Genomic DNA, 72,089 nt, shown 5'->3' on the forward strand with positions numbered 1-72,089 from the left:
TGACTATGGAGGAGGCTCGTGGTGGACCCTGCTGGGTGACTATGGAGGAGGCTCGTGATGGACTCTGGTGGGTAACTTTGGAGAAGGCTCGTCATGGCCCCTGCTGGGAAGTGGGAGGCAGTCGTCCTTCCACAACGGAGAGCAGAGGAGGGACACTCACAACAACGTGCGTAGTAGCGGGTGGATAAAACGCAATTCGTTGGTAGGTAGGGAGCCACAGGTGGTGCTTCTGCCAGTCATCTTATTTAGTTAACCCATGGCTCCTGGGTCTGGTCCGCAACCTCCTGCCAGCGAGCCTTCGACACTTCACGTAGCCTCAAAGTGCACTTAGCCTGGCACAGGCGGTGTGGCGACGAGACGGTCACTGAGTGGCGAATGGCGGTTGTTGTTGTTGTCTGAGTGTGTGGGGAGTGGCAGCGCCCTGCATTACGAACCCGGCCACACGAGTTCAATTCCTGCTCACGGCAACAGTGGCGTTTTATCTGAACCGGTCATGGGCCTCCCCTAGGTCGACTCAAACTCAAATGCGTATCTGTAGCGATGTGTAAACATCGCCACTCGGGAGAAAAAGGGGGCCGGGCGTGGTGCTGTGCCACTAGCCACCACCCACCGCCTCGTGTGCTCTGCGGGCATTGGTAGGTTCTGGCTCACAGCACTTGCCTCACACGTCTGTTGAGGCTCCACGGGGCGTCTTTGTCTTGTGTGTGAGAGCGGCTTGCGTCTCGGCACGGGTCGATGATTCAGCTCCTCTCGAGACGCGGCCATCGCCACGCGCACCTGGTGGGCCAAGCGGAAGTGGCGACTTCCTGTCCCAGAGCTCGCCGCAGTGTTTCCCAGAACGTGAACAACGCAATCACGAGGATTCGTCATCTCAGCTCTCACCAACCTTCCCTAAAAGCTGGTTGCGGTTCGAATTGTATCCAGAGAAAGACGAAAGTAGCACAGCTTGCTGCTGACACAGCTTCAGTATGGTTTAACACGCCGGCTTGCGCGGGGTGAGATCGCGTCAACATGTTCACGCGAAAACAAAGATTTCACGTGATGCGAACTAGGCCTCGGCAAGGCAAGGTAAAAGTTAAAAGGTAAAAACAACGAGCCTACCTTTACCTTACCTTTTACCTTACCACAATACAATCGCTCTACCCTTAGCAGGTAAAATAAAAGGTAAAAAGCAACGAGTCTACCTTTACCCTACCTTTTACCCTTACCCCATACAAATTACCCGATTACAGGGTACTTACTAGGGTACTACTACACATGCACAAGGTTTATAACGGTAAATGCTAGGTAGAGCGCTTTATTCATATAGAATACTCTCGATGATTCCAATTTTACACGCTTTCTTTGAACTCACTGTCTGTTGTTGTCATTGTTGTCGTTATCATCGTTGTTGTCGTATTCTCAAATCTTGTAACTCAATTTTAATCCACTTCCCAATGTGGTATCGACTGCAAACTTGGTATACTTATGTCATACTGATGACAACACTATATTCTATCATTAAATATGAATTTTTAAACATTTTGTATATGTTATGTTTCGGCTTGGGTCTAATTGTCCACGCTCAACTGACGCTGGCTGTAATTAGCCACGGCCCCTTACGTTGTGGCAAGCCTCGGGGCCACTTCCTGGAGTCGTGGAGTTCTGCCATTACTAGTACATTTCATAAAAGCATGTTTTAAAAAAAGTTAAAAAATATATTACTTATTAAATGGAAGCCACGGACTGTGCCACGGAGCTTTTAGCGGTAAACAAGGCACCTTATTTACCGGGTAATACTTCGCGCTACCCTTACCTTACCGGGTAATTCTTCCGAGCTACCTTTACCCTACCCTTTACCTTACCCCTTGGCATGTCGACACCTTTACCATTTTACCGGGTAAAAAGGGTAATTTACCTTACCTTGCCGAGGCCTAATGCGAACACGCAGCAAACGTGAGACTTCGGCTGGACGTGAGCCAGCATGCACTGCGGCAGTGAGTGTCACGTGCACACCACAGTGACGATTCGACATCCCCCGTCTCGTTGAGTTCACTCGGCAGCGGTGCGTGAGGGTGGCGGGGTGGTGGTGGGAGCGGTGTTGCGGTGGTGAGGGTGGCGGGGTGGTCGTGGGAGCGGTGTTGCGGTGGTGAGGGTGGCGGGGTGGTCGTGGGAGCGGTGGTGCGGTGGTGAGGGTGGCGGGGTGGTCGTGGGAGCGGTGGTGCGGTGGTGAGCGCGCCGCTACGAACCCGCCCACCCGGGTTCGAATCCGGCTCACAGCCAACACCGGCGACGATTATCTGAACCGGTCCTGGGCCTCCTCCCCTAGGTCGACTTAGCCTCAAATGAGTGCCGAGTGCGATGTGTCAAAATCAGCACCAGGGATACAAAGGCGGCCGGGTGTGGTGGTGGCCACCGGCCCCCTCGTGTGCCGTGCCGGCCTTCATAGGCCCTCGCCTCAACAGTCTATTGATGCTCTATGGGGGATCTTTGTCTTTGATTTGGAATGTTGGATGTAAATACGACTCTGCCAGCATGATAATCGGTTGATCAGACCAAACTCTGTCACCATGACAACATGATTGTAATCATCCACTCATGGGTGAAGGCAAGGCCGCGCAATTGCGGTGTTGGGAACATTTGGCCAAACTTGACGGCACGAGGCAGTGCGACGAGTCACGTGGGTCCAGGTACCACCCAGCCGTGACGTCACCGCCTGTGTCAGCCGTGACGTCACCGCCTGAACTCGGCTGGTCAGGTTCATAGTGTCGATGTTGCAGAGACCTCGACGTGAACACCACAGCCAACTCCAGCAGCATAGCTTAATAGTGAGGAGCCTGGCATCGTCAAATGTTCCACTCACGCGCGAAATAGTCGAGATGGCAACACGTGCGCCTCGCAGTAAGAAGCGCCGTGGTTCGATTCCCGCCTCGGGCGCCTTTTTGCGTGGAGTTTGTATCTCCTCTCTGTCCCCCTGCCCTGCACGAGCGTCCCCCAGTTCCCTGCTATAGCTGCAACTAAACAGAGGGTGTGAGTGGTGTTGGACACACATCCCAGTGTTTACAGATTGCCTGCAGATCACTCGATTGGCGCGACAGCAACATCGCCCCCTCCCGCTGCGAAACCTTGACAGGAGCCTCCTGAAAGTGAGTCTTGAGACTCGGCGAGGCTTGGCTGGGTCAAGGGGCGTAACGAGAAGAGGACGAAGAAGCAGCAGCAGCGAATGGGACTTCGAAGACGCATCGGGGCACGTGACCAACGTGGGCAGCCCCCAGCCCCTCACCCGGCCACGGCTCGCACCCTGTCTCAAGCCCGCAGGTGCGCTAACCACTGCGCCACCGCTCCCCACACACACAGTCCTAACCACTGCACCACTACTCACCACACACACAGTGCTGACCACTGCACCACCACTCACCACACACACAGCGCGCTAACCACTGCGCCACCGCTCCCCACACACAGCCTGCTAACCACTGCACCACCACTCACCACACACACACAGTGCGCTAACCACTGCACCACCACTCACCACACACACACAGCGTGCTAACCACTGCGCCACCGCTCCCCACACACACAGTCCTAACCACTGCACCACTACTCACCACACACACAGTGCTAACCACTGCACCACCACTCACCACACACACAGCGCGCTAACCACTGCGCCACCGCTCCCCACACACAGCGCGCTAACCACTGGGCCACCGCTCCCCACACACACAGCCTGCTAACCACTGCACCACCACTCACCACACACACACACAGCGCGCTAACCACTGCACCACCACTCCCCACACACAGCGCGCTAACCACTGGGCCACCGCTCCCCACACACACAGCCTGCTAACCACTGCACCACCACTCACCACACACAGCGCGCTAACCACTGCGCCACTACTCACCACACACACACAGCGTGCTAACCACTGCACCACCACTCCCCACACACACACAGCGCGCTAACTACTGCACCACTACTCACCACACACGCAGCGCGCTAACCATTGCGCCACCGCTCCCCACACACACAGCGTGCTAACCACTGCACCACCACTCACCACTCACACACAGCGCGTTAACCACTGCGCCACCGCTCCCCACACACAGCGTGCTAACCACTGCACCACCACTCACCACTCACACACAGCGCGTTAACCACTGCGCCACCGCTCCCCACACACAGCGTGCTAACCACTGCACCACCACTCCCCACACACACAGCGTGCTAACCACTGCGCCACCGCTCCCCACACACACAGCGTGCTAACCACTGCACCACCACTCACCACTCACACAGCGCGCTAACCACTGCACCACCACTCACCACACACACGCAGCGCGCTAACCACTGCACCACCACTCACAACACACACGCAGCGCGCAAACCACTGCACCACCACACACACACAGCGTGCTAACCACTGCACCACCACTCACCACACACAGCGCGCTAACCACTGCACCACCACTCACCACACACACAGCGCGCTAACCACTGCACCACCACTCACCACACACACAGCGTGCTAGCCACTGCACCACCACTCACCACACACACAGCGTGCTATCCACTGCACCACCACTCACCACACACAGCGTGCTAACCACTGCACCACTACTCACCACACACACACACAGTGCGCTAACCACTGCGCCACCACTCACCACACTCACACAGCGCGCTAACCACTGCACCACTACTCACCACACACACACAGCGTGCTAACCACTGCACCACCACTCACCACACACACAGCGTGCTAACCACTGCACCACCACTCACCACACACACAGCGTGCTAACCACTGCACCACCACTCACCACACACACAGCGTGCTAACCACTGCACCACCACTCACCACACACACAGCGTGCTAACCACTGCACCACTACTCACCACACTCACACACAGCTGTAGGTGCACGTGCTGTAGGTGTATATAAAATGGTACCACTCCCATCGTATGTAAAATGTTATAATTGTTGCAAAGCGCCTTGTATCGAGGCGCTCTGTAATAAATCCACAACAACACAAAGTTTATATTCCGGGCAGGAGACCGAGATTTGCTGCTGTTTGAGTGCTGACGCAGCAAACAGCAGCAGCCTCCTTCCTCTGGCTCGCTGTCTCTAATGAACACATTTATCGCGACTACCACTGTGGGCATGAATATTGATGTGGTGCTGCTGCAGGTGGAGAGGAAGGTTGCACACTGAGCAACGTGGACGTCGCTCCCACCTCAATGTATCACTCGGCCTTAAGATTTGCATTGAACTGCCCATATTGGACCCACCACTGCGATCTCTACATTGGGTCAAACTTAACATCTCTCAATGATCGACGGCTTGTGCATCAAATGTATTCATTCACGATTTACTTACAAAAAAATCAGCAGACTACCTGCTGGATCTCCTCACTGTTTCGAAGAATAAATGTGGAAGAGCCTTTCATGTTGATGCCCCCAGGGTCTGGAATGCTGTCGCCAATAAACTGCAACGTGGATCACTGCCTGTGAGATCTGCACTAAAAACTGCTCTAGAGGAGCTGTACACCCCAAGCTGCCACTGCTATTCAGTGGTTCTCCTGCTGTTATGGAGTGACTCATGCAGCCAGCTATGGCTGCAAAGTTTGGTCGTACATGTTATGGACATCGTTTATTGTTACATTTGAATCACAATTCCTATGATCACTGTTACATTGTTTTTATAGCTTTATTTTGGTGATAACTTTAATCTAAATTGTCTTGTGGTTGTTATTGTTTGACTTGCATCCCACTGGGATTTTTGCACACAGCGTTGAAATGCAGTGTTTTTTTCTGGAAGACTTTGCTGTTTCTTCCTGGATGTTTCTGTTGCGCGTCGTCACTTTAAGATGCTCCTTGTTCGTGTTCTTGTTTGTTGCACCCGAGTCAAGAGCCGCATGGCTCACGGGGTTATCTGTCTGTACATCTAAAAGGGGAAGTTTGTGAATGTGTCTGTTCTAAATGTTTAGCATACTTCCCGACATGCAACAAACTTGAAATTTGGCATGTGGGTAGCTTCCAGACTGTACACAATGCAACAAATATAAAAATAGATTTTTTTTTTTACTTTTGTATTTTGTGGGGGGGGGGGGGGGGGTCAATAATGGATATATTTTGCACGGCAAGTGAGCGGTGACGTCACATCTCTGTCATGTCACGCAGTGTGCCTGCTGACGTCACGCATCCCCCCCCCCCACCCTCCGCGTAGGCCGCGTGTTCATCCCAGGCGAGAGTCCGAGTCTCGGCCAAGGCGGCGAGTGGAGCTCGTGGGTAACAAATGAAACTGAACCGAGCGACGTCGCCGCCAAATCCGCGGCGCCGGCTCCGAGCGGCACCGCCACTGGGAAACCGCCGCCGCGAGGCGACCAATCAGAGCGCGCGAGCGATCGGAGCGCGGCCAATCGGAGCGGGTCAGCGAGTCTCGTCCCGTGCCCCGATTGGTCGCCTGCTGCTCAAGGGGGTTTCCAGCGCGATGCCGTTCACGGCGCGGGGGGGAGGGGCTGGGGGGTTGTGGGGGGGCCTGGGGAGTTGTGGCGGTGGGGTGTACGGGGGTTGGGGGAGGGGACGTTGTGGGGGGAGGGGCTGGGGGAGGGGGCGTTGTGGGGGAGGGGGGGCGGGGGGGTTGTAGGGGGCGGGGTGAAGTGAAGGGGGCGGGGTGCAGGGAGGTTGTAGGAGGAGCAGGGGGCGGGGCGTGCTGGTTGAGTGACAGCTGCGGCTTCTGCTTCTTGTCAGAAGCTGCGCAGCGAGAGGAGGCGAGAGGCGAAGACCCCGAGAGCTCAGAGACACCGCCAGGTGAGGGGGGGGGGGACACGGGGACAGGGGGGGCACGGGGACAGAGGGGGGCACGGGGCCAGGGGGGGGGGGCACGGGGCCAGGGGGGGGGGGCACGGGGCCAGGGGGGGGGGCACGGGGCCAGGGGGGGGGGGCACGGGGCCAGGGGGGGGGGGGCACGGGGCCAGGGGGGGGGGGGGTTGTATTTATTGGTTATCGAAATTTGTTATGTTGTATGCGTGCGTGGGTGAAATTATTATGTTGTATATGTGGGTTATGAATATTCAGTGAAAATAATAATAATTAAATGAAATTTGGCCAAATGTGTAATTATCCGGAAATATGTTAATTTATGTAATTGTGCACATTTTAATTATGCCAATTCGAGAGGTAATCGTATTAATTATGCGAGTGGGTGTAATTATGATAATGCAAGTCGTTATGATAACCAGACCCCGCCTCGGTGACGAGGGTGGGTTATCGATCGGAATAAGGCAATTAATCGTATGCAGTTATGCAGGTGTGGTGTAAGTATGCAAGATTAACTTAGATTAACTCGGCATCGTTGTCTAGGTTCGTCTCATTCTCGCTTTAACATTCCCAGAGTGTGTATTCGTGGTTATATTTTAGGTCCCCGGTTCACCCCGTTATCGCTTTAACATTTACTGAGTATGTATTAGTGTGTTTATTAAGGTCACCAAGTTCAGATCTCAACGCAGAAGCAGATCTTATGCATAGATTTCAGGAAAGAATCACACAACCACTTCTGTATTGATCAATTTATTACTAATTCAACCTTAACTATGATATAGTATGCGAACTCTCAATCCCGGAACGTCAACACGGCATCAATACAGTATCATCAACGATTGTCTGATTTCACTTTGACAACGGCACATGGATCCCGCATAACGCGATGGTTGTTAGTGAGAGAGAGAGTCGTTAAAATATGCAAATACTATGCTAAGAAAACCTTAACGTTAATGAATGATTATACTCAATATTGTTCACGCAGTACCGCACTCCTTATTGGTCATACGCAACCCATATCACGTTGTTAGCACCTTGGGTCACGGGACAGTTGAATATTCTGTAGAGGATGCGAGTACGTGCGGCGATTATGACTGAAAGATACTTGAAAGATTATACGGCGATAAAAAAACACAATCAAAACAGTTATTATTCTTAAAGGCACCAATCTCAACAGATACATCGGCGGGTTATCTGACAACAGAACGGCTCGGAGTAAGGGCCTGCGACGGTGCTCCTTTTCCGAAGATCGTTATCTTATACCAAGTTTACTAATTGGGGACCAGATCACCTGATAAGGATCCGGTGGGCCACCACTCCCCACGTGAGCGTGGCTCGGCGGAAGGAGGTGCCAAGAATCAGTTCGTATTGATGGATCTGTTGGGAATTTATGCGATTAAGAGTACAGCCCACTAAATATTAAAGATAAAATTACGAATACTCTTATAAACGACGGATGGCCATCACTCGGTCTCGTTGTGATGCCTTCCCAGCCACGGATGGCTTATGGGTTCGAGTGTGTTTGAGTGGTAAGAGTTGTCTTGAATAGTCAGTGTTCGGAGTCGATTCTTTATGTCAAACAGACGCCTGGTGGTCGTGTGGTGAAGGGGCGGTGCGCGTCATACGTATCAGTCGCTCCCCTGTCACCGTGGTGAACTGGTTCGGATGGCTGTTGATACGCTGTCGCAGTTCGGAACCCGGTCGGTAGGTGGCGCCCACAACCCGCTCGCAGCGCGCAGCGTGGGGTCGTCGCCAAACCGCGATGCTCACCACTCCGGCGGCAGCAGAGACCTCCGACTCGGCAGAGGTTGACGAGCTGAAGATGAGTCGAGCCGACCCGCTGGTCGCAGCTCGCTCCTGAGCCGACCCTCCCGGTCGAGCTCGCTCCTGGGTCGACCCGCTGGTCGCCCTCGCTCCTGAGTCGACCCGCTGGTCGCACTCCTGAGTGGACCCACTGGTCGCACTCCTGAGTGGACCCGCTGGTCGCACTCCTGAGTGGACCCACTGGTCGCACTCCTGAGTGGACCCGCTGGTCGCACTGCTGAGTGGACCCACTGGTCGCACTAGTTTCCAATGCTCAGGATCCGTTCCTTTATGCCGAAAAATCCCCCTGGATCCCGCCCACAAGGCGGGACTTCTTTCGATTTTTGCTGTGTCAGGATCTGTCCGTAGGCAGGTGTGTCCATGTGTGTGTCCGTACGTCCGTATGTCCTTGTGTGCATCACCCACGATATATTCCGTTGTCACACTCCCTCCATAAACCCACGAGCAAACAATCAGATGTTACAAATTGCCTCGAGGTCGTCTCTCTGTCTGGGTGCAATATTATCTCTTGTCTGGCCTTCTTCATGAACCCAAAACACAGACGTTACAAATGTCTCATAGGCGTCTTTGTTCGCACCACCTGGAGGGAGGGGCAACGCTCTCTCCGACCCGGCGCACAAAGAAATGGTTAAAAAGTTTTAAGTTAACATTTGTCCCTTACTATTTCACAGTTATGATTCTGTATGTAACCTAAGGTCTGTCGTTTCCCATCGTGGTGCTTGACTCCAGTGGAGGTGTTTCCCCGAGCGTATACACACTCCTATCCCGCTCTGCGGGGATACAAAGACGGCCGGGATCTCCCTTTCTCTCCGACCCTGGGTTTAACATCGTTTTTATTATGTATTTATATTCGACCTGGTGGTGATTCATCCCGTTATCCTGGCTTTTCATAAGTTTTACTTTGTCTTTTCATGCATATGCTTATTATTATTAACTTATTTCCGATATCTTAGGTCAAGGGGTAAGCTTCTTGATCCTAGGAATTCGTATTCCTTGGTGTCTGCATGGTTATATAAGCGGAATATAGTTTACGGTGAATAGCGTTAACATTGATGTTATGTCCGATATTATGTATTGTGATGTCTTTAACTTAACTTGTTTGTCAGAGCTTTACTGACACGAAGTTGCATTTCATAGCCCCGCAGTCTTTGCCCCACCCTATCTCTGCTCGCCGTTGTTGTTGCCGTCCAGCTGACGCCGTTAACTCAAGGCCTCATTAATTTCCGTCACTCCTTGTAGGTGAGGGCGGTTGAACCTTGGAGTCAGTTCTGGTTTTTGTCTGCCTGCTTCTTCTTGTGTCCCCTGACCCCGGGAGTTATTATTCCTACTTTATGGCCTGTCGAAGCCCGACTCGCTGTTGCTGGGCTGGTGTTGTTCCCGGCTTTTTGCTTACGTTTGCAGTTCGCCGTGCTCTTAATTTCCTTCCCTCTTCAACCTTATATCGACTATTCGCTCCTGTCTGGGTGCGATTCAATTTTGACTTAGGAAGGTTCTGATTGTCATATGCTTCGGGTCGAGTTGTATAGAAAGTATTAAAGTATGGAAATAACATTTCATATTGACTTAATGATGGTGATGGTTCAGTAGGCGTAACTTGTGGCCTGGTTTAATTGGAGTGGGTGTGAATATCAATAACTTTAGCCTACCCTGTTGTTAAATTCCGACTTTAACGTTACTTTAATAGCAATACAGAATAATTGAGCTTTTTGTCTTAACTAGGCGAATGCGAACTTCTGGTGACCCCCGCAGCCTTGTTATTCAGCTGGGTCTTGCCCGCCTTGAGAGATATACAACACTCTTTTAAATCAGCTCACTCCCCTGTGCACACAGCCTTGAGCTGACCCACTTATCTTTATCTTTGTTTCCTCAGCTGCAGGAGGACAAGGCGTGCTTCTACCTCCCTTTCTGTGTGCACGTGTTCTAATTAGCTCGGAATCCCTAAACACACAATCAGTGCTGATTCCTGGCTTTCTGTGGTTGTGATTTAGACAAAGGCCCTCTGTTTCTTCCATTGCCTTTGAGTCGACACTGCCCTATTATTTGCCCATGTGCTGAGGTCATAGAATTCGTTTTGACTTCAGTAATATTAACATTCAGTATTGGATTAGCAAATGGGCAATGGTTCATTGATGTAGCTCGCAGCCTGGTCTCCAATTTGAGCGAGCGCGAGGATCGATAATTTAGCCTACTCTGTTGTTGAATTACGAATTTTGACGTTACTTTAAAACCATGCAGGATAGTTGGGCTTTTTGCCTTAACTATGTCTGGCTGACACTCTCACTGTCTCTGCCGCCTGCACGGGTGACATGTGCCCGTTCATCAGGCCTTATCTTCCCTTGAAGCAAGGTTGCAAATTCTGCCACCCTAGCCCTCCGCCGGTTCATTACTTAACCACACCTGGTGTTTTGCAGTTTGGTGCGCTTTGGTGTGTTTCATTCATTAAAAAAAACAAGTAAAAAGATAATATAAAAAAAATCTCATCAAATATGATTAATCTCAGTTTTGGAAGAAGGGTTAGGATACAACATTCCGCCCTTTTAAAAATGACCAGTGGTCAAATGGCCACGGGTTATTTTTAAAAAAATATGTATACCCTTCTTCCATCATGAACCATCGATTGTCCTCAAGTTTTGCTGCTATTCCTTACAACGCGCGCGTACGTGTCACAACTTAACATGGTTATATGTGACAAGAGAGAGGAAAAAAGAAAAAGAAAAAAAATTCTAAAGGAAGGTAAAACGATAAGGGAGGGAAAAATTATTCTATTGACTACGTGTTATAGGAGATATCGTTAAAAAGATAGTCTCTACGGTTATTCTTGGGTGGCATCATCAGGCCTTGGCTCTATCCCTGTTCCTGGGCTCGAATGGTAGGTGGCTTGTGCCTGCGATTAGTCTTTTAAGTTCGGCATTCATTTTGGCCACATGGTATGTTAAGGTTAGAATAGCCAGGACTAGTATGATCATCCCTGTTGCCCCTGTGATTCCCATCCCCATCTGTTGATTTCGCTGATATCCAGCCTCTTCGGTCGCCCAAGTAAGATCTGTTATGTTAATCTCTGATTCGCTGAGGGATAATTTCACCATTAGGAATTCTTTACTGTTCAACAAGTTGGACAGAGTGCTGCTTATCTCAAACTTGTGGCCTCGGAATGTGTCTACTATTCCTACCTCCGCTTGGTGTAGGCTTTTGTCTAGGTTATATAATACCTTGTCCCCTATGCGTACGAATGTTATCTCGAGCTCTTTGTTGTCATTCAAGTTGTCAGTAGTGATTGGTTTTCCTGCTGGATCTTGGATATGATCGGCGAGTGTCTTTAGTGTTTCGTCCTCTTGTTGCATTCTGATCAGGTCTTCGGATGGCTGGGCACTGTTCAATTGGGCTCTGGTTCCAGCTTCTGCCGGGTTCTTCCCACTTCTTGTGACCAGTCTTATCACGGCGATGTCTTGGTTCGTCGACTCTTGTTGTCCGTCTCTGTCGGTTTGGTCTTCTAGCTTCCACGGGGTGCCTTCCAGGCTTCCCACTTTTGCTATGGCATCTGCTTGGTCGTTCCCAGTTTTCTCTTGACCAGGTATCTTGGAGTGCCCTTTGACTTTCTTCCAAAATATCTTCATATCCTTGTTCTGAACCATCTTATCTATGGCCTCGAATAGTTCTCGATGGTGAATTGGTTTATTCCCATGGTTCTTCATCTCGTTTTTTTTCCATATGGGTAGGTGGTGCAGGAAGCTGTGCTGTACGTAGTTGGAATCAGTGCACACCACCATGGTCCGTATTTGGTTATCGGATGCCATCTGGACAGCGATGTGTACCCCGACCAACTCTGCATACTGGTTTGACTTTGGTCCCAGCTGAAATCCCTCTTGAATCCCTGTGAGTGGGCCAGTTTCCCAAATGACTCCTGACCCAGCGTGAAGCTTGTTCTCCTTCATCTTGGAGCATCCATCGATGTATACCACTGGTAGGTCGGCACATGTCTCCTTCCTGAAGGGCAGGTACCTGTTGTCCTCCGGAGGTATCTTTTCGTCCTCTGCTTCTATGCTGTCGAAGGTACAATCATGTAAATCGGCAAGACCTTGTGCCATTGGACTTTTCTTGTTTTTTGCGTATTTCACTGTGATTGGTAGGCCTTGGAGTGTCAGTGCCCAGCTGGCTATTCGGCTGCTGGTTACGCGGCCCTCTCGAATCTTCTTACTGTTGAGGTATGCCAAGGATTCATGATTCGTTTCCAGGATGATCCTCTCTCCGTTCAACAAGTTCCGAAAATGTTGTATGGCCCAGATGTTTCCAAATATCGCCTTCTCACACTCGGAGAACTTCATCTCCACTCCCCGGAGGGCTTTGCTGGCATAGGCAATAACTCGTTTCTCTGCTTCCTGTCTCTGGTACAGTACCGAGCTGATACTATGATCTGAGTATGCGGTCTCCAGGTAGTATTCTTTCCCTTTCTCTGGGTATGCTAGGCAGGATGCCTCTGTGATCTGTCGTTTTAATTCTTTTTCTGCGGCTTCCTGTTCCTGTCCCCACTCCCATGGTTCGTCTTTTTGCAGTAGTTTAACTAAGGGTCGAACGATTCCTGCGTAGTCGTCCACGAACTGTCGAAGGTAGTTGCAAATCCCTAAGATGCTCCGAAGGGTCGTGACTGTGGTGGGCGATTTGAGTGCGAGGAGGGCTTCAAGTCTTTTGGTTTGGGGTAACATTCCCTCAGTGCCGACCTGGAGCCCGAGGTAGTCCACCCTTTTGCGTGCCCACTGTCCTTTTTGTATTGAAATCTTTGCCCCTGCTTCCTTTAACTGCTCGAGGGTATGCTGGAGGCTCTCGAGGTGTTCTTCCCATGAGGAGTCCTTGACTAGTATGTCGTCGACGTAGATGATGGTGCCTCGCTCTTTTGCGTCGCCCATCGCCTTGTGGAGGAATATGTTGAAGTCTGCAGGTGAGTTCGAGTATCCGAACGGGCAGCGATTCCAAGTATACTGTATTCCGTCGAAGGTGAAGGCCAACTTGTATTGATCGGTTTCTTTTACTGGCATGGTCCAGAAGCCATTTGCTAGGTCCATTGTGGTGAGTACCTTTGCGCCTTTTATTTGGTTGAGACCGTGGTCGATTTCTGCCATTGGCCATCGAGATAGGGGAACTGTTTTATTGAGTTGTCGGTAGTCGATCGTGAGTCTCCATTTTCCCGTGGGTTTTAGTACTGGCCAAATGGGTGAGTTGTAGGTCGAGTTGCATTCCCGGATTATGTTCTTTTTGAGTAGGTTCTCTAGGGTTTCTTGGATCGATTCATAGGCGGCCAGTGGAATCTTGTATTGTTTCACGTATACCGCTGGTGCTCCCTCCAGTGTGGGAATGGATACCACATGTAGGTCGGTTTTGCCACAATCATAGGAGTCTTTGGAGAACAGGGAGTTGTATTCTTGGAGCAGTTGTCGTAGCTCGTCTCGTTGAGTGTCGCTCTCTAGGGCGTCTGCTGCTTCAATTTGTTGTTCTATTTGTTCTTCTATTGTAAGGACTCTTTTCTCTTGGTTTGGATCTAGGGCCTTCGTGGTTTCGGGCGGCTCGGTTGAAAGTTCCTTTTGCGTTACTATCGGTTGAGTTGCCTTGGCTTCATCCGAGGGTAATACGCTCTTGCCCTTGTGTTCTCCTTCATCAGTTTGCAGTTCGTCGGTTTGGCCTCCAGGGGGCGGTATATACTCCATGAGGGGACGGTCATTCGGTGATACTGACTCTAAGTCGGCTTCCTTTCGGTCTTCTCTCAGTCTGTTAGTCATTAGCTGAGTGATTCGAATTCCTGCTGGGAGCTCGTCTTCGTTCCTGATTGTCGTTGATAGGTCGTCGAGCTCTTGTGTTATCACTTGGATTCCCGTGGAGTCTCTCATAACGTCTTCATCTTCTGAGTCCCTTTGTTGCTCCGGCATTGACTGTGCCCAAATTCGTCGGGATTCAAGGTTCATAATGGGTTTCAGGCGATTCAGTAGTTCGACCCCAATAATCAGTTCTTTTCCTGGGTATTGTACGACATATAGGGGATGGTTCATGTTGATTTTGTTGAACGTCAACTTCGTCATAACTTTGCCCAATGGTCGCATGTGGGTCCCTTCACATCCTGAGTAGGTAAGTTTACTTGGCATCATTTGTAGTGTTTCATTCTTCCTCTGGAGGGCAGTCTGGAGTTCGTCAAATAATTCTCTGGATATCATGGATATTTCTGCTCCAGTATCACAAAGGCCCTGGCTGGTCAGGGTGTCTTGCAGTATTACTTCCACGTGGACTCGTCCGACTGGTCCTACGGGAATCAATTCCCCTAGATGGTACCCTTTTCCCTCTGGTACCACTTCGGTGATTGCTTCGAGGCTTCTTGTCTTCCCTACGTTCACTTGGGCTACCTTTGCTCTGGGTGTGTCCTCCTCCTGTGTGGGTATAGTTGGTATTCTTCCCTTCGCTACTTGCATGGGAGTCTTCATACTCCCTAGGAGCTCTTTTCCCATCCTAATGTGGTGAGCATATCGATTCCTGTTAGCTAACGGTGGTCTATGCCCTATTGCTAGTGGAGGCGGCAGTGGGGGACGATATGGTGACTGGTTTGGTGGGCGTCGGCCTCCGCGGGGTAGGTATGGCCCGTCACTCGCTCTTCCTCCTCCATAATTCCAGCCTCCGCCCTCTTCTGCATTCCATGGTGGTGGCGGCTGTGGGTGCCAGGTTCCTCTGGCCTCGTTCCTCCCCCCACGTGGAACGTTATTCAGCGTGTTGTGGACGGGTGTTGATTCTATTGGGTTAGGCGCCCTCTCCTGGGGGAATTCATGTCCACCCCGTGTGGCGCTAATATTATTCCTTGGAGATTCGCTTCCCTCCAGATCGAGGCATTCTTTATCTCTGGTGACGATGTGGGTTTTGGCTATGCCAGTGGTTTTCCGTCCGTTCACCCAGGCCGTGTGGGCCTTGCTTTCAATCTGGCGTAGGGAGGCAGTCTCGGGGTCCAACATCATTCCTACTATTCTCACTATTTCAGGTCTCAATGATTGGAAGAACATCACTTTTAAGACTGTCTTATCTCCCTGGGCATTGTCCACGTCCCCTGCGTAATATGCTTTCTTAAGGCGCAGGAGATAATCTCGTGGGTCTTCGTCTACACGCTGGGTCATCAACTTTGTCGCGTTCAATCCTTCGGATAGTGTGGAGTATTCCCCAAATCTCTTAACTACTGCTCGGCTCAATTGTTTAAAGTCACTCTTCACCCTATTTGGCAGGGAGGCTACCCATGGTCTGGCGGGTTCATGTAGGCTCCTTGATAATAAACATGCCTTTTCTGCTGATTTACCCAGACCCCGGATCTTAGCCTCCTGTTCTACTGTAGCTATGTGAGTGTGGATATCCCTGTTCTTGTTATGTGGATCGAAATAGGGAATTCTCACGAGTGCTTTGTCCATCAGTTTTAGTGTCTTACTGTTAAAAGTGTGTTGTTCGTCATCAGTGGTGTCGGTTCCTGAGGAGTGCTCCCTTGAGCTACCCCTGTCTCCACTATCACTGTTGTCATGTGTCCCGTGTCTGTGTCGTGATCTCCCTCTGTCCGAGGATTCGTATCTGTCCCGTTGCTTGTGTCTCTTGTTTTCCTTATGTGGGTCTTGTGATTCGTGCTTGTGGGTTGGTGTGCGTGATCTCCTTGAGCGGTGTCTATGTGGTGAGTGTTTTTGTCCTTGACCTTCATGCTGCCTACTACGTGTGTGGTGCCTGCTAGGTGAGGTGTTGTATTTATGTTTGTCTCGTGCTTCATGGTTATCGGGATTCCTGTCTCTGTCATCTGTGGTGCGGGTGGTTTTGCATGGGTGATATTTACATGTCATGCGTCCCTCTGGTGAGCTCCCTCTGTTACCCATGTCGTGTTGGTCATCGTCAGAGGAGTCAGTGTCAGATGAGCCATCACCATCACGGTGGCTCTGCTTAACATAACTTTTGTAGTGCCTTTTGCACCTGTTACGTGGGTCAACTTGGCTCGGTGATTTCTGCTTATCCCATGGCTCATGCTTGTGTGATGTGCGTCTTTCTGGTGAGCTCCTGTTACCCGTGTCGTGTTGGTCATCGTCAGAGGAGTCAGTGTCAGATGAGCCGTCACCATCACGGTGGCTCTGCTTAACATAACTTTTGTAGTGCCTTTTGCACCTGTTACGTGGGTCAACTTGGCTCGGTGATTTCTGCTTATCCCATGGCTCATGCTTGTGTGATGTGCGTCTCTCTGGTGAGCTGTCTCTGTCATCTGCATCATGTCGGTCATACTTGCGTAGCGTGCGTCTGCCTGGTGTGCTGTTTATGTCATGTTTCCCGTCTTGCACCAGCTCCGCCCTTTTCCGCTCTATCATTACAGTGTATCCTGATGACTTAGGGTTAATTATTTGTCTCTCTCTAACGTTGGGGTGGTCGGCCTCATGTTTTCCCGTTCGTATTATTATTTCCTCTTCTCTCTCCTCGATTTGCGAGGGTGTTACTTTATCAAAATTGCTTTGCATAGTAGCCATACTCATTGTGGAATCTGGCCCTGGGCTACGTCCACGTGGCTCGGAGTGTGGTAAATTGTTACTCCCGTATGTGTTCTGTGTATCAACGTCTGGGTGTTTCACTGGTGCATTTAGTGCGGATTCTTTCTCTCTCACGAGGGCGTGCAGACGCTCTACCTGCACCATTAAGGACAGTTTCTCTTGTCTCTCCCTTTCAAATTTTTCCTCATTCCATAATCTTTCTCTGTCTGTCTGTGCGAGGAGATACGAGTCTACCCTCGCTATTTCTGCAATTTTTACGTCACGTTTGGCTTTGCCACATTTCATCACGTCCTTAAGTAGTTTCCTTCTATGGGCCTTAACATCTTCTGTATGGCTCCCCTCCCATATATCTCTCTGCTCCGTCTGCTGGCTAGCAGTCCGTCCAGTACGTTTTAACACAAATTCCCGATATTGTTTTTTCCATAGATTCCATCTCCTCCTCAGAGGTCCACTCTGTATCAGTGTTATGCGTTGGTGTGTCAAACTCAGAATGTTGTGGATCCTGTGCCATCTCTATTATGTAGTGTGGTTAATAGACTTAAGAGTGTATCTTAATTCTAACATCTCATGTGCGTCGTGAGTTACTCTAGAATTCCCCTTCAGAGCACATATAAACAATTGTATCACAGGATGCGTCAGTTCAACTCGAGCAAATAATCTCGGCCCAGCTGTCTTTGTTATACTCTGCTACTCTGGTATTTCCCTTCAGAGCGCGTTTTGTTTGTATACCCCCGTTTACAATCACAAGGCAACGTTAGTTCACAACACTTTGATTAACACATCAGTGATTCGTTCCTGAATTCATGCATAAACTGTCTGCGAGAAATCCCGGGCGACGCCACCCATTATGTTGTATTTATTGGTTATCGAAATTTGTTATGTTGTATGCGTGCGTGGGTGAAATTATTATGTTGTATATGTGGGTTATGAATATTCAGTGAAAATAATAATAATTAAATGAAATTTGGCCAAATGTGTAATTATCCGGAAATATGTTAATTTATGTAATTGTGCACATTTTAATTATGCCAATTCGAGAGGTAATCGTATTAATTATGCGAGTGGGTGTAATTATGATAATGCAAGTCGTTATGATAACCAGACCCCGCCTCGGTGACGAGGGTGGGTTATCGATCGGAATAAGGCAATTAATCGTATGCAGTTATGCAGGTGTGGTGTAAGTATGCAAGATTAACTTAGATTAACTCGGCATCGTTGTCTAGGTTCGTCTCATTCTCGCTTTAACATTCCCAGAGTGTGTATTCGTGGTTATATTTTAGGTCCCCGGTTCACCCCGTTATCGCTTTAACATTTACTGAGTATGTATTAGTGTGTTTATTAAGGTCACCAAGTTCAGATCTCAACGCAGAAACAGATCTTATGCATAGATTTCAGGAAAGAATCACACAACCACTTCTGTATTGATCAATTTATTACTAATTCAACCTTAACTATGATATAGTATGCGAACTCTCAATCCCGGAACGTCAACACGGCATCAATACAGTATCATCAACGATTGTCTGATTTCACTTTGACAACGGCACATGGATCCCGCATAACGCGATGGTTGTTAGTGAGAGAGAGAGTCGTTAAAATATGCAAATACTATGCTAAGAAAACCTTAACGTTAATGAATGATTATACTCAATATTGTTCACGCAGTACCGCACTCCTTATTGGTCATACGCAACCCATATCACGTTGTTAGCACCTTGGGTCACGGGACAGTTGAATATTCTGTAGAGGATGCGAGTACGTGCGGCGATTATGACTGAAAGATACTTGAAAGATTATACGGCGATAAAAAAACACAATCAAAACAGTTATTATTCTTAAAGGCACCAATCTCAACAGATACATCGGCGGGTTATCTGACAACAGAACGGCTCGGAGTAAGGGCCTGCGACGGTGCTCCTTTTCCGAAGATCGTTATCTTATACCAAGTTTACTAATTGGGGACCAGATCACCTGATAAGGATCCGGTGGGCCACCACTCCCCACGTGAGCGTGGCTCGGCGGAAGGAGGTGCCAAGAATCAGTTCGTATTGATGGATCTGTTGGGAATTTATGCGATTAAGAGTACAGCCCACTAAATATTAAAGATAAAATTACGAATACTCTTATAAACGACGGATGGCCATCACTCGGTCTCGTTGTGATGCCTTCCCAGCCACGGATGGCTTATGGGTTCGAGTGTGTTTGAGTGGTAAGAGTTGTCTTGAATAGTCAGTGTTCGGAGTCGATTCTTTATGTCAAACAGACGCCTGGTGGTCGTGTGGTGAAGGGGCGGTGCGCGTCATACGTATCAGTCGCTCCCCTGTCACCGTGGTGAACTGGTTCGGATGGCTGTTGATACGCTGTCGCAGTTCGGAACCCGGTCGGTAGGTGGCGCCCACAACCCGCTCGCAGCGCGCAGCGTGGGGTCGTCGCCAAACCGCGATGCTCACCACTCCGGCGGCAGCAGAGACCTCCGACTCGGCAGAGGTTGTCGAGCTGAAGATGAGTCGAGCCGACCCGCTGGTCGCAGCTCGCTCCTGAGCCGACCCTCCCGGTCGAGCTCGCTCCTGGGTCGACTCGCTGGTCGCCCTCGCTCCTGAGTCGACCCGCTGGTCGCACTCTTGAGTGGACCCACTGGTCGCACTCCTGAGTGGACCCGCTGGTCGCACTCCTGAGTGGACCCACTGGTCGCACTCCTGAGTGGACCCGCTGGTCGCACTGCTGAGTGGACCCACTGGTCGCACTAGTTTCCAATGCTCAGGATCCGTTCCTTTATGCCGAAAAATCCCCCTGGATCCCGCCCACAAGGCGGGACTTCTTTCGATTTTTGCTGTGTCAGGATCTGTCCGTAGGCAGGTGTGTCCATGTGTGTGTCCGTACGTCCGTATGTCCTTGTGTGCATCACCCACGATATATTCCGTTGTCACACTCCCTCCATAAACCCACGAGCAAACAATCAGATGTTACAAATTGCCTCGAGGTCGTCTCTCTGTCTGGGTGCAATATTATCTCTTGTCTGGCCTTCTTCATGAACCCAAAACACAGACGTTACAAATGTCTCATAGGCGTCTTTGTTCGCACCACCTGGAGGGAGGGGCAACGCTCTCTCCGACCCGGCGCACAAAGAAATGGTTAAAAAGTTTTAAGTTAACATTTGTCCCTTACTATTTCACAGTTATGATTCTGTATGTAACCTAAGGTCTGTCGTTTCCCATCGTGGTGCTTGACTCCAGTGGAGGTGTTTCCCCGAGCGTATACACACTCCTATCCCGCTCTGCGGGGATACAAAGACGGCCGGGATCTCCCTTTCTCTCCGACCCTGGGTTTAACATCGTTTTTATTATGTATTTATATTCGACCTGGTGGTGATTCATCCCGTTATCCTGGCTTTTCATAAGTTTTACTTTGTCTTTTCATGCATATGCTTATTATTATTAACTTATTTCCGATATCTTAGGTCAAGGGGTAAGCTTCTTGATCCTAGGAATTCGTATTCCTTGGTGTCTGCATGGTTATATAAGCGGAATATAGTTTACGGTGAATAGCGTTAACATTGATGTTATGTCCGATATTATGTATTGTGATGTCTTTAACTTAACTTGTTTGTCAGAGCTTTACTGACACGAAGTTGCATTTCATAGCCCCGCAGTCTTTGCCCCACCCTATCTCTGCTCGCCGTTGTTGTTGCCGTCCAGCTGACGCCGTTAACTCAAGGCCTCATTAATTTCCGTCACTCCTTGTAGGTGAGGGCGGTTGAACCTTGGAGTCAGTTCTGGTTTTTGTCTGCCTGCTTCTTCTTGTGTCCCCTGACCCCGGGAGTTATTATTCCTACTTTATGGCCTGTCGAAGCCCGACTCGCTGTTGCTGGGCTGGTGTTGTTCCCGGCTTTTTGCTTACGTTTGCAGTTCGCCGTGCTCTTAATTTCCTTCCCTCTTCAACCTTATATCGACTATTCGCTCCTGTCTGGGTGCGATTCAATTTTGACTTAGGAAGGTTCTGATTGTCATATGCTTCGGGTCGAGTTGTATAGAAAGTATTAAAGTATGGAAATAACATTTCATATTGACTTAATGATGGTGATGGTTCAGTAGGCGTAACTTGTGGCCTGGTTTAATTGGAGTGGGTGTGAATATCAATAACTTTAGCCTACCCTGTTGTTAAATTCCGACTTTAACGTTACTTTAATAGCAATACAGAATAATTGAGCTTTTTGTCTTAACTAGGCGAATGCGAACTTCTGGTGACCCCTGCAGCCTTGTTATTCAGCTGGGTCTTGCCCGCCTTGAGAGATATACAACACTCTTTTAAATCAGCTCACTCCCCTGTGCACACAGCCTTGAGCTGACCCACTTATCTTTATCTTTGTTTCCTCAGCTGCAGGAGGACAAGGCGTGCTTCTACCTCCCTTTCTGTGTGCACGTGTTCTAATTAGCTCGGAATCCCTAAACACACAATCAGTGATGATTCCTGGCTTTCTGTGGTTGTGATTTAGACAAAGGCCCTCTGTTTCTTCCATTGCCTTTGAGTCGACACTGCCCTATTATTTGCCCATGTGCTGAGGTCATAGAATTCGTTTTGACTTCAGTAATATTAACATTCAGTATTGGATTAGCAAATGGGCAATGGTTCATTGATGTAGCTCGCAGCCTGGTCTCCAATTTGAGCGAGCGCGAGGATCGATAATTTAGCCTACTCTGTTGTTGAATTACGAATTTTGACGTTACTTTAAAACCATGCAGGATAGTTGGGCTTTTTGCCTTAACTATGTCTGGCTGACACTCCCACTGTCTCTGCCGCCTGCACGGGTGACATGTGCCCGTTCATCAGGCCTTATCTTCCCTTGAAGCAAGGTTGCAAATTCTGCCACCCTAGCCCTCTGCCGGTTCATTACTTAACCACACCTGGTGTTTTGCAGTTTGGTGCGCTTTGGTGTGTTTCATTCATTAAAAAAAACAAGTAAAAAGATAATATAAAAAAAATCTCATCAAATATGATTAATCTCAGTTTTGGAAGAAGGGTTAGGATACAACAGGGGCACGGGGCCAGGGGGGGGGGGACACGGCTTCTGGTCTCGGGCTCTCAGCCCCGAGCAGCGCGGTAGTTGAATAGTGAGTGAGTTAAATAGTGAGTTAAATAGTGAGTTGAATAGTGAGTTAAATAGTGAGTGAGTTAACTAGTCAGTGAGTTCACTAGTGAGTGATTTAAATAGTGAGTTAGTTAAACAGTTAGTTAAATAGTGACAGTGAGTGAGTTAAATAGTGAGTGAGTTAAATAGTGAGTTAAATAGTGACATAGTGAGTTAAATAGTGACGTGTTGCGTCGTAGAATTATGAGTAGTTGGCTGCTGCTGCCCGTCTCAGCAGACGAGCTGCTCCAGTGGCGTGGTGCACCCTGGGAAATGTCGTGAGTTCTCAGTCGTCTTGTTCAGTAGTCAACATCGATGGCGAATGTCATCAGCAACCACCGCGGGTGTTGCCATCGAAACGTCGTGGGTTTTTTGCTTTTATTGTTTTCAATCTATATATGTTTTAATTCTATTTTAGTATTTGTATTTTTTATCTACGTGACTTTACCGAAAGAACCAAGAATATTAATTGCCAGAGGTGTGGACTCGAGTCATGTGACTTGGACTCGAGTCAGACTCGAGTCATGAATTTGATGACTTCAGACTCGACTTGGACTTGCATAACAATGACTTTGTCCCACCTCTGAGGTGTGGACTCGAGTCATGTGACTTGGACTCGAGTCAGACTCGAGTCATGAATTTGATGACTTCAGACTCGACTTGGACTTGCATAACAATGACTTTGTCCCACCTCTGAGGTGTGGACTCGAGTCATGTGACTTGGACTCGAGTCAGACTCGAGTCATGAATTTGATGACTTCAGACTCGACTTGGACTTGCATAACAATGACTTTGTCCCACCTCTGTTAATTGCTGCAGTCACGAAGTCAAAATAGTTGAGTTTAGTTTGAGTCCCATCCCGACTTGGAATCCACCACCGCGAGGCGACCAATGGGAGGGGAGGAGCGAGGCGACCAATGAGAAGAGCGGGGCAGCAGCAGGGCTCGTCCCGCGCTCTGATTGGTCCCCTGCTGCAGGGGGTTTCCAAGGCGTTGCGATGGCCCCGGGGGCGGCGCCGCCCAGAGACGGAAACCCCCGAGGTGGCGGTGACGTCACGGCACAGACACGCCCACAGGGGCTGGAGGCAGCCAATGGGAGACTGGCGTGGTGAGACACTGAGACACAGAGACACAGAAACAGAGAGAAACGTAGACACACAGTGACACAGAGACCCAGCAAGAAACAGACCCAGTGAGTGCCAAGTTAATTAGTAAATCGTGCTCAGTAATGAAAAAGTAATGAGTGTGCAGTTAACTCGTGAGTAGTTAAGTAGTTAACTCGTGAGAAGCTAGTGAGTAGTTAAGTAGTGAGTAGTTACATTTTGATTTAAAGCTTTCGTGACTGCAGGGATTCATATTCTTGGTTCTTTTGATAAAGTTACGTAGAAGGGAAATAATAAAATAATGATTCGTTTTTTTTTCTGTTTTTTTATTTCCCTTCTACGTGACTTTACCGAAAGAACCAAGAATATTAGTCAGTAGTTAACTCACGAGTAGTTAAGCAGTGAGTAGTTAATTAGTGAGTAGTTAAGCAGTGAGTAGTTAAGTAGTGAGTAGTTAAGCAGAGAGTAGTTAAGCAGTGAGTAGTTAACTCACGAGTAGTTAAGCAGTGAGTAGTTAAGTAGTGAGTAGTTAAGTGAGTAGTAAATTAGTGAGTGCTTGAGTGGAGTGGCCTCGCGTCTCACGCGGTCACGTGACGCTCGGAATTCCCCCACCACAAGGCGACCAATCGGAGCGAAGGAGAAATGATGACAGCCAATCGCCGCGAGGCACGGGGCTCGTCCCACGCTCTGATTGGTGGCCTGGTGAAGGGGATTTCCAATGCGTTTGGCGCAGAAGCTGCACGGAGCCAGCCGGCAAAACGTGTCTCCTCCTGAGCCCCGTCTTTTTTTACGATCAGTGGAAACAAGAAGATGCTCGGTGTAGTCGGCACTTTGCTTCATTCATCATTTCGTATTTTTTTTACTTTGCTTTATGTAAACCCCCACCTCTCGCTCGCTCTCTCGTCTCTCTCCTTCCTGCTGCCTGTGCTGGACACACAAAGTGTCTCCGTGTCTCGCCTCGTCTCCGTCTGTTTCTCACTTCCTCCGTCCCCTCTCCTCCCTCCCTGCATCTCATCCACGCCACTCTCCCACCTCCCTGTGGGTCTCTCACCCTCGCTCTCATCACCCCCAGCTCCCACTTTGCCGTCTCAATCTCCCTCTCTGTCACTACCCCTCTCACCTTCCCTCTCCTCTCTCTGTTTTACTCTCTTCTCTGTTTCATGCCCCCCTCTCACTCTCTCACCACCCCCCTCTCTCTGCCCCCCTCTCACCGCCCCCCCCTCTCACCGCCCCCCCCCTCACTGCCCCCCCCCCTCACCGCCCCCTCTCACCGCCCCCCCTCTCACCGCCCCCCCCTCTCACCGCCCCCCCCCTCACCGCCCCCCCCTCACCGCCCCCCTCTCACCGCCCCCCTCTCACCGCCCCCCTCTCACCGCCCCCCTCTCACCGCCCCCCTCTCACCGCCCCCCCTCACCGCCCCCCTCTCACCGCCCCCCTCTCACCCCCCCCCCTCACCGCCCCCCTCTCACCGCCCCTCTCTCACCGCCCCCCTCTCACCGCCCTGTCCCCTCTCTCTCACGCACTGGACCCAGGTCATCGAGACAGGGAACGTCTTTTCCCACATAGTGACGATGGTAACGATGGTGATACGTGCACAGCGCTAGCGGTGTCATGCTGTGTGCATCGTGCATCAGGGTGATGCGCTGTTTGGCGTGACCAGGGCCGCGTTTAGGTGAAGGCGGCCTACGGCTGATAAGAGGGAAGGGCGCAGGGACAGATGAAGTCATTAAACTTTATTTATTTATTTAGCCAAGTAGACTGTGCACATTCCACTCGTGGTGAATTCATTAAACACAGATCACTTCACTCATCTCTTCTAACATTTCCCCTCCTCACTTGAGCTGCTGTGGCAAAGTCACCAACGGAGTCCGATGGCCGCGCTACCCACGAGAGGTGTTCTGGGTGAGATCGCGTGAATTGACGCTCACCCAGAACACCTCTATGACGGGTCATGTTGGTCACAACAGGCTGCGTGTTAAACTGGCCACGCTCTCGTCACTTCGCTGTTACTTCGACATGGAACGGAGGGCCTAGAGGAGGGTCTAGAGGAGGGTCTAGAGGGGGGTCTAGAGGAGGGTCGAGAGGGGGGTGCGAGCTGTCCGCGGTGTCGCTTGTGCCTCAGGAGACGATGGCAGCGGATGTGGAGGCCCACAAGCTGCTGCTGCGAGAATGCCTCGACGATATCAAGAAGGTCGACGGTGGCAGCAGGTGAGAGACGCAGCGAGGATTGCGCAATCATTCCTCTCCTGAGCACGAGGACGTGATCCCACACACAAGGGGTGGCTCAGTGGGCATCAGCGACGGGGTTCTCTCCGTGCGTCTGAGCTGTGCGAGGCGACGCGTGGAGAGCGGCAGTGCCCAACTCCACGTGTCACTGTGCACCACCACGCAGTGCGTCACTGTGCACCGCCACGCAGTGCGTCACTGTGCACCGCCACGCAGTGCGTCACTGTGCACCGCCACGCAGTGCGTCACTGTGCACCGCCACGCAGTGCGTCACTGTGCACCGCCACGCAGTGCGTCACTGTGCACGTCGCTGGGCTAGTGGAGCGGCGGCATAGCGGTCGACGCCGCGCTGCGAACCCAGAGACCCGAGTTCGATTCCTGACCACGGCCAACGCTGCTGACCATTATCTGAACTGGTCATGGGCCTCCCATAGGTCGATTTTATCTCAAAATGAGTATCTGGTGCGGTGTGTAAACCACCACCCCCACCACGACCCCTTCCACCCCCCCTCCACGACCCCCTCCACGACCCCTTCCACTACCCCTCTACCCCCACCATGGTGTGAGAGTTAACATCAGTTACCTTGGTGTAAAAGTTAACATCAGTTACCATGGTGTGAGAGTTGACAACAGTTACCATGGTGTGAGAGTTAACAACAGTTACCATGGTGTGAGACTTAACAACAGTTACCATGGTGTGAAAGTTACAACAGTTACCATGGTGTGAGAGTGAACAGCAGTCACCATTCGAGTGCCACGCTGCGTCTCTGCGCTGTGCAGGTACCAGGTGGCCACCTTCATCCCTCCCATGCAGAAGATCAATGATCTGAATGAGAAGCTCAGGAGGCTGCCCAAGAGCCTCTGTGAGGATGTGGCGGACGTGATGGTACAGCAGGGAGCAGCTGGTCAGTGATACAGCTCACTCACAGCTCACTCTCACAGCTCACTCACAGCTCACTCTCACAGCTCACTCTCACACACAGCTCACTCTCACATCTCACTCTCACTCACAGCTCACTCTCACACACAACTCACTCTCACTCACAGCTCACTCTCACTCACAGCTCACTCTCACAGCTCACTCTCACTTACAGCTCACTCTCACTCACAGCTCACTCACACACACAGCTCACTCACACTCACAGCTCACTCTCACAGCTCACACACACACAGCTCACTCACTCCTTGTTAACAGCACACGCAGCTCACACAAACAGCACACACAGCTCACACGTAGAGCACATTCACATCGACATCAGTCTCAGCTGAAACGCAAGCAGACGGGTGGTCAGTTACACAGACGCCACACTCACACGCACAAACAGCACACGCATGTGCAGGCACACACAGTCACCTACAGGCACGTACACAGCCGCGTGCCTCCACACGTGGTGCTCTCGTGTCCGTGTGTCTGTGAGTGGGTGTGTCTGTGTGTCTACGAGTGGTGACTCTGTGTGTCCGTGTGTCTGTGAGTGGGTGTGTCTGTGTGTCCGTGTGTCTGTGAGTGGGTGTGTCTGTGTGTCCGTGTGTCTGTGAGTGGGTGGCTCTGTGTGTCTGTGTGTCTGTGAGTGGTGCCTTTGTGTGTCCATGTGTCTACGAGTGGGTGTGTCTGTGTGTCTGTGTCCGTGTGTCTACGAGTGGGTGTGTCTGTGTCCCCACGTCTCCATGTGTCTCTGTCTCCACACAGAGCTGCTGGCCCAGGCTCTCACATCTCTGTCTGACAAGGACTCCCCGGTGCCTGACGCAAACTTCAGACCCATCAACGCCACTGTGTGGGTTCTCTGCGCATACACGGACTTCAGCCCAGCACTGGGTGAGTAGCACGGAGCGAGTAGAGAGTGGTGGTAGTGGTGATAGAGTAGAGTAGAGAGTGGTGGTAGTGGTGGTAGAGTAGAGTAGAGAGTGGTGATAGTGGTGGTAGAGTAGAGTAGAGAGTGGTGGTAGTGGTGGTAGAGTAGAGAGAATGGTGGTTGTCATGGTGGTGCTGTGAGAGTTGAGTGGTGCTAGTGGTTGTGTTAGTGGCGGTGGTTACCACAGCGCTAGTGGTGCTGGTGCGAGTGGTGCTGGTGCTTGTCGTCGTGCTAGTGGTGGTGGTTTCCAGGGTGATTGTCGTGGTGGTGGTGCTGTGAGTGGTGGTAGCGGTGCTGGTGGTTGGTGTTGGTGGTGTTCGTGGTTGCGTGGTTGTTGATTTGGTTGTTGTTGTGGTTGTTGATGTGGTTGTGTCAGGCCGTGCGGTGAGTCAGTGCGGCACCATCAAACATCTCCTGGACATCCTGAAGCACCAGCCACTGTGGGAGCGCAGCAACACTGAGCCGGTACGGGGACACACGGGGAGACACGGGGAGACACTGGGACACACGGGGAGACACGGGAAGACACGGGGAGACGTGGGGAGACATGGGGACACACGGGGAGACACGGGGAGACACGGGGAGACGTGGGGAGACACGGGGACACATGAGGAGATGCGGGAAGACGGAGAGACGCGGAGAGACGCGGGGAGACGCGGGTACACACACAGGGAGACACGGGGAGACATGGGGAGACACGGAAAGACACGGAAAGACACGGGGAGACGCGGGGAGACACGGGGAGACACATGGGGTGAGTAGATGATGGCGAGTAGTAGATGATGGCGAGTAGTAGATGATGGCAAGTAGTAGATGATGGTGGGTAGTAGATGATGGCGGGTAGTAGATGATGATGAGTAGTAGATGATGGCGGGTAGTAGATGATGGCGGGTAGTAGATGATGGCGGGTAGTAGATGATGGCGAGTAGTGGATGATGGCGAGTAGTAGATGATCGCGGGTAGTAGATGATGGCGGGTAGTAGATAATGGTGGGTAGTATGTTGTATATGTTGGATTATGAAATTTTGATAAAAATAATAAAAAATTTAAATTTTCCAAAAAATGCGTAAATCGCATAAATTATGTTAATGTGTGTATTAATATGCATAAATTATGATAATCACGGAGATGATCGTAGTAATTTATGCGGATGCTTGCGATTATGTTAAATGTGTGCAGTTATGATAATTAGGCTTAGCTTCGTTATCCAGAGTTGTATCAATCAGGATAACACGATTATTATTGATTAACATTTACTGATTATCTTAGTATGTGTTATGTTATTTTAGGTTTCCAATTTCATATCTCATCACAGGATATAGTTCTTAGGAATAAGACAGTTTTGCATGGACTTGGAAAGAAGCACTCGAACAGTTGGTGTTAAGCAATTTTAATTCTAAACAAACACATGACACTCTAATATGCAAAGGCGAAAGCATACGTCAATAAATTCATGAGCAAGATTATGCCAATTAACGAAAATGAATGACTAAAACACTTCTTATTTAGGTAACTCGACGGCAGCAACTGCTTTGCACGATCAGTTGATATTGAACGCACCACCTTGAAATGGCAACCCTTTTTGAAACGCAAAGATAACTTTTTTAAAGTCTTATTCGTGTGCGTGTTGTGTGTGCGTTGTCCCTTTTTAAAATTAATTAAATTTTCCTTAGAGCCGGGAGTTGTGTCGTTAGCTTGTGGGGTGTGGGAGGGAATATACGAAGAGCGGCCAGGTTCTCTCTGGGTTGGGCGTGGCCGCAGCGAGCCGTGCTGCTTCCTCGCTCGGGCGTGTCTCTGCTCGTGCGCTCTCACTCTCCACTGCTGGACGACGAGTTTGCACGATGCTCGCCGGCGTGGTGCGCGACGATTCCGTCGTCGCTCCGGACGTCTTGTCTGTTCTCACTGGGTGTTGGTCGGTGTGTGTATCAAACACACTGCGCATTCTATATCTCTTTCTCTCTCTTGGTGGCAGCCCCCGGCTTCTCCACTGCTGGACGATTGTTGAGTCGGCACGATGCTCGCCGTCGTTCTGGACGTCTTGTCTGTTCTCACTGGTCGTTGGTCGGTGTGTGCATCAAACACACGGCGCATGCATTGGCGCTGTCCTCTTCCTCACAGCCGTTTGATCAGGCTTTCTCCACTGCTTCGCGCTCTCTGCTTTGCTCGCTTGGTCGACGCTTGGCGATTTCTGCCCTTTTACAGGTTTATTGCTTGTCGTCACTCTCTCTTCTCTGTGCTTTCCTTTGTTCGTGCAGCTGCCAGCTTCACTCGCACTTAACTTCATTCTGCGAGAAGCGACACCTGCTATCGGCATCGGTGTTTGCTCCCTCACGACGCTCCGCCAGCCGGAGCACGGCTGAAACCCAGCCTCGACCCAGGTTGAACTCAGACTTCTGCGACTCGAACGACCCCTCCTCGTTCCATCACTTCTCGAGGCACGACGCGCCCCAGCTCCCTTGCGAGCCCCGTCGCAACGCTGCGTCGCAAGCCGAGTTGCGAGACTGAGCGCGACTTGAACAGACTGCACTCAGGCGGTCACTCTAACGACCCCTCGTCATCCCATCTCTCCTCGAGGCACGATCTGCCCCAGCTCTCTTGCGAGCCCCGTCGCAACGCCGCGTCGCAAGCCGAGTTGCAAGACTGAGCACGACTCGAACCAGACTGCACTCAGACTGTCACTTTAACGACCCCTCGTCATCCCATCTCTCCTCGAGGCACGATCCGCCCTAGCTCCCTTGCGAGCCCCGTCGCAACGCTGCGTCGCAAGCCGAGTTGCGAGACTGAGCGCGACTCGAACAGACTGCTCATTCGTGATGTGCGCTTGTGCTTAAACTCAAAACGTGACTCCCCTCTCTGCGCATCTCTTGCGAGAGAAAAACAAACAGGAAAAATAGATGTCCTCGGAATGTCAGCACAGACCCCCCCCCCTCGCGACCCTTTGACCCCTCCTCTCTCTGAGTGGGTCATTCCGAGGCCAGACCCCCAATACGTATTCAGGCGGGTCTGTGTTTGTGCCAAATCGTTGGAAGACAAAGGTGGCCGAGGAAATTTTTGGTTCTATGGAATGCATATTCTTTAAGTTGTGCGTGGTTGACCTATTTTGACTTCCTATTCTTCTGGATGACCGTTGTTCTAACTCTTAATAATTATTATTCGGTTTGTGATTTACCATGGTTATTAACACGTATTTTGTAGAGTTTATTGATGTTTGTTGTCTATCTGTATACAGGGATTGCACTGTTTTTCTCGAGTTATTTTTTTTTATGTCTTGAGGTTAAGTGTAAGTTGCCACTTACGCTTCCTTAACTGTTGGAATTCGTAATTATTTTTTTTTGGTCAGGTAGATAGAAACATACAATACAAAATAATATATATATACGGTGAATACGAGTAATATAAGGGAATATCTAATAACAAGCCCCTATTGTTTGCTGGTTAATTCTTTTTGTTAAGTTTCTACTTTTTGGTAAGGAAAACGTTAAAGCAAACGCGAGTTGCAACAGTTGTTTTTCTCTGTTTGGCACCTTATCCGTGCATCTCCAGATGTCTTGGGAGGTTAGGCCATCGACCTTTGTCCATCTGGATGTCTCTGACCTCTCTGTGCTCTGAAATCTTGCCACTTAATGGCCCTCCCTGTTTTACAGATTCCTGGTGTGCTTGTGAGGAGTAGTGGGTTGTTTTCATTATTTAATTTAAAAATATATATAGATATAAAAAAAATATATTTTTTTTTTAATTGTTCTTAATGAAAAAAAGGGGTATAGACACAACAATCCGCCCTTTAGAAAATTATCAGGGGTCGATTTTGCCACTGGCGAATATTCAAACAAAGTAAATGCCCCTTTTTTTTTTCGTTATGAATCCATCAGCCGCCCTCACTCTCGGCGGTTATTCCTTACCACGCGCGCGTACGTATCACAATCTTAACATGGTTACATTTGAAATAAGCAAAGAAAATAAAACAAAACGTTAACATCGATACGACATGTTACATCGGTTCTCATCCATCATAACTACGGCGAATATTAATTTTTGTTTTTGTTAAATCCTGGGAAACACTAGGTAGCGGTTTCGAACGCATTCCTTACAACGCGCGCGTACGTATCACAATCTTAACATGGTTACATTTGAAATAAGCAAAGAAAATAAAACAACGTTAAACATCGATACCACATGTTACATCGGTTCTCATCCATCATAACTATGGCGAATATTAATTTTTGTTTTTGTTAAATCCTGGGAAACGCTAGGTAGCGGTTTCGGACGCATTTCTGCATTATTTTCCTCCTGTTACCTACTTGCAATCTTTTTACCAAGTTATTATCATCTGGTTTGCCACTTTTAATTTTAGGTGGACATGCTGCTCCCCATGCACTGTCCTTCAGATTTGGTTCGTCCATAGCCTTTTCCTGTCCATTAACAATATTCTTATGGCCAGATATTTTAGAGTAACCCTTGGCTCTTTCATGCAATCTCCCAACATCATTAACTTGGTTCGTAGTGCTTATCGCTTTGATCTTTCGATCACGGTTTTCAGGTTCGTTTTTGTAATTTCCTCTATCACTCTCTCGCGTCGTGGGAGTGTGTGGTGTGAAATTGTGTTGCACATAACCAGAACTCGCGCACACAACCAACTTTGACACTTTGTTCGTGGCTCTTGCACTCTCTGCGATTACATCCACATTTACCGAGTCAGCGTGTCGATTTAATTCTGTGCCTCGTAATGTTGCCCTCTTTGTTTTTACGAGTGTGTTAGATTCCAACACCATTCCCGATATGTCATGAACATTCGTCTCCATTTTAGCACTCCGATCCACCTTAATTTTGGTTTCCCTTGGATATTTTTCATTCAAAGGCTCACGCCTGTACTCCTCAGGGCGTGTCTCTGTGTTCTCTCTCCCTGCACCACCATCGCGCGCTCCTGCGACGTGCTGCACTGTTTTTTTGGTGCGCTCTGGTTGTCTTCTTTGTCTCTGCTGTCTGTTATCTACTGTCCGATCACACTTAAATGCAGTCCTGTCCTTGCATTCGATCTGCGCATCATTTACGGGAGCACTGCTCGTGTTTCCTACCGCCTCGTATGCATTTAATGTTTCCTGATCGTGGCGGTATTTGTCCGCCCTGTCACTTGCAGCCTGCTTGCATTTTCCAATGAGCCCCAGATTTAGTTTCAACTCAGCGGGTGGGGTGCGTATGAGCAGCTCGCTCTCAATCACTGTGGGTGGTTCATCACGTATTTGGACCGCATTTTGTGTTGTTTCTCTATTCCCTCCTGGTATAGCCGGTGGGGAAATCGGTCGGAATTGGACCGATTGTGTTTGACCTCCCATCCTGCGATTCTCCTGAATGTTGGCCTCCGTACCTCCGCAGTCTATGTACCACCTTCCCGCTAGATGGTTATCTCGCCATCTTTGCGTGTAATTTTGACCTTGCGTGTGTCGTGGCATGGGGTGTTGATATGGTTCTGCTCTGAACCTTCCCCTCCTGCGATTCTCGTACATTTTTGGCCCAGTGTTTCTCCCATTTGGGTGCCAAATTTTTTCTGGATTGTTACTTTGCCATCTTTGTGCGTAATTTTGACCTTGCGTATGTCGGGGCATGGGGTGCTGATATGATTCTGCCCTTGGTCTCCACATTCTGCGATTCTCCTGAATGTTCGGCTTTGTGCCGCTCTCATTCTCGTGCCAACCTCTCTCTGGGTTATTTTGCCATATGTGCGTGCGTGTTCGCTCCTCCCTGCATTGTGGAACTGCTCGGTGATTTTTATTTATCTCTGAGAGGCTGGGTTCCTTATCCCTCTCCCTATGTTCTGGATCCGAATTATGATTCTTAGCTCTGTATAACCATGCCATGTACGCCTTGCTCTCTATGCGGCGTAAGGATGCGGTTTCCGGATTCAAAACCGTTCTCACCCTTTCTGTAATCTCTGGGCTCAAGGATTCAAAAAACATAATTTTGAACATGTGTTCCCCTTCGTGGTATCGATTCACATCGCCTGCGTAATACGCTCTTTTAAATTGTAAAAGGTAGTCACGTGGGTCTTGGTCCATGCCCTGGGTCATCAATTTTACCGCATAAAACCCCTCAGTGAGTGTCGAATATTCTCCAAACTTCCGAATCACTGCCAGACTCAGTTGTTTGAAATAATTTCTAACCTCGTATGGTAGCGACTTTACCCATGGTATAGATTCTCCATGTAAGCTCCTTTTCAACAGACTCGCTTTTTCATCCCGTCTCATCAGCCCTCTAATCATTGCCTCCTCTTCTACTGTTGCGATATGTGTGTATATCCATGGACTTATTGTGTGGGTCAAAATCGGGAATTCTGACGAGAGCTTTGTCCATCAATTTAAGGGTTTTACTGTTGAATGAGTATTCCGAAAGTTGATCGCCGTCAGCGTCATCAAACAAGTTATCATCAGACAAGCTGTCACTTTGATCTGTGCTGTCGGGCGTGTTTTAGCGGCGTGCATTTTTTGTGTGAGCTCTCTGGGCTGTGTCGCTCGTGTTGCCATTTCTCTGCAGTTTTTGCCTCTGCTCTTAGTGGAGTATATTCTGGCGACTTTACTTTAACATTTTGCCTCCCTCTAGCTGTGAAGTTGTCAGTCCCACATGTTTTTGTTTGCATCTGTATCTCTCCATCCCTTCTCTCGAATTGTGAGGGATTTCCTTTGTCAAGGATATTTTGTTCGATATCCATAATTTTTGTGCGATCTATCCCTGGACTATGTCCACATACCCAAGGGTGTGATTTACTGTTACTTTCATATTTATTCTGTGGATCAACGTCTGTGAGTTTCGCTGGTGTCGCGAGCACTGATTTCTCCTCCCTTTCGAGGGTGTGAGGACATTTTTCCTCGTTTATTAGAGACGATTTCTCTCCCGTTTCCTTTCCAAATGTTTCCTCATTCCACAATCCCTGTCTGTATGCCTGTGTGGGAAGGCATGAGTCCTGTCCTGCCTTCTCTGCAGTTTTTGCATCGTGTTCACCTTCGTTACATTTTATCCAGTCAATTAGTTTCCCCCAAGGTGTGTTCGTGTTATCGATACAGCTCCCTTCCCATATGTCTCTCTGACTGTCCTGCTTTGTAACAGATCAGTTGGTACGTTTTAATACGAGTTCCCAGTATCCCGCAATCCATTCAATTATTATTCTTAATCCTAGCATCTCAAGTTTGGCAGGAGCTACTTTGACATTCCCTTTCAGAGTGCATATAAAACCATTATCTCACAGCGTGTAGTCAGTTTGACTCGAGCTATTCTGTTATTTTCCGATTCAGAGTGCGTACCTCTAACACCATTTATCACAGGATGCAATCGGTTCGATATGATATTATCTTAATTCCACTGTCTTTGTTCCAACCTGCTATTCTGGAGTTTAACCTCAGAGGGCGTTTTTTTTTGTTTTACGCCCGTTTACAATCACAATGCAATGTTTGATCACGATATTCTGGTTAACACGTAGTGATTCATTCCTTCATCCATGCAAAACACTGTCTGCGAGAGATCCCGGACGACGCCACCCCATTATGTTGTATATGTTGGATTATGAAATTTTGATAAAAATAATCAAAATTAATAATTATCCAAAAAATTCGTAAATCGCATAAATTATGTTAATGTATGTATTAATATGCATAAACTATGATAATCACTGAGATAATCGTAGTAATTTATGCAGATGCTTGCGATTATGTTAAATGTGTGCAGTTATGATAATTAGGCTTAGCTTCGTTATCCAGAGTTGTATCAATCAGGATAACACGATTATCATTGATTAACATTTACTGATTATCTTAGTGTGTGTTACGTTATTTTAGGTCTCCAATTTCATATCTCATCACAGGATACAGTTCTTAGGAATAAGACAGTTTTGCATGGACTTGGAAAGAAGCACTCGAACAGTTGGTGTTAAGCAATTTTAATTCTAAACAAACACCTGACACTCTAATATGCAAAGGCGAAAGCATACGTCAATAAATTCATGAGCAAGATTATGCAATTAACGAAAATGAATGACTAAAACACTTCTTATTCAGGTAACTCGACGGCAGCAACTGCTTTGCACGATCAGTTGATATTGAACGCACCACCTTGAAATGGCAACCCTTTTTGAAACGCAAAGATAACTTTTTTAAAGTCTTATTCGTGTGCGTGTTGTGTGTGCGTTGTCCCTTTTTAAAATTAATTAAATTTTCCTTAGAGCCGGGAGTTGTGTCGTTAGCTTGTGGGGTGTGGGAGGGAATATACGAACAGCGGCCAGGTTCTCTCTGGGTTGGGCGTGGCCGCAGCGAGCCGTGCTGCTCCCTCGCTCGGGCGTGTCTCTGCTCGTGCGCTCTCACTCTCCACTGCTGGACGACGAGTTGGCACGATGCTCGCCGGCGTGGTGCGCGACGATTCCGTCGTCGCTCCGGACGTCTTGTCTGTTCTCACTGGGTGTTGGTCGGTGTGTGTATCAAACACACTGCGCATTCTATATCTCTTTCTCTCTCTTGGTGGCAGCCCCCGGCTTCTCCACTGCTGGACGATTGTTGAGTCGGCACGATGCTCGCCGTCGTTCTGGACGTCTTGTCTGTTCTCACTGGTCGTTGGTCGGTGTGTGCATCAAACACACGGCGCATGCATTGGCGCTGTCCTCTTCCTCACAGCCGTTTGATCAGGCTTTCTCCACTGCTTCGCGCTCTCTGCTTTGCTCGCTTGGTCGACGCTTGGCGATTTCCGCCCTTTTACAGGTTGATTGCTTGTCGTCACTCTCTCTTCTCCGTGCTTTCCTTTGTTCGTGCAGCTGCCAGCTTCACTCGCACTTAACTTCATTCTGCGAGAAGCGACACCTGCTATCGGCATCGGTGTTTGCTCCCTCACGACGCTCCGCCAGCCGGAGCACGGCTGAAACCCAGCCTCGACCCAGGTTGAACTCAGACTTCTGCGACTCGAACAACCCCTCCTCGTTCCATCACTTCTCGAGGCACGACGCGCCCCAGCTCCCTTGCGAGCCCCGTCGCAACGCTGCGTCGCAAGCCGAGTCGCGAGACTGAGCGCGACTTGAACAGACTGCACTCAGGCGGTCACTCTAACGACCCCTCGTCGTCCCATCTCTCCTCGAGGCACGATCTGCCCCAGCTCTCTTGCGAGCCCCGTCGCAACGCCGTGTCGCAAGCCGAGTTGCAAGACTGAGCACGACTCGAACCAGACTGCACTCAGACTGTCACTTTAACGACCCCTCGTCGTCCCATCTCTCCTCGAGGCACGATCCGCCCTAGCTCCCTTGCGAGCCCCGTCGCAACGCTGCGTCGCAAGCCGAGTTGCGAGACTGAACGCGACTCGAACAGACTGCTCATTCGTGATGTGCGCTTGTGCTTAAACTCAAAACGTGACTCCCCTCTCTGCGCATCTCTTGCGAGAGAAAAACAAACAGGAAAAACAGATGTCCTCGGAATGTCAGCACAGACCCCCCCCCCCTCGCGACCCTTTGACCCCTCCTCCTTCTGAGTGGGTCATTCCGAGGCCAGACTCCCAATACGTATTCAGGCGGGTCTGTGTTTGTGCCAAATCGTTGGAAGACAAAGGTGGCCGAGGAGATTTTTGGTTCTATGGAATGCATATTCTTTAAGTTGTGCGTGGTTGACCTATTTTGACTTCCTATTCTTCTGGATGACCGTTGTTCTAACTCTTAATAATTATTATTCGGTTTGTGATTTACCATGGTTATTAACACGTATTTTGTAGAGTTTATTGATGTTTGTTGTCTATCTGTATACAGGGATCGCACTGTTTTACGCGAGTTATTTTTTTTTTATGTCTTGAGGTTAAGTGTAAGTTGCCACTTACGCTTCCTTAACTGTTGGAATTCGTAATTATTTTTTTTTTGGTAAGGTAGATAGAAACATACAATACAAAATAATATATATACGGTGAATACGAGTAATATAAGGGAATATCTAATAACAAGCCCCTATTGTTTGCTGGTTAATTCATTTTGTTAAGTTTCTACTTTTTGGTAAGCAAAACGTTAAAGCAAATTCGAGTTGCAACAGTTGTTTTTCTCTGCTCTGCACCTTATCCGTGCATCTCCAGATGTCTTGGGAGGTTAGGCCATCGACCTTTGTCCATCTGGATGTCTCTGACCTCTCTGTGCTCTGAAATCTTGCCACTTAATGGCCCTCCCTGTTTTACAGATTCCTGGTGTGCTTGTGAGGAGTAGTGGGTTGTTTTCATAATTTAATTTAAAAATATATATATAAAAAAATATATATTTTTTTGAATTGTTTTTAATAAAAAAAGGGGTATAGACAACAAGTAGATGATGGCGGGTAGTAGATGATGTTGAGTAGTAGAAGATGGTGGGTAGTAGATGATGGCGGGTAGTAGATGATGGCGAGTAGTAGATGATGGCGGTAGTAGATGATGGCAAGTAGTAGATGATGGCGGGTAGTAGATGATGGCGGGTAGTAGATGATGGCGAGTAGTAGATGATGGCGGGTAGTAGATGATAGCGGGTAGTAGATGATGGCGGGTAGTAGATGATGGCGAGTAGTAGATGATGGCGAGTAGTAGATGATGGCGGGTAGTAGATGATGGCGGGTAGTAGATTATGGCGGGTAGTAGATGATGGCGAGTAGTAGATGATGGCGAGTAGTAGATGATGGCGGGTAGTAGATGATGGCGGGTAGTAGATGATGGCGAGTAGTAGATGATGGCGAGTAGTAGATGATGGTGAGTAGTAGATGATGGTGAGTAGTAGATGATGGCGAGTAGTAGATTGTTGTATATATACGCCTTTTTCCAAAATTGATATTAAGAATAATTCTTCCAATATATTTGTAATAATAATCAATCTGGGTGTAGCAAGCGGCCCAAGAAAAATGTAACAACCACCCTCACCCCTCACAGCAGCTGCCTTCCACATACCACACCAGGCAAAGAAGTAGCCATTAAAGGTAATTTAAAAAAACCCCGGTGTAAAAAGGCGAGAGAGGGGTTTGCTAATGAGATTCTGGGGAAATCTCTACACACCTTCAAAGACCGCCTCAAAGCATGTACACACAACAGGCGCCACGAGAACCGAACAGACACGTTTTTCATTGTAGTTGAATTTAGTTAACGGAACTGAGCGACAAGAATAAGTCGACATCATGCCAACACACTCACCCAGATTAAGAACCAGACTGCAGTCTACATGAGTGGCTGTTATTATTACTTACCTTATTTTACTCTTATTCACCATATATATTGTTTGTTATGGTATCTTTCTATCTACGTGACTTCCAGCAGTCAAGAAAGCTTAAGTGAAAACTTAGTTAAATCTCCAACCTCAGGATATCAAAATATAACTCAAGAATAAACAGCACGGATCACTGGATACAGATGAGGAACAAAGGTTAATAAAACCCTAGGAATACATGTGGTAATAACGATGATAAATCTCAAATCTTGGATAAACATGAACCATACTCTGGTTCTCTCGGTAAAGTCACGTAGGTATAAAATAAATGAAATCACGACGTTTCGGGCGCAACACAAGCGTCTGTCATCAGGTGGGACAACCGCAGCAAGAAACAATTGCTGAAGTGGGCAAAAGAGCTGCTTGTAACAAGGGGTTATATAGATTAGGGAGGGGGAGGAGCCAGGGTTAGAGAGGGTGGGGGGGGGTCAAACATGAGCCAAATAATAATTATGAAGTATTCGACCGAGGGTCATCCAGAAGAATACAATGCGAAAGAGGTCAATCACACACGACCAAGATAATGCGTTCCATAGAGAGAGCCCTCCCAACCGCCTTTGTCTTGCAGAAGCACGTGGTAGCAATAAATCACAAATGCAGGGAGGGCGCCTCCACTTGAGATATCAAACACCATGAAAAGTCCAAACTATGATGGACATACTGTAAACACTGCTCGAAACATACCTTGAGTCACTTACAGAGTCAACACCGCAAAATAGGATAAACACTAAGATAAGGGGTGGAAAATAATGTTTGTAAAAACCCATAAGAGTGAACTGGAAACATGGTACAGGAGGTCACACTTCAAGAGACGGCGCCCCTCTTTGAGAGATACAAAAAAATGTAACACCCCGACCGTGAAGGAAGAGGGTGGAGAACGCAACCGGACAGGGGGAACCCCTTCCTCCTTCCAGATTAATTATTGCAGAAGTTGACAACTGGGAAAACATCTAGGGACAATTTGAAGCATCTGTTTCCATTAATGGCAGAGTGGCTTGAGGAAGGAGACAGGAACCAGGCCTTGATGAAACAACTTATCACTACAATAAAATTAGAACAAACACACACACATGTACCCAAAATAGCGGGCCGGACGCGGGGTGACTGAACAGACAACTGTTTTTTGTTGTTTCTCTTAATACAACGGTAAAAGTTCGGAACTTAGCTACAAGAATAAGTCGACATCATAGACTGCCAACACACTCACCCAGATTAAGAACCAGACTGCAGTCCACATTAGTGGCTTTTATTATTACTTTTTACTCTTATTCACCTCATATATTGTTTCTTATTGTATCTTTCTATCTATGTGACTTTACCAAAAGAACCAAGGAATATGAATTCCAGCAGTCAAGAAAGTTTATAGTGAAAACTTAGTTATATCTCCAACCTCAGGATATCAAAATATAACTCGAGGATTAACAGCACGGATCCCTGGATACAGACGGGGAACAAAGGTTAATACAACCCTAGGAATACATGTGGTAATAACGATGATAAATCAGAAATATTGGATAAATATGAACCAAATAATACTTGGGACGTATTAGACCGAGGGTCATCCAGATGAGATACAAGCGAAATAGGTCAATCACACACGACCAAGATAAAATGTATCCCATAGAGCCTCCCCACCGCCTTTGTCTTCCAGAAGCACGTGGTAGCAATAAATCGCAAATGCAGGGAGGGCCCCTCCCCTTGAGATATCAAACACCATGAAGGAATTCCAAACCACGATGAAAGTACTGTAAACACTGCACCAAACATACCTTTAGTCACCTACATAGTCAAAACTGCAAAAAAGTGGTACGGTATCAAGCTATTAGAGGTAAAATAATGTTTTACTTCCAACCGGTACAGGAGGTCACACTTCAAGAGACGGCGCCGCTCTTTGGGAGAGACAAAATAATGTAACACCCCAGTTGGGAGGGAAGAAGGGGGGGGGGGAGAATGCAACCGGACAAAAGGAACCCCTCCCTCCTTCCAGATTAATTTTTGCAGAAGTTGAAAAACTGGGAAATGCACTTGGGGGCAATTTGGAGCATCTGTTTCCATTGATGGCGGGGTGGCTTGAGGAGGGGGACAGGAACCAGGCCAGCGTAAGACTTAACAGATTGCTTAATAAATCAGAACATATGTAGTGAGTTCAAGGAGACGTAGACGACGTAGTCGGAGGCACACTTATTTATTCAACCAAAGGGCAGAACACAATACTTGAAGGGGTAACGGCCCCTTCACCCGTCTAACAGGGAGACACCCTTAGCGCTAGCCCGGCTAGTCTGCTCCCAGGTCCTCCACTAGAGAGCTAGGGGAGGCTAGCTGATCCAGCTCTGGCCAAGCTAGGATCTCGGCACCCTTAGCCAACCAGACCGGCTCTTACAAGAGCATCGGCTCTGGGCTCTCAAGGCCGCGCCGCTGGCTTGCCCTGGTCGGTCCTTAGAAGGACAGCGAGCCAGGGGAGTCCCAGGGCCTATCCTGCTGGTCTGCACTCTTCGCTGGTTAAGCTGTAATACTCCACCCCGAGCCCACCGGCTCCCCTCCTTTTATAGCAACTCCCCCCCGAGGGGTGGGGCCGTGGGGGATCACAGCGCCGTCACAGCCCCCCAGGGCTAACCGTTGCGGACGTGGATGTAGGCACCCTTACGCGTGCGGGCGCAAACACCCCTTGTGTGTTTGTTTTCCCTCTCGTAACACCCCTACACATACACACACACCGGACAAACAACTGCCCCCACAGCAAAGAGCGAAATCAAAGGAATCCCAGTCCTTTGTGAGAAGGCGGGCAGAGGGGAGAGAATTTCACATATAAGCAAGGACACAGATCATGCAACTAAGTTCTGCGAGCGGCAGGCTCCGGGATAGGGAGCTGCATCAGCAGAAGCTACGAGTCGCGAAGTTCGTCTTTTGTTTTTCGTGACTTTTTTTTCTTGTTTCTTTCACCATTGAGAGCATAACCAGCTCAACCGAGCAAGAGTGTCGGCACTGTTGACCAGCGGGGGGTAGTAGATGATGGTGAGTAGTAGATGATGGTGAGTAGTAGATGATGGCGAGTAGTAGATGATGGTGAGTAGTAGATGATGGCGGGTAGTAAATGATGGCGGGTAGTAGATGATAGTGAGTAGTAGATGATGGCGAGTAGTAGATGACGTTCACAACGCAGCACCGTGTCGATTCATCATCGTCGCGGTTGGCGTGAGAGCCGGCGCCCCGCGTTGTTTGCTGCTTGTCAGCGAGCCGCCTTGCTCGTGCCCCTCGGGTGCCCCTGTGGCTCGCTGGAGGTGGCGGTGGTGGCGCTGGACGGGAGCTCCTCGGTACCGGGGGGGCGGCGGCGCTGTTCCGCGGAGTCGGCGTTCACCGTTTTAGCGGCGTGGCCGTCGCTCCGGCGGAAGACGGAGTCGGCGCTCTCGGAGGCGTATGGCCGAGGCGCCGGTTTCGTCGTTCGCTTCTCAAGTCCTCGGAACTCGTCGTAGGACCTTCCTGGCGGCCTCCGCCGTCCGGGCTCGGCTTGCCGGCGCGGCGTTGTCTGCGCGTGTGAACCATGGCAGGGGAGACAGCTTTGCGGATTGTACGGTCAGAATATCCGTTCATCCTGAGGGCTTGGTGTACGTGCTCCAGCTCACTGGCTAGGTGATGCTGGTCGGAGATGCAACAGGCCCTATGGTGTAGTGTTTTGATGAAGGAATTCTTCTGGGCTGGATGGTGGGTGGGAGTCAGGCTTTAGATAGACATCCGTGTGGGTGGCTTTCCTGTAGACAGTGTCCCAGCGAGCCATCAGGTCTCTTCTCGATCAAAACATCCAGGAATGGTAGATTGCCATCATTTTCCACTTCCATGGTAAATTTGATAGATGGCTGTATGGAATTGATGTGGTTGAGAAATTGGTTCAGTGCTGGCAGGTCATGTGGCCAGATGATGAACGTGTCATCTACGTATCTCTTCCACAAGGAAGGACGTAGGGTGGATGTCTGGATGGCATGTTTCTCAAATTTCTCCATGAAATCATTCGCTACCACTGCCGATAAGGGAGAACCCATTGGGGTACCCTAATTTTGTTTGTAGAATGTACCAATCTAGGTGTAGTAAGTGATTCCTGATATGCAATACCCGGGTGTCTACAAACTGAGTTGTGGCTGCGGCAGCAGTTACATTGGGGAAACGAAGCGACATATCTCGGACCGCATTCGCGAACACAAGGCAGATCTTAAACACGGTAGGACCAATACTTCTGCCATTGCTGATAATTGTTTTAACGCAATGGGCTGACACGAAATTGACTTTTCCAAGACGAATGTACTCTGCAAACCCACCGGCTATTATCAGAGATTTGTTCATGAAGCCGTCCAGATAGATATATAAACACAGACACAACTTAAACCGAGAAGATTGGTACAAACTGAGCAATCATTGGAAGAACTTTATTAACCAGGTAAAGTATTAACTGACTGTGATGTTTCCATCCTACCTGCCCATGTCAGCTGTTATTTCCGACTCTCTGTGTGTCTTTCCCTCTCTCTCTGTGCATCTCTCTCCGATTTCTACTCCAGTGAGGGTCCACTTTCTGCCCTGCTTCCCCCCCCCCTTCTCCCTCCCCCCCCCCCCCTGCAGCCGATCTCTCCATTGCTGCCGCGGTGGTCCACTTTACTCCAGTGACCCGGGTGCTACTGCAGGGTCCACTTTCTGCCCTGCCTCCCCCCCCCTTCTCTTTCCCCCCCTGCAACCGACCTCTCCAGTGCTGCCGCGGTGGTCCACTTTACTCCAGTGACCCGGGGCTGCCGCAGGGTCCACGTTCTACCCCACCTTCTTCCCCCCCTTCTCTCCCCTCCTGCTGCCGAGGCCTATATAGCTCGTGCCACGACAGATTTCTCGCCTACTTCAGTAGTTTTTTATTGCTGTGGTTGTCCCACCTGATGACGATTGCTTGTGTTGAGATCGAAACGTCGTGATCTATTAATTTTCTACCTACATGACTTTACCAAAAGAACCAAAGAGTATGGATTCCTGCAGTCCAGAAAGCTTCAAATCAAGTTGTAAACACGTGTAAACAAACATGTAAACACAAATCTAACACAAACAAGCATGTGAACACAAATGTAAACACATACATAAGCATTAAACACGAATGTAAGCACGTGTAAATAAACATGTAAACACGAATGTAAACACATAAATAAGAATGTGAACACGGACGTAAACAAGAATGTAAACACGAATGTAATCGCGTAAAGAATTACGTGAACACAAACACGTATATAAACATGAAACACGAATGTAAACACGTAAATAATCATGTGAACACATGTAAACATATGTAACCAAGCATGTAAACACATGTAAATAAGCATGTAAACACATGAGTGTGTCCCCGTGGCAGCGTGGAGCGCTGGTTGATGAAGGGACATGAAGGCGGTGACATCTCCGTGTCTCTCACCCCGTGTGTCTCTCCCCGTGTCTCTCCCCGTGTGTCTATCCCCGTGTGTCTCACCCCGTGCGTCTCTCCCTGTGTGTCTTTCCCCATGCGTCTCTCCCCGTGTGTCTCCAGACCATACGCAGGCTGCTGGTCTTCACCGTCACTCTGCTGGCGAACCTCTCCCGCGTGCCAGAGAACCGCGCCTGCTTCCGCCAGAGCAACGCGGTGCCCGTGATGCAGGAACTGCTCAAGAAGGATGACGTGGAGTTCAGGATGACTGCCCTGGTGGTCATCGCCCACATACTGGAGGAGAGCGACTGCGACCCCCTGGGAGAGACGAGTACGCAACTCTCACGGCACCCCGCACGGGCCGCTCCTCGCCTGCAGGACTCGGCACTTGCTCACCCACCGCTCGCCTCCCTCACGTGGCTTTAGTCAGACGAGGGATGTAGACGTCACCGTTTACGCATTAAAGAAGACGGTGACACGCGGCACACGGGAGACTAAAGAAGAAGATCCCCCGCATAGCCTCAACAGACTGTTGGGCCAAGTGCTGTTCACGATCAGCTGTGAATACTGGCGTGGCATACGAGGAGGTGGATGGGCGCGGCGCTGGGTATGGTGATTGGCTTATTTAAAAATAAATAATTTTTACGTTACCGGGTAGGGCCCCACTGAGCGATGTGGACGTTGTTTAGAAGCGACGTGGCCACCACAAATGACAGCTCAACCAAGCGGCGTATCACATGGTCATTTATAGCAGCCCAATACTCTAACATCAGAATCAGATAGGGTTTTATTCGCCATGAAAGTTCGCACAGACAAGGAATTTACTTTGGCAGTAAGGTGCATAGATTCAACAAATAGGAATCTTAAATCTTAAATAAGTGGTGTACAAGTGTAATGTGAGGATATATCCGGCTCACTGACATATCACAACTCGTCATGATGATTGGCTATGCCGGTCCTGGTTTATAGCCAATGGGGGGAAGCCTAGGGGCGTGGCCCTGACGTAATGGCAAGGTGACAGCTGTAAGGATTGGTTCTGCTGGCTTTGGCCACAGCCAATGGGGAGAGGAGTCAGGGGCGTGGTCCCGGGAGCTTACGAGGGGGCCTGGAATATTCCATGGAGGCTAACGAGGATTGGCGGAAACGTACCACGTGACCCGGGTATTAAATAGGGGTGGAGACGAGCGACACGTGGTCAGAACGGGAACGAACAGAGGAAGGGGGCCACGCGGGAGCGGGGCTCCGGGTTGCCACGTGGCAGTGTGTCTCTCTCTCTATCTGTCCCTCTCACGCTGCCTGTCAGCAGCATGAAGGAAAGCTGTAATACAAGTTGAATAAGAGACGGATTCCAGAAGTCGCCTCAACGAGCTTTATTACATTGGTGTCAGAAGTGTCTCTTGAGACCGTTTGGACGATCCTTTAAGATGTCCAAGCACCTCAAGAAGAAGAATACTAAAGGTACAAAGTCTAACTAATACTAAGGAGCTAAAGTATGTAAAAATTGAATAAAATATAATCTAAAATATACAATAGCTATAATATACAATATAAAATTACAAAAATGCAAATAGGGTAAGCGTGCAAATATGGCAGGGTGTCATTGTGCAGATATTGTGTTAAAGTCAGTTTGAGCGTTAAAGTCAGTTTGAGCCCCTGGCCTTGTTGAAGAGGCCAGCAGCGGATGGGAAGAAACTGTTATTGTTGCGTGAGGTTTTGGTCCTGATGGACCGCAGCCTTCTGCCGGAGGGGAGTAACTGGAACAGAGAGTGTCCAGGGTGGGAGGAGTCGGCCACAATCTTCCTCGCTCGCCTCAGGGTCCTCGAGGTGTGCAGGTCCTCGAGGGTAGGCAGATTGCAGCCAATCACCTTCTCAGCAGTGCAGATGATACGCTGCAGTCTGCTCTTGTCCTTGGCAGTGGTAGCAGCGTACCAGATGGTGATGGAGGAGCTGAGGATGGACTCAATGATGGCTGTGTAGAAGTGTACCATCATTGTCTTTGGCAGGTCTAATTTCTGCAGCTGCCATAGGAAGTACATCCTCTGGTGTGCTCTCTTTATGTGGGAGCTGATGTTCAGTTCCCACTTGAGGTCCTGGGAGAGGATAGTGCCCAGGAAGCGGAAGGACTCCACAGTGTTGACTGGGGAGTCTCACAGGGTGATGGGAGTGAGTTGGGCTGTATTCTTCCTGAAGTCCACAACCATCTCCACTGTCAGAAGAGCATTAAGCTCTAAGTTGTTCTGGCCACACCAGGTTGTCAACTTCCCACCTATAGTCAGACTCATCCCCACCAGAGATGAGCCCAATGAGGGTGGTGTCATCCGCAAACTTCAAGAGTTTGGCGGACGAATGACTGGAGGTGCAGCTGTTGGTGTACAGGGAGAAGAGCAGAGGGGAAAGGACGCAGCCCTGAGGAGATCCGGTGCTGATGGACCGGGAGTCAGAGACTTGTGTTCCCAGCCTAACGCACTGCTTCCTGTCAGACAGGAAGTCTGTGATCCACCTGCAGGTGGAGTCGGGCACGTTCAGCTGGGAGAGCTTGTCCTGAAGCAGGGCAGGGATGATGGTGTTGAAAGCAGAGCTGAAGTCCACAAATAGGATCCTGGCGTAGGATGCTGGGGAGTCCAGGTGCTGTAGGGTGAAGTGGAGGGCCATGTTTACTGCGTCGTCCACAGAGCTGTTGGCTCTGTAGGCAAACTGCAGGGGGTCCAGGAGAGGGTCTGTGACAGCTTTCAGATGTGCCAGCACCAGGCGCTCAAAAGACTTCATTACCACAGAGGTTAGGGCGACGGGTCTGTAATCATTAAGTCCTGTTGGCCTTGGCTTTTTGGGCACAGAGATGATGGTGGAGGACTTGAGACAGGCTGGTACATGGCATATCTCCAGAGAGGTGTTGAAGATGTTGGTGAACACCGGAGACAGCTGGTCAGCGCAGTGCTTGAGGGTCGCTGGAGAGACAGAGTCTGGCCCAGCTGCTTTGCGGGGGTTCTGCCTCTTGAAAAGTTTGTTAACCTCTCCCTCCTGAATTGAGAGAGTCATCTCTGTAGTGGGGGGGAGGGGGGAGGCCTCTTGGGTGGGAATGGGTAGTTCAGGACAGTCCAATTGTCTTTCAAATCTACAGTAGAACTCGTTCAGGTCGTTGGCCAGGCGGGAGTCGTTAGTGGTGTGGGGGGCTCTGGGCTTGTAGTTGGTGATCTGCCTGAGCCCTCTCCAGACAGAAGCAGAGTCGTTAGCAGAGAACTGATGTTTTAGTCTCTGAGTACAGTCGTTTAGCCTCTCTCACCGCCTTGCTAAACCTGTCCTTCGACTCTCTGAATCTATTTCTATCTCCACTCCTAAACGCTTCTTCCTTCTCCAACCTCAACCTTCTGAGCTTTGCTGAGAACCAGGGCTTGTTGTTGTTGAAGTTCACCCTGGTGCGTGTTGGAATATAGCAGTCCTCACAGAAGCTGATGTACGACGTCACAGCCTCTGTGAGTTCATCCAGGCTATTGGTAGCAGTCGTGAACATATCCCAGTCAGTACAGTCCAAGCACGCCCGCAGATCCTCCATAGCCTCACTGGTCCACTGTTTAGATGTCCTCACAGCAGGTTTACAGAGCTTTAGTTTCTGCCTGTATGCAGGAATCAGGTGGACCATGGCATGGTCAGAGTGTCCCAGTGCTGCTCGGGGGACGGCGTGGTAGGCTCCACTGACTATAGTGTAGCAGTGATCCAGAGTGGTACCTTCTCTGGTAGGGCATTTAATGAATTGTCTGTATTTGGGGAGTTCGTGGCTGAGATTACCTTTGTTAAAGTCGCCGAGTACGATAACCAGGGAATCCGGATTTTCTCGCTGCACACTCAGAATCTGGTCGTTGAGCATGCGTTGGGCCTCTTTAACCTGAGGACCCGGCGGAAAATAAACTCCGACCAAAATGAGCGACGCAAACTCGCGAGGCGAGTAAAAAGGTTTAAAGTTTATAAAAAATGATTCCAGGTCCGGAGAACAATGTTGCAGAATCACTGTTACATCTACACACCAGCCACTGTTAGTGTAAAAACAAATACCACCGCCCCTCGTCTTGCCGGAGAGTGCTATGTCCTGATCCGATCTTACGAGTTGGAAGCCTGCCAGTTGTAACGCAGTGTCCGGGATCAAATCACACAGCCATGTCTCCGTGAAGCACAAGACAGAAGATGAAAGAAAGTCTCTGTTTTTCACCATCAGTAGCTGAAGGTCGTCCATTTTGTTGCACAGTGAACGTACATTGGAGAGGAAAAAGCTTGGAAGCACTGTTCGGATCCCGCGTCTGCGTAGCCGCACTAGAGCCCCCGGCCGTTTACCCCTTCGGTGGCGTTTCGCTGCTTGAGAAAAGCCTAGCGCGGCTTTGACTAGAATGCCCACTAATTCTGCCGCTGGAAGCAGAAAAGTGGGAAATAAATCTACAGAAGTTGTTTCCCTGATGTTTACAAGTTCGTCTCTTATTAGAGAACTCCGAAAAACTTGGCAGAACACTGAATTAACAGACAAAACAAGACAAAACAGGGTGCACCAACCGGCCGAGGCTGCCATCATCGGCGCCATCTTCACCAACATGGTCTTGTGGAAACCAGAATCAAGGTGTCTGTTGTATCGAGTATCCATTCATCGAGAGTTAATCACCGTGTCGATTCATTTTGGGATACATGGATCGACTAATCCCATTGGTTAGTATAGCTTCCCGCAGAACGTGTTTTAATAGCAGATGGTGGTTAATTTTACACAAGCTCTGATGAGTACGTAACTTACTGCGTATTTGTTTATGTTAGCAATAAAAGTAAATTTTATTGATAAAATGCTTTAATACATTTATCATGTGTACAGTATCATTATTAAGGCTATTACTGATACCCCAATGAAACTCTCACATATATTGTTCAAAGGTAAATAATAGCTGTCGGTAACGCATCTCCATTGGAACCATGTGATAGCGACCTCCTATAGCGCTGTTTCGTATAGTGCTCACTTTACCGAGAACGCATCCTGAGCGTAATAGGAAGTATGGCTGTAGTTTAAACACAATAAAGCATAGCTGGCACAACAGCTCTACACACATAACACCACGCATACACACAGAGTCATAGCAATAGCTGTACACACATAACACCATGCGTACACACAGTCATAGCAATAGCTGTACACACATAACACCACGCGTACACACAGAGTCATAGCAATAGCTGTACACACATAACACCATGCATACACACAGAGTCATAGCAATAGCTGTTAAACCACACGCTTATATCTCGTACCCCACACTCACAATATCACATTTGTATAATCCACACGTGGGTGATTTTCGAATGGCAAATTTGGACCGCAACCCCACTCTTGCGATTACATCGCAGGATCTTTAACAGTGAAGTAGGCGGGGCATTTTATTCCGGTTATTACACAGCAGTAATAACCAGGGCGGCCGCTGGATTTGAACCGTAAACCTCCGCACCAAGCGGCGAAGGTGCTACCGCTGGGCTGTGTCGGTGTGGGTGACACGGGACACGTGGTGGGCGGTGTGGGTGTGGGTGACACGTGGTGGGCTGTGTGGGTGACACGTGGTGGGCTGTGTGGGTGACACGGAACACGTGGTGGGCTGTGTGGGTGACACGTGGTGGGCTGTGTGGGTGTGGGTGACACGTGGTGGGCTGTGTGGGTGACACGTGGTGGGCTGTGTGGGTGACACGGGACACGTGGTGGGGTGAGTGGGTGACACGGGACACGTGGTGGGCTAAATGGGTGACACGGGACACGTGGTGGGCTGAGGAGTGATGGTCACTGCGCGTCTCGTTTCAGACTCCACTAACGAGCTGCTCCAGATCATCAGTAGGCCCACCGTGTACGGCCGATACAAGCAGGTGGGTGAGATCATATCCCAGAGCGAGGAGCTGCTGGAGTCTCTGGCCATGCTGTCCGTGTGCTGGCCGGTGCGCAGGAAGGTGAGCACTCGCACCGCACCACCCACCAGGCACCGAGTCGGCCCTGGGCGCTGTGCTGGGTGTCGCGCGCCGCGATTGTCGTTTCCCCGCCGGTACGTCGTCGCGGGTTGGTCGACGGCGCCGCCCAAGTCGTGAATCTGTGGCTTCCGAGCCGCTTCCCGCTTGCGCCGAGGTTCACCGTCGCTCCTCGCGGGATCCGCGCCGCTTCTCGTCAGATCTACGAGGCGGGCGCCGTGGCTCCGCTGGTGCAGAGCCTGAGGCAGGGCCGCTCCGTGGAGAAGCTCCATGCGGTGACGACGCTCAGCAGACTCAGCCGGGACCCCGACACCTGCTCCCAGATGAGGCAGGGTGAGGAGGAGGAGCAGGAGGAGGGCGGCTCTCCATATACACACACACACACTTTATATATATATATATACACTGCATATACTAACTATACCTGCCTATGTCAACTGTTATTTCATGCTAATCTCTCATATTAACATCGCCACTTCCATGCCCTTTAATTTATCACATTAACATCACCAGCCCCGGCCACTTCTTTATGACCCTTGGGCTACACCCATTTCAAACCTTTACAACAGTCTGCATCAGCAGCAGACAACGCTTTCACAACTGACGACGGGCGCTTGTGTTGCGCCCGAAACGTCGTGATTTATTATATTTTATCACTACGTGACTTTACCGAAAGAACTAAATAGTATACACACTACATATAATATATACACTATACATACTACATGTATCTACAATATATACACTACACATGCACTATATATACACAACATATATACACTCTATAGCGTATATATATACACTACATGTGTAGTGACATAGGACGTCACTACTGTGTCGGCCCGTATGAGGGCTGGGGGCCCCAAGGGGGTGCCTGGGGGGTCACGTGGTGGAGGGACCCAGACCTCCCGTGAGGTGGGGGAAGTGAGGCGTGGCCTGGGAAGGGAGGCGTGGCCTGGGCGGAGCCGGCCACACCAGAGCAGATATAATCGTGGTGTGAACGGAGAGCGAGGCTGTTGTACTCCGAAGTGAAGACGATATCATCGGTCCTCTAGTCCCGGGTCGTCGTCCTGGACCAGGCAGCCCGTCGCCTGCCTGGTCCACTCTGTGTAGCATTCCAGAGTGTTAGTGAGTTGAGGAAGGTGGTCACCACCTCATGTACAGTGTTATATTACTTACCGTTTAATAAATAGTGTTGCCTCCAAGCTGTGTGTGTGTGTGCACCTAATACGAACCCACTACACATGCGCTACACACTGAGCATCGATTTACCCAGGATACATGTACACACACTGCACAATACACTGCTGTGTGTAGTGAGTGTTGATGTGTTTGTGCTGTATATACTTGTATGAGTGTTGGTGAGAGTGGCGAGTGCGTGTAGTGAGTGGTGAGTGTGTGTGATAAGTGAGTGGTGAGTGTGAGGAGTGTATGGTGAGTGAGTGGTGTGTGTATGGTGAGTGGTGAGTGTGGAGTGAGTGGTGAGAGTGAGTGGTGAGTGAGTGGTGAGTGAGTGGTGAGTGAGTGGTGAGTGAGTGGTGAATGTGTGTAGTAAGTGAGTGGTGAGTGAGTGGTGAGTTTGACTCTGAGTGTTTGTGTGTTTCAGAGGGACATCTGCACTGCCCCATATGGAGCACGAACCAGAACCAGCTGAGGGAGAGAGCGGCCGGCTCCTGGGGCAGCGTGAGGACCTCCACCTCCTCCTCTACACCTCCTCCTCCTCTACACCTCCTCTACACCTCCTCCTCCTCTACACCTCCTCTACACCTCCTCCTCTACACCTCCTCCTCCTCTACACCTCTACACCTCCTCCTCTACACCTCCTCCTCTATACCTCCTCCTCTACACCTCCTCCTCTACACCCCCTCCTCCTCCTCTACACCTCCTCCTCCTCCTCTACACCACCTCCTCTACACCACCTCCTCTACACCTCCACCTCTACACCTCCACCTCTACACCTCCTCCTCTACACCACCTCCTCTACACCTCCTCTACACCTCCTCCTCCTCTACACCACCTCCTCTACACCTCTTCTTTACTCCAGCGGTGTCCCCAGCACGACGCTCGTGCAGCGCGTGCGGTGACGCAACCCCCCCCCCCCCCGTGCCCCCCCCACTCCCCCCCCCCCTCTGTGCCTCAGGCCGTGCTCCGCGCCGTCAAGGGCTTCATCTCGTGCTGCTCCTCCTCCAGGTCCACGGAGGTGCAGGCTCGCCTCGCAGGTAACGGCAGCCCCTAGGTAACAGCAGCCCCTAGGTAACAGCAGCCTTGAGATAACAGCAGCCTGGTAATAGCAGTTCAAGGTAGAGGTCGACCGAAATTCGGTTTCGGCGCCGAAAGTTGGCAAATGGCCTCTTTCGGCAAAGTTTCTGTTTCGGCCAAAGCCAAAAAGTTTACTTTCGGTTTAGTTTCGTTTTCGTCCGAAACTAGAAATTCAGTTTCGACCGGCCTCTAGTTCAGGGGACATGAGAAGAGACACAGGAGCAGCTGGGTGTTTGATGCACCGAGTTGCAGGATTCCCTGTCAAGTTGCTCGTCTTGCTCACGCCGAGTCTCCCGTGGTTGCCGACGTCTGTTGCCCCGCGCGCGCCGCTTGCCGTGTCCCCAGGCGTCCCCAAGTGGCAGGAGGGTGACGTGCAGGCCTGGCTGGAGGAGAGCAGCCTGGGCGCCTACTGCCCCAACTTCACGCAGATCGACGGCCGCATCCTCCACTCCCTCCTGGAGATCCGCCAGCAGGTGGCACGGGGACACCGGGGGACACCACGTGGTGTCACCACACAGCACCACGTGGTGTCACCACACAGCACCACGTGGGGCACAGAGTGACACACCACGTGGTGTCACCACACAGCACCACGTGGGGGCACCACACAGCACCACGTGGGGGTACTACACAGCACCACGTGGTGTCACCACACAGCACCACGTGGGGTCACCACACAGCACCACGTGGTGTCACCACACAGCACCACGTGGTGTCACCACACAGCCCCACGTGGGGGCACCACACACAGCACCACGTGGGGCACCACACAGCACCACGTGGGGGCACCACACACAGCACCACGTGGTGTCACCACACACAGCACCACGTGTCAGGCTCATGGACACAGACGCCACGACTCAGTGGGGACCCCAACCCTGCGGCTCCTCACCTCCTCACCCAGCTCCTCACCCAGCTCCTCACCCAGCTCCTCACCCAGCTCCTCACCCAGCTCCTCCTCGATGTCTTTGTCTCACATCTTCTCTTCCTGTTCTCAGGCCCCGGAGTTCTTTGCCATGGTGGCACGGGAAGTGGGTGGCTTCCACCGCCTGGAGGACTTCCTCAAGTTCCTGGATGCTGTGGAGAAACTGGAATGATGAGGTTCACTGTCCACTCACCACCACTCTCACACTCACCATGCACTACCACACATTCACCACGCAGTGAACACCACCGCTCTCACACTCACCACACTCACCGTGCACTACCACACATTCACCACGCAGTGAACACCACCACTCTCACACTCACCACACTCACCATGCACTACTACACATTCACCATGCAGTGAACACCACTGCTCTCACACTCACCATGCACTACCACACATTCACCACGCAGTAAACACCACCACTCTCACACTCACCACACTCACCATGCACTACCACACATTCACCATGCAGTGATCACCACCACTCTCACACTCACCACACTGACCATGCACTACTACACATTTACCACGCAGTGAACACCACCATTCTCATACTCACCACACTGTGCACTCACCACCGCCACTCATCACCACTCTCACACGCTGCCTGTGCTCTGCTCTCACAGGGCGTTCCGCTGCACCTTTCTCTGCTGCTGCTGTTGCAGGTGGCAGAGTCGAGGACAGAGCAGCTGATTGGAGCTCAACCACACAAACACAGCACAACCTCACACGTGACGACAACCACACACGTGATGACAACCACACACATGGCAGCCACACAGGACAACTCAACCACACCACACACATGACAACCACACACATGACAACCACATGCTGTACGTCCAGACACACCGGGACTGCACCTAAATGCAGTCGAGCACCAGTGACTGCCATGCGCACTTGAATACCTCTAACTCCACACTGATAACTCTACACCTCTAACTCTACACCTCTAACTCTACACCTCTAACTCTACACGTCTAACTCGACACTGATAACTCCATGCCACGGCTTTTCTACCACAACATCACCTGCATTCTCTGACAGCCACTCACGCCACACCAGGGACACAGGTGACACAGGTGACGCAGTGACCCACACCCTGCACAGCCTACTGGGCTCGTCTGACGGCCGTGGGTACTGGACCCTGAACAGGGCTTGGGCCCACGGCCGCATTCACTCACTCACTCGCACACGCACACACTCACACACTCACTCACACACGCACACACTCACTCACACACTCACTCACACACTCACACACACACGCACACACTCACTCACACACACTCACACACTCACTCACTCACACACTCACACACTCACTCACGCACTCACTCACTCACACACTCACACACGCATGGCCATTCACACTGCATGCCCGCAGACGATGACGGTGGCTTCTTTGAGGCCTACAGAGGCCAGCACCGGCGCTCACACTGGCACAGGCTCTGTGATGCTGCTGCTGCTGCTTGCAGGCAACACCGAATGCTCTCAGACGCCCGTGGCCTATGGCCACCTGTTGACGTGAAGAGGTCATCCACTGCCCCAATCAGCTTCTTGTCTCTGGGTCGTCTCCGGGTTCCTTCTCTTTGTTGTCATGATTCTGTTTGACATGCAGCGGCAGCAGCAGCGGCAGCTGCGGAAGTGGTAGCAGCAGCGGTAGTAGTAGTAGTAGTAGTAGGAAGCTTTCGTCACCAATATTATCCATATGAGGCTTTTGGGTTAGATTGCATGAATATAAATGCGTCGTTAAACCCCCCACCACCCAACATAGCCAACTAGTAAGGTTTGTCACGTAAACAAAACATGCGCGATTCCATCCGGCAGAGCGGCCCTAGCTGCTGTTCACGGCGGGGGTTCTCCACTGTATTTGTGCTGCAGATGCCTACGAGCGAGGCCGTAGATAGCAGTGGGGGAGCGGAGACGACGAACAATTCGGCGTGGAAGAGCCATCGGCTCCAAGGGCCACGAAGCCCTGGCGAGTCGTGATGAGGAGTGCAGCGGCAGCAGCAGCGGAACCATCGGGGCTGCAGACTCCAGAAGGCCGAGAGCCTCTCTGCTCCTCGTCACCTGCCTGCCGTGGTGGCCTCGATTAGCACCATCGCAATCAAACACAAAGTAGAACCTGGGCTCGTGCTCATGAACAGTAGAAGACGGCGTTAGGTTCTAGTTAAGCGTCGGGGTGAGGTCGTCCCGCCAGCTCTACCACTCGCCTGGGAGGAGCCATAACCAATAGAATCCCGCGGCCGGGTTCACTCGGAACTCTGACCTCGTGCCCAGTCCCTCGCTGGCTTCGTGCCGTCTCCCCTCTTCTCCTCCTCGCGTGAGCCCCGTGTGTCACGCTCCATCCTCCCACTCCGCAAGAGCCTCCCAGGTGCTGTTGTAGACTTGGCGGTGAAGGGATCTTACCTATAAACGTAATTTTTATTCTGTCTATCTGTCTATGTACGCCTATCCTTGTAACGCTTTTAATGGACTAACTGTTGGGTTTACGATTTAACTAAGTACACAGATACAACAAACTAATCCTCCGGACGAAAACTCGCTATTTGTTTTTGCCCTTGGTCCGATGTAAACTAATAAAATCACTCTTCGTAACAATTTACGCTGATCGCCGGCGCCAAAGCACGCATCTGGAAACGCTGACTCGTGGTTGCCCCTAGCAATGTAAACAAGCTTGCCGAGCAGCGATGGGAGGGGGGATTCTCCTTCGCTTAAAAAATACCAAAAATAAAACAATCAAGTGAAGTTACTGCTACTGCACAACCACACGCTGAGGTACATCCTGAACAGTGTGATGTCCTCTTCTCACCCCACCCCAATTAGATACTGCGATAGTCATACTACTGCAGACTCGGTAGATACTACTGTAGACTCAGTAGATACTACAATGTCCGGTAGATACTATGATAGTAGATACTACGATAGTCACTAGATATATAGTCAGTAGATACTAGTGCAGACTCAGTAGATAGGACAATTTTTTTTAAACATTTCAGATCAACTATTTACCTCCCACTTTCGATATCTTGTTGATTCAGGCCTTCTGTAAGGCTCTTATAATTTTGTTGACGGACAAATGGACATACCATAACTTATTTGTGTATGTATATGTTATGTTTTTTTAACAGAAGACAAGTTTTTAAAGAAAAAATTCCCCTGGGCAAAGGCGGGTAGTAAGGTTATACACGGCATTCAGTATTTTCTTCACAGTGATCATTGACCATTATAAGTCGACGTGATTGTCATGTAAAACCCGCTGCTTGCTAATTGCTCCATTACACATCTACTGCAGCCCTTGCCCGAGTCTGTGGACAGTGCCTCATGCTGTGGGTGGTCTCCGTGACCACGTGGCCTTGCACAGACATTGCTGGGGAATGCGAAGGTGCAAGTGACTCGGGAGCTCTTTACAACTACGCACACCACACACACTCAGTACACACACGGTGTATGTACACTACACACACTAAATACACACAGTGTATGTACACTACACACACAGTGTATGTACACCACACACAATGTATGTACGCTACACACACTGTGTATGTGTGTACACCACACACACAGTGTGCATGTGTGTACACTACACACACAGTGTATGTACACCACAATGTATGTACACTACATACATTGTGTATGTACACACACAGTGTATGTACACCACACACAGTGTATGTACACCACACAATGTATGTACACCACACAATGTATGTACACTATATACACACTGTATGTACACTACATACACAGTGTATGTACACACACTGTATGTACACCACACACATACACTGTATGTACACCACACACACACTGCATGTACACCACACAATGTATGTAGATTACACAGTGTATGTAGTGTACACTGTGTACACACACTATGTACACCACACACACAGTGTATGTAGTGTACACAGTGTGTATACACACACACTGTATGTGTGGTGTAGCACAAGTCGGAGACGAGGTAGTTGCAGGTGGCACCTTTATTAACACTCTTTAGATTCAACAGGTTCGCCGAGTTCCTTCTCGATGTCCTACAGCCCAGCCTTGGCACAACCCTAAACACGATAATTGGTTCTTTACCCTTCTATCTGGCAACAAAACTGACACCTTTTTGCAAGGAGTCATGTTTGCATAGACCGCAATACCTGCAGTCATAATACAAACAAAAGAACATAACTCTGATAATGTGCACTGTCCCATAACTATCAGAGTTATGTTCTTTTGTTTGTATTATGACTGCAGGTATTGCGGTCTATGCAAACATGACTCCTTGCAAAAAGGTGTCAGTTTTGTTGCCAGATAGAAGGGTAAAGAACCAATTATCATATTTTTACTGGCAAATGAGGTCCCCATAGTGTAAACCCTAAACACGTTACGCTGATGGTGTCGACCGAGACAGCCAACAACTCTCCGGCTAAATTTCGATTTAAAGCTTTTATGACTGCAGGGATTAATCTTCTTGGTTCTTTCGGTAAAGTCACATAGAATGGAAATAATAAAATAATAAAAATAAAACTAAATAATTCTCACGACGTTACGGCCACAACGCAAGTGTATATTGAAGGAGACGGAGACTTCTTTAGAGACCACACGCTTTTTATTCAATAACAGCTAGACATTCTGACGCACTGGGGAATAGCCTAACCACACAACCTAGGGAGGTACAGCCTCCGATCTCTTCTAACTACTCTCCTTCCCTTAACCTACGGCTCCTTAGCCTAGGGAAGCTTAACGCCCACCCGCAGCCCACTCAGTCCCGGCTCGGCGGCATCCTCGGGGCTTGGGGTCCAGGATCTCCGACGGCACCTTCCTTCAGCTTCAGATGAGATGGACTGACTCCCGCTCTCTGTGAGCCGTCTTATATATCCCCTCTCTGAGGGGCGGGGGTGTCTCGGGGCCCCGGCTCTCGCCAGCCCCCTCCCCTCAGAGCGGTTCCAACCGCCTCTTTGCCCGACCGGTCCGGACCAGTCCAAACCGGTACGTACCCCTCCCCTAAGTTGTGTAACCTGTGTCAACCTTGACCACCACACAAGCAGTCGTCCTCAGGTGGAGAACAGGTCTGTCGAGAAGACAGTCTGAATGATACACCCCAGGCTTGGAGCGACTATTTAAGCTGGGATGGAGGGGGGAAGAGGAGCGCCTTGACAAAAGAATTTGCATATCAAGCAGCAGAGGTTAGTGTAAATGAAAGCTTTAAATCAAAATTTAACTGCCACTACGGGGTGGGATTCCACAAAACTTTAAGATCTTTCAACAAACTCCAGGATAAGAAGGCTCAGCTAATCGAGTCTCTCACCTTTCTGAAGAGATGCCGCAACTCTAAGGTAATACCAATCGCATTTACACTAACCTCTGCTGCTTGATATGCAAATTCTTTTGTCAAGGCGCTCCTCTTCCCCCCTCCATCCCAGCTTAAATAGTCGCTCCAAGCCTGGGGTGTGTCATTCAGATGCTGTCTTCTCGACAGACCTGTTCTCCACCTGAGGACGGCTGCTTGCGTTGTGGCCGGAACGTCGTGAGAATTATTTTATTATGTTTTATTTTTATTATTTTATTATTTCCATTCTACGTGACTTTACCGAAAGAACCAAGAAGATGAACTCTCCGGCTGCGCAATTATCGAGTGAAGGCGGCGACGACGACGAGACGAGTCCACTCCCAGAACCGGCAGCCCGGAGCTCTCCGCTGCTTTTATCCTCCCTGGCTCCGCCCTGGCTCCGCCCTGGCTCCTCCCTGGCTCCGCCCTGGCTCCTCCCTGGCTCCTCCCTGGCAGCACCCTGGCTCCGCCCTGGCTCCTCCCTGGCTCCTCCCTGGCTCCTCCCTGGCTCCTCCCTGGCAGCGCCCTGGCTCCTCCCTGGCTCCTCCCTGGCTCCGCCCTGGCTCCTCCCTGGCAGCGCTCTGGCTCCGCCCTGGCTCCTCCCTGGCTTCTCCCTGGCTCCGCCTCCCTTCTCGAACCCACGAGCGGGTTCCAGGGGCTTCCCGGTGAGGTCTTCCGTGGCCCTTGCCCCAGTTCCTCCGCCCTGCCGGCACACCCAGCGTGTACATCCTCGACGGCGTCAGTGCGCCAACTGTCCACCACAGTTGCCGCTGCTGGACAGCAGTCGGCGCGATGTCACTACATATGTACACTATACACACACGCTGTGTGTACACTACACTGGATTTACACTGTGTACACTATACACACTGTATTTACACACTGTATGTACACTACACACACTGTGTACACTACACACGCTGTGTGTACACTACACACTGTACACTACACACACTGTGTACACTACACACTGTATTTACACACCCTGTGTACACTACATACTGTGTACACTACACACACGCTGTGTGTACACTACACACTGTATTTACACAGTGTACACTACACACACACGCTGTGTGTACACTACACACTGTATTTACACACCCGGTGTACACTACATACTGTGTACACTACATACTGTGTACACTACACACAGTGTACACTACACACTGTGTACACTACACACACACAGTGTATACTACACATTGTGTACACTACACTACACACAGTGTACACTACACATACTGTGTACACTACACACACTGTATTCACACACTGTATGTACTCTATACACACTGTGTACACTACACACACACAGTGTATACTACACATTGTGTACACTACACACACACACTGTGTACACTACACATACTGTGTACACTACACACACTGTATTCACACACTGTATGTACTCTATACACACTGTGTACACTACACGCCCCGCCCCCTGGAGGCTCCGCCCTTGGTGACGACAACAATGACGTCACCGCGTGTTTGTCCACGCCCCGCCCCCTGGAGGCTCCGCCCTTGGTGACGACAACAATGACGTCACCGCGTGTTTGTCCACGCCCCGCCCCCTGGAGGCTACGCCCTTGGTGACGACAACAATGAGGTCACCGCGTGTTTGAGAGAGACGCCGACCACGCCATCGTCGTCACTGAGCTCGGCACACGCGTGGGGAGACCACCAGGAGAATGATTGTCGGGGTCCAGATGAGTGAGATGCGGCCAGCCGTGGCCCCGCTGTCCCCCGCACGAGACTGCCGTGCCCGACTCGCTGCATGAGCCGCGGGAACTGAGCGCAGTGGTTTGCGGTGCTGCGTTGGCAGGGCTTGCTGCACGTGACGCAGACACACGTGACACACACTCGGTAAGTTCGTCCACAGCACTGCCCAGGGAGGAACTTGTGACCTGTCCCTCGAGAAACACTTGTGAGTGCATTTCCCTTGGTGCACGGCGCAGTATCCAACTATGATCCAATCTTATTCTTGGGTCTTTCGGTAAAATCACGTCGATAGGTTCAAACAAAATAACAAAAAACTACGACGTTTCGATCACAACACAAGCAATCGTCATCCAATCTTATTGGCACAGCACCATCTTCTTCTTGCTTCGCGACAGCCTCTCGCACTGCTCTAGGAGTGGCGCCAATACCAAACTGGGCCGGCGAGTTGACTCGATTCGTGCCGTCACTGCTGAACCAGCGCAGGGGGCGAGCAGCCTGACGTCACGTGGCTAAAGTTCATCTGCAGGTCAATCATGCGACCAGTTTGTGCCAGGTGAGATGATTCTTGCTCCGTCATTAATTCAGTCTTGCCACGTGGGGGCTGCGAGTCCCATTCATTGGGTGTCAGCGTCTCGGCGAATACGACGGTTCAAACAATGACAAGAAGCAGTGACAAAGATCCCCCGTGTAGCCCGAACAAACTGGTGGGGCAAGTGCTGTTTGTGAGTAGCACCTAAGAAAGCCGGCACAGCACACGAGGGGGAGGGTGGCCATGACCCACGCCTTTGTTTCCCCAGTAGTAGTGTTTCCACATCGCACCAGATACTCATTTGAGGCTGGGCCAACCTAGGGGAGTCCCAGGACCGGTTTAGATAATCGTCACTGGTGTTGGCCGTGAGCGGGAATCGAACTCGGGTATCCCAGGTCGTAGGGCGGTGCGCTGCAGTGAATGACGCAGCCACACGCGCACCTTGCAAGTGTAGCCGGTCCGCCCTGTGCCCTCTCCTCCCGTCCCGTCCTGAATCCTTGTGGATGGGGGAGGGACAGGTTGGCTAAATAGACAACAACAACAATAAAACATAAAAGTTCGGAGACGTTGATTAGGAGACTCTGCATTGTGTTCTGTCTTCCGGAGAAGTGGGCGACTCGACAACAGCTGAACACGGGGGGGGGGGGGTTTGTGAAATGTAAAAACTTCATTTTCAAAAGTCCTTTTCAGAAGGGCAATTTGCGTATCTGCAATGGCGATCAGAGACTCTCCACGTGACACAATGGTGATCAGAGACACCCACCACCGTGACACAACGGCGATCAGAGACACTCTCCACGTGACACAACGATGATCAGAGACACCCACCACGTGACACAATGGTGATCAGAGACACCCTCCACGTGACACAATGGCGATCAGAGACACCCTCCACGTGACACAATGGCGATCAGAGACACTCTCCACGTGACACAATGGTGATCAGAGACACTCCACGTGACACAATGGTGATCAGAGACACTCTCCACGTGACACAATAGTGATCAGAGACACCCTCCACGTGACACAATAGTGATCATAGACACTCCACGTGACACAATGGTGATCAGAGGCACTTTCCACGTGACACAATGGTGATCAGAGACACTCCACGTCACAATGGTGATCAGAGACACTCTCCACGTGACACAATGGCGATCAGAGACACTCTCCACGTGACACAATGGCGATCAGAGACACTCTCCACGTGACACAATAGTGATCAGAAACACCCTCCACGTGACACAATGGTGATCAGAGACACTCTCCACGTGACACAATGGTGATCAGAGACACTCTCCACGTGACACAATAGTGATCAGAAACACCCTCCACGTGACACAATGGTGATCAGAGACACTCTCCACGTGACACAATGGTGATCAGAGACACTCTCCACGTGACACAATAGTAATCAGAGACACCCTCCACGTGACACAATGGCGATCAGAGACACTCTCCACGTGACACAATGGCGATCAGAGACACTCTCCACGTGACACAATAGTGATCAGAAACACCCTCCACGTGACACAATGGTGATCAGAGACACTCTCCATGTGACACAATAGTGATCAGAGACACTCTCCACGTGACACAATAGTGATCAGAGACACTCCACGTGACACAATGGCGATCAGAGACACCCTCCACGTGACACAATAGTGATCAGAGACACCCTCCACGTGACACAATAGTGATCAGAGACACTCTCCACGTGACACAATAGTGATCAGAGACACTCTCCACGTGACACAATAGTGATCAGAGACACTCTCCACGTGACACAATAGTGATCAGAGACGCCCTCCACGTGACACAATGGCGATCAGAGACACTCTCAACGTGACACAATAGTGATCAAAGACACTCTCCACGCGACACAATAGTGATCAGAGACGCCCTCCACGTGACACAATGGTGATCATAGGCACTCCACGTGACACAATGGTGATCAGAGTGTTGTATGTGTCGGGTTATGAAATTTTGATAAAAATAATAAAAATTAATAATTTTCCAAAAAATGCACAAATCGCATTAATTATGTTAATGTGTGTAGTAACATGCATAAATTATGATAATGCGTGTAATTATATGCATAAATTATGATAATCGTAGAGATAATCGTAGTAATTTATGCGGATGCTTGCGATTATGTTAATGTGAGCAGTTGTGATAATTAGGCTCAGCTTCGTTTATCCAGAGTTATATCAATCAGGATAACACGATTATCATCGATTAAACGTTTACCGATTATCTTAGTGTGTGTTATGATATTTTAGGTCACCAGTTTCAGATCTCATCACAGGCAACACCTCTTATGAATAAGATAGTTTTGCATGGACTTGGAAAGAAGCACTCGAACAGTTGGTGTTAAGCAATTTTATTCTAACAAGCATGTGATATTCTATCATGCAGGTCAAACATGCGTCAATAATTCATGAATAACCAAACTCTTATACATTTGCGATATTATGCATTCGATTAATATGAATAACTAAAATTCTTATGCAATTACGATATTATGCATTTGACTAAAATGAATGAATAAACTCTTATGCATTTGCGATACTATGCAATTACCTAATATGAATGACTAAAACATTTCTTATTCATGCAGCTCGACGGCAGCAACTGCTTTGCACGATCAGTTGATATTGAACGCACCACCTCGAAATGGCAACCCTTTTTGAAACGCAAAGACAGTTTTTCTTTTAAAGTCTTATTCGTGTGCGTGCTGTGTGTGCGTTGTCCCCTTGTAATATTAATTAATTCTTCGAGTCGGGAGTTGTGTCGTTAGCTTGTGTGGTGTGGGAGGATACGAACAGCGGCCAGCTTCCTCTGGGTGGGGCGTGGCCGCATCGAGTCGTGCTGCTCCCTCGCTCGGCGTGTCGCTCGGCTTTTGCTCTCTCTCTCTCTCTCTCCACTGCTCGATGACGAGTTGGCACGATGCTGTCCTTGAAGATGCTCGGTCGCTCGTGTCGCTCGGTGTCGCTCGGTGTCGCTCGGTGGCGCACGGTGGCGCCCGGTGGCGCACGGTGGCGCACGGTGGCGCCCGGTGGCACACGGTGTTGCTCGGTGGCGCACGGTGGCGCCCGGTGGCGCACGGTGGCGCACGGTGGCGCACGGTGGCGCCCGGTGGCGCACGGTGGCGCACGGTGGCGCACGGTGGCGCACGGTGGCGCACGCTTAACGATCTCCACCTTTCCTGCGGGTTGTTCGCTGGTCGTCACTCTGACGAGTAGCGATGCTTCGTTCGTGGCAGGGTGGACGTTGGCGTCTTTGTTGGCTTCACTCGCAACTCGGCGACTCAGGGTAGCGATTCTTCTCAGGTGGTGCAGACCTCGGCTTGTAGCGGCACGTCGCTCCCCGCGAACCTCGTCATTCTGGATGACGAAAACTTCTTCGTTGTTGGCGACGAGGAGAGATGGCTGTCGCCCTGGAGATCTCTGGTGGGCCTTAGCCCGGAGACGAGATGGGGCTCAGAGCCCTGGCGATCTGAGTTGAATGGATTTTTCCCCGGCTTATATTCAGAAAATCCACTCAATCGTCCCGAGTTGTTTGAAGGCCGTCATATATCTTTCTGTGGGTTGAACACATCTGCGTTCGTGTGTTTCGTGTGTCGTGTGCATGTTTATTAGTAAAGACCCAGCTGTGTAACCATTCTGGGAGGAGGGGTGGGGAATGTTATTTTGCTTGCGTGTGCAAATCTTGCTGTTTGTGCTCAAAACGTGATCACCCTCTTCTCTCTTTTGCGAGAGAAAAACAAACTAAAACAGAGCGAGAATAAGCAGACATCACCGCGTCCCCTCCTCGCGACCTTCCTAACCCTCCAAGTATTCATGGGCCATCTGTTTGTGCTGTGGGGAGACAAAGGCGGCCGTGTTTAACTCAAGCGTGAGCACCCTCTTGTCTCTCCGCGTCTCTTGCGAGAGAAAACAAACCATGTCAGCACAAACCCCCCCCCCGCCCCTTGTGACCTTTTTACTCCCTCTTTGCTTGTCAGGCCCTGCTGGAAGACAAAGGTGGCTGAGGAGATGTTTGCAATACATTTATGTGGTCCTGTGTTACATTTATTCTTGAATTATATTTTATGAGTTCCTTCGGTCTTGGTATCGGGGTTATCATTCGTCTATGTTTAATGAATATTCGCCATGATCCTCGTCACATTATTATTTTGGGCTTCGCCAAGTTTAGTTCTCCAGAGATTGGTGTTTTATTCTGAGTTAATATTTTTTATGTCCTGAGGTTAAGTGCACATGCACTTAAGCTTTCTGGAATTCGTACTCTTTAGGTTTTCGGAAGGTCGTGTAGATAGGAAACATATACTTCTAAATAATATGTATGCGGTGAATATAAGGGAGTTACTAATAATAATATTATTGTTTGTTGGTTAATTATCTATGTTAAGTTTCTACTTTTCGGTAAGGAAAACGTTAAGAAAACGCGAGTTTCAACCATTGTTTGCTCTGCACCTTATCTGTACATCTCCAGATGTCTTTGGGAGGTTAGTCCATACATCTTTTGTCCATCTGGATGTCTATGACCTCTCTGTCACCGACTTCTTACCAGTTTAATGGCCGTTTCACAGATTCCTGGTGTGTTTGTAGTGGGTTGTTTTCATTATTTAATTAAAAGGTTTATATAGATATAATAAAAAGAGAAATAGTTTTTTTTTCTTAATTATTCTTAATATTAATAACGGAAAACAGGGCATAGATCCAACAATCCGCCCTTTTAAAAATTTTCATTGGTCGATTCGGCCACTGGCGAATTTTTAAACAAAGTAAATGCCCTGTTTTTTCGTTATAAATCCATCAGCCGCCCTCACTCTCGGCGGTTATTTCTTACGACGCGCGTGCACGTATTACAGTCTTGATATGGTTACATTTGAATTGAGTAAAGAAAATTAAACAAACGTTAAACATCGATATTGCGTTACATCGGTTCTCATACATCATAACTCCGACGAATATTCATTTTTGTTTTTGTTAAATCCTGGGAAACGCTAGGTAGCGGTTTCGAACGCATTCATGCGTTACCTTCCTCATGTTGCCTCGTTTACCACTTATCACTTTGATAATTCCATCACGGTTTTCGGGTTCGTTTTTGTAGTTTCCTCTCTCACTCTCTCGCGTCGTGGGAGTGTGTGGTGAAAAATTGTGCTGCACATAACCAGAATTCGCGCACACGACCCACTTTGACACTTGGTTCGAGGCATTCGCTCTCTCTGCGATTACATGCACATTTGCCGAGTCAGTGTGTCGATTTAATTCTGTCCCTCGTAATGTTGCCCTCTTTGTTTTTACGAGTGTGTTGGATTTCAACACCATTCCCGATACGTCATGGACATTCGTCTCCATTTTAGCACTCCGATCCACATAATTTTTGGTTTCCCTTGGATATTTTCCATTCAAAGGCTCATGCCTGCGCTCCTCAGGGCGTGTCCCTGCTGTCTGTTTTTGTACTGTCCGATCACGCTTCAATGCAACCCTGTCCTTGTATTCGATCCGCGCGTCATTTACGGGAGCACTGTCCACGTTTTTGCCCGCCCTGTCACTTGCAGCCTGCCTGTATTTCCCATTGAGCTCCGGGTTTAACACCTCGGCGGGTGGGGCGCGTGTTGGCCGCTCGCTCGCGCTCACTGTGGGTTGTTTATCATGTATTTGGACCGCATTCTGTGTTATTCCTCTATTCCCTCCTGGTATAGCCGGTGGAGGAATTGGTCGGAATTGGATCGATTGTGTTTGACCTCCCATCCTGCGATTCTCCTGAATGTTCGCATCCATACCTCCGCGGTCTGTGTAACACCTTCCCGCTAGGTGGTTATCTTGTCATCTCTGTGCGTAATTTGAACCTTGCGTGTGTCGTGGGATGGGGTGTTGATATGGTTCTGCTCTGAACCTCTCCCTCCTACGATTCTCCTGCATGTTCGCATCCATACCTTCGCAGTCTGTGTACCTTCCCGCTGGATGGTTATCTCGCCATCTTAGTGTGCAACTTTGGCCTCGTGTGTGTCGTGGCATGGGGTGTTGGTATGGTTCTGTTCTGAACCTCCCCCTCCTGCGATTCCTCTGAATGTTCGGCTTTGTGCCGCTCTCATTCTCGTGCCAACCTCTCTCTGGGTTATTTTGCCATGTGTGCGTGCGTGTTTGCTCCGTTCTGCATTGTGGGACTGCTCGGTGATTTTTATTCCTCTCTGAGAGGCTGGGTTCTTTATCCCTCTCCCTGTGTTCTGGATCCGAATTATGATTCTTAGCTCTGTATAACCATGCCATGTACGCCTTGCTCTCTATGCGGCGTAAGGATGCGGTTTCTGGATTCAAAACCATTCTCACCCTTTCTGTAATCTCTGGGCTCAAGGATTCAAAAAACATAATTTTGAACATTTTATCTCCTTCGTGGTATTGATTCACATCGCCTGCGTAATACGCTCTTTTAAATTGTACGAGGTAGTCACGTGGATCTTGGTCCATGCCCTGGGTCATCGATTTTACAGCATAAAACCCTTCAGTGAGTGTCGAATATTCTCCAAACTTTCGAATCACTGTCAGGCTCAGTTGTTTAAAATCATTTCTAACCTTGTGTGGTAGTGACTTTACCCATGGGATAGAATCTTTATGTAAGCTTCGTTTCAACAAACTCGCTTTTTCATCCCGTCTCATCAGCCCTCTAATCATTGCCTCCTCTTCCACTGTCGCGATATGTGTATGTATATCCATGGACTTATTGTGGGGGTCAAAATCGGGAATTCTGACTAGAGCCTTGTCCATCAACTTAAGGGTTTTACTGGTGAATAGGTATTCCGAAAGTTGATTGCCGACAGCGTCATCATCAAACAAGTTATCATCAGGCAATCTGTCACTTTGGTCTGTGCTGTGTCGCTTGTGTTTAAGTGGCGTGCATTTTTTGTGTGCGCGCCCAGTGCTGTGTCGCTCGTGTTGCCATTTCCCTTCAGTTTTTGCCTCTGCCCTTAGTGTACCATGTCCTGGCGATTTTACTTTAACTTTTGTGCGATCAGTTCCTGGACTCTGTCCACGTACCCAAGAGTGTGATTTAATGTTACTTCCATATTTATTCTGTGGATCAACGTCTGTGAGTTTCGCTGGTGTCGCGAGCCCTGATTTCTCCTCCCTTACGATGGTGTGAGGACATTTTTCCTCGTTTATTAGAGACGATTTCTCTCCCGTTTCCTTTCCAAATTTTTCCTCATTCCACAATCCCTGTCTGTATGCCTGTGTGAGAAGGCATGAGTCCTGTCCTGCCTTCTCTGCAGTTTTTGCATCGTGTTCGCCTTTGTTACATTTTATCCAGTCACTTAGTTTCCCTCGAGGTGTGTTCGTGTTATCGATACAGCTCCCTTCCCATATGTCTTTCTGACTGTACTGCTTTATAACAAATTGGTCGGTACGTTTTAATACGAGCTCGCAGTATCCCGTAACCCATTCAAAAATTATTCTTAATCCTAGCATCTTAGGTATGGCAAGAGTTACTTTGACATTTCCTTTTTAGAGTGCATATAAAACAATTATCTCACAGAGGGTAGTCAGTTTGAATCGAGCTATTCTGTACTTTTCCGATTCAGAGTGCGTACCTCTAACACCATTTATCACAGGATGCAATCGGTTTGATACGGTATTATCTTAATTCCACTGTCTTTTTTTTTTCAACCTGCTATTCTGGGTTTTAACCTCAGAGGGCGTTTTTTTTGTTTTACGCCCGTTTTCAATCACCCTGCAATGTTCGATCCCGATATTCTGGTTAACACGTAGTGGTTCATTCCATCATCCATGCAAAACACTGTCTGCGAGAGATCCCGGACGAACCCCCATTATGTTGTATGTGTCGGGTTATGAAATTTTGATAAAAATAATAAAAATTAATAATTTTCCAAAAAATGCGCAAATCGCATTAATTATGTTAATGTGTGTATTAACATGCATAAATTATCATAATGCGTGTAATTATATGCATAAATTATGATAATCGTTGAGATAATCGTAGTAATTTATGCGGATGCTTGCGATTATGTTAATGTGAGCAGTTGTGATAATTAGGCTCAGCTTCGTTTATCCAGAGTTATATCAATCAGGATAACACGATTATCATCGATTAAACATTTACCGATTATCTTAGTGTGTGTTATGATATTTTAGGTCACCAGTTTCAGATCTCATCACAGGCAACAGCTCTTATGAATAAGATAGTTTTGCATGGACTTGGAAAGAAGCACTCGAACAGTTGGTGTTAAGCAATTTTATTCTAACAAGCATGTGATATTCTATCATGCAGGTCAAACATGCGTCAATAATTCATGAATAACCAAACTCTTATACATTTGCGATATTATGCATTCGATTAATATGAATAACTAAAATTCTTATGCAATTACGATATTATGCATTTGACTAAAATGAATGAATAAACTCTCATGCATTTGCGATACTATGCAATTACCTAATATGAATGACTAAAACATTTCTTATTCATGCAGCTCGACGGCAGCAACTGCTTTGCACGATCAGTTGATATTGAACGCACCACCTCGAAATGGCAACCCTTTTTGAAACGCAAAGACAGTTTTTCTTTTAAAGTCTTATTCGTGTGCGTGCTGTGTGTGCGTTGTCCTCTTGTAATATTAATTAATTCTTAGAGTCGGGAGTTGTGTCGTTAGCTTGTGTGGTGTGGGAGGATACGAACAGCGGCCAGCTTCCTCTGGGTGGGGCGTGGCCGCATCGAGTCGTGCTGCTCCCTCGCTCGGCGTGTCGCTCGGCTTTTGCTCTCTCTCTCTCTCTCCACTGCTCGATGACGAGTTGGCACGATGCTGTCCTTGAAGATGCTCGGTCGCTCGTGTCGCTCGGTGTCGCTCGGTGTCGCTCGGTGGCGCACGGTGGCGCCCGGTGGCGCACGGTGGCGCACGGTGGCGCCCGGTGGCGCTCGGTGTCGCTCGGTGGCGCACGGTGGCGCACGGTGGCGCACGGTGGCGCACGGTGGCGCACGCTTGGCGATCTCCACCTTTCCTGCGGGTTGTTCGCTGGTCGTCACTCTGACGAGTAGCGATGCTTCGTTCGTGGCAGGGTGGACGTTGGCGTCTTTGTTGGCTTCACTCGCAACTCGGCGACTCAGGGTAGCGATTCTTCTCAGGTGGTGCAGACCTCGGCTTGTAGTGGCACGTCGCTCCCCGCGAACCTCGTCATTCTGGATGACGAAAACTTCTTCGTTGTTGGCGACGAGGAGAGATGGCTGTCGCCCTGGAGATCTCTGGTGGGCCTTAGCCCGGAGACGAGATGGGGCTCAGAGCCCTGGCGATCTGAGTTGAATGGATTTTTCCCCGGCTTATATTCAGAAAATCCACTCAATCTTCCCGAGTTGTTTGAAGGCCGTCATATATCTTTCTGTGGGTTGAACACATCTGCGTTCGTGTGTTTCGTGTGTCGTGTGCGTGTTTATTAGTAAAGACCCAGCTGTGTAACCATTCTGGGAGGAGGGGTGGGGAATGTTATTTTGCTTGCATGTGCAAATCTTGCTGTTTGTGCTCAAAACGTGATCACCCTCTTCTCTCTTTTGCGAGAGAAAAACAAACTAAAACAGAGCGAGAATAAGCAGACATCACCGCGTCCCCTCTTCGCGACCTTCCTAACCCTCCAAGTATTCATGGGCCATCTGTTTGTGCTGCGGGGAGACAAAGGCGGCCGTGTTTAACTCAAGCGTGAGCACCCTCTTGTCTCTCCGCGTCTCTTGCGAGAGAAAACAAACCATGTCAGCACAAACCCCCCCCCCGCCCCTTGTGACCTTTTTACTCCCTCTTTGCTTGTCAGGCCCTGCTGGAAGACAAAGGTGGCTGAGGAGATGTTTGCAATACATTTATGTGGTCCTGTGTTACATTTATTCTTGAATTATATTTTATGAGTTCCTTCGGTCTTGGTATCGGGGTTATCATTCGTCTATGTTTAATGAATATTCGCCATGATCCTCGTCACATTATTATTTTGGGCTTCGCCAAGTTTAGTTCTCCAGAGATTGGTGTTTTATTCTGAGTTAATTTTTTTATGTCCTGAGGTTAAGTGCACATGCACTTAAGCTTTCTGGAATTCGTACTCTTTAGTTTTTCTGAAGGTCGTGTAGATAGGAAACATATACTTCTAAATAATATGTATGCGGTGAATATAAGGGAGTTACTAATAATAATATTATTGTTTGTTGGTTAATTATCTATGTTAAGTTTCTACTTTTCGGTAAGGAAAACGTTAAGAAAACGCGAGTTTCAACCGTTGTTTGCTCTGCACCTTATCTGTACATCTCCAGATGTCTTTGGGAGGTTAGTCCATACATTATTTGTCCATCTGGATGTCTATGACCTCTCTGTCACCGACTTCTTACCAGTTTAATGGCCGTTTCACAGATTCCTGGTGTGTTTGTAGTGGGTTGTTTTCATTATTTAATTAAAAGGTATATATAGATATAATAAAAAGAGAAATAGTTTTTTTTTCTTAATTATTCTTAATATTAATAACGGAAAACAGGGCATAGATCCAACAAGAGACACCCTCCACGTGACACAATGGTGATCAGAGACACCCTCCACGTGACACAATGGTGATCAGAGACACCCTCCACGTGACACAATGGTGATCAGAGACACTCTCCACGTGACACAATGGCGATCAGAGACACTCTCCACGTGACACAATGGTGATCAGAAACACTCTCCACGTGACACAATGGTGATCAGAGACACTCTCCACGTGACACAATGGTGATCAGAGACACTCTCCACGTGACACAATGGTGATCAGAGACACTCTCCTCGTGACACAATGGTGATCAGAGACACCCTCCACGTGACACAATGGTGATCAGAGACACTCTCCACGTGACACAATGGTGATCAGAGACACTCTCCACGTGACACAATGGTGATCAGAAACACTCTCCACGTGACACAATGGTGATCAGAGACACTCTCCACGTGACACAATGGCGATCAGAGACACTCTCCACGTGACACAATGGTGATCAGAAACACTCTCCACGTGACACAATGGTGATCAGAGACACTCTCCACGTGACACAATGGTGATCAGAGACACTCTCCACGTGACACAATGGTGATCAGAGACACTCTCCTCGTGACACAATGGTGATCAGAGACACTCTCCACGTGACACAATGGCGATCAGAGACACTCTCCACGTGACACAATGGTGATCAGAAACACTCTCCACGTGACACAATGGTGATCAGAGACACTC

The 72,089-nt window shown here is 49.3% G+C and overlaps 1 protein-coding gene across 1 annotated transcript; it reads left to right on the top strand.

Annotated features, from left to right (window-relative positions):
* Positions 1-6,727: 6,727 nt before the first annotated feature.
* On the top strand, positions 6,728-55,135 carry LOC133347917 (uncharacterized). The gene is made up of 13 exons (XM_061560658.1): positions 6,728-6,796; positions 25,507-25,592; positions 26,391-26,515; positions 27,298-27,423; positions 27,837-27,925; positions 44,221-44,428; positions 49,910-50,052; positions 50,268-50,400; positions 51,674-51,750; positions 52,208-52,286; positions 52,672-52,799; positions 53,325-53,427; positions 53,923-55,135. The coding sequence occupies exons 2-12, from the start codon at positions 25,513-25,515 to the stop codon at positions 53,421-53,423; spliced, it is 1,287 nt and encodes a 428-aa protein (XP_061416642.1). The 5' UTR covers positions 6,728-6,796; positions 25,507-25,512; the 3' UTR covers positions 53,424-53,427; positions 53,923-55,135.
* The last annotated feature ends 16,954 nt before the right edge of the window (positions 55,136-72,089 follow it).

The sequence above is a fragment of the Lethenteron reissneri genome, chromosome 26 (genome assembly GCF_015708825.2).
Source record: "Lethenteron reissneri isolate LAM-NWPU_2019-01 chromosome 26, ASM1570882v1, whole genome shotgun sequence".
Lineage (NCBI taxonomy): Eukaryota > Metazoa > Chordata > Hyperoartia > Petromyzontiformes > Petromyzontidae > Lethenteron > Lethenteron reissneri.

What these genes read in the sequence shown, in the direction of transcription:
- LOC133347917 (XM_061560658.1), top strand. Translation starts at nt 25,513, where the DNA reads ATGGCAGCGGATGTGGAGGCCCACAAGCTGCTGCTGCGAGAATGCCTC. An exon ending in AAGGTCGACGGTGGCAGCAG is followed by an intron (nt 25,593 to 26,390) that starts GTGAGAGACGCA and finishes TGCGCTGTGCAG; the next exon opens with GTACCAGGTGGCCACCTTCA. An exon ending in CGACCCCCTGGGAGAGACGA is followed by an intron (nt 44,429 to 49,909) that starts GTACGCAACTCT and finishes GTCTCGTTTCAG; the next exon opens with ACTCCACTAACGAGCTGCTC.